The sequence below is a fragment of the Primulina tabacum genome, chromosome 16 (genome assembly GCF_025594145.1).
Source record: "Primulina tabacum isolate GXHZ01 chromosome 16, ASM2559414v2, whole genome shotgun sequence".
NCBI lineage: Eukaryota > Viridiplantae > Streptophyta > Magnoliopsida > Lamiales > Gesneriaceae > Primulina > Primulina tabacum.
Window position 1 is genome coordinate 17,649,307 of NC_134565.1, and position 72,089 is coordinate 17,721,395.

At 38.7% G+C, this 72,089-nt stretch overlaps 1 protein-coding gene across 1 annotated transcript; it reads left to right on the plus strand.

Annotated features, from left to right (window-relative positions):
• Window positions 1-22,609: 22,609 nt before the first annotated feature.
• On the plus strand, window positions 22,610-27,736 carry LOC142528380 (uncharacterized). Its single transcript, XM_075633424.1, has 8 exons — window positions 22,610-23,428; window positions 23,771-23,932; window positions 24,623-24,799; window positions 24,911-24,968; window positions 25,254-25,609; window positions 25,721-26,027; window positions 27,063-27,106; window positions 27,653-27,736. The coding sequence occupies exons 1-8, from the start codon at window positions 22,610-22,612 to the stop codon at window positions 27,734-27,736; spliced, it is 2,007 nt and encodes a 668-aa protein (XP_075489539.1).
• Window positions 27,737-72,089: the final 44,353 nt, after the last annotated feature.

The following is a 72,089-nucleotide window of genomic DNA, read 5'->3' on the forward strand; positions in this document are numbered from 1 at the left end:
GTGAACCACTGACCAGAGACTCTTACCAACATCCCAAGGAATGATTTGAACCATGGCTAAGGGCCCTAGGCCAGCCACAATCCGCATCACACCAAATCTTAACCAATAGGTCCAACCGAGAGCATCTTGAATGCGTGTGTAGTGTTTATGCTATGATCGATGTCTTGCGTCGTTCCAGTGGCCATTTGATTGACCATGGCACGATCTAGACATCTAGGAGCATGATATGAACCGTGGCTAAAGGGCCATAGGCCAACCAAGATCCATACCAAGCAACAAAAGAACGAACCAAAAGCTGAACAAATGAAGAAGCCGAAGGGGTATAGGGGCTGTTGTGATGTTTTTATTAAAAACCGATGAACCATGGACCAAGCCACCAAAAGGGCAACTTAGTCACGTCTTAGACTTGCTAGGGAAGTGATCCAACCATGGCTATAGGCCCTTGGGGCAGCCAAGATCAGATCCTTCCTCCATGACAAGAAACTGAATTTTCGAACAACATTTTCTGCACCTATGGGGACTTGCTGTCATTCTGAATTTCCAGCAAGCATGGGGCTGGTTTGAATGGACCAACATGGTCCTAATGCATCCTACTACATGTATACAAGCCGCCTTGGGAGCCTGGAGTCGATCCAATACCTGAAACTCACAAACCAAAAGAAATCGTGAAGCTTGCCAAGGAAATCGAAAATTCTGCATGTGTGGTTTCAAAATGTTTTGACTTGGATCTCGATTTTTACTTGAATAAACATGATCATGTACTGAAAAATAAATGATAATATGACTTGATTGAGGTTTGAAAGAAATCTAGACATGCCTGGTTTCGTTTCGAAAGAAAACGAACGAAACGACGACGACGCGGCACGGAGGAGGTGGAGCGCTTCTCTTTTCTACCTTACCTTGCTCTCGATTTTTCTCTCTTCTTTTTGGCTAGGTACCTCACGATTTTTCTACTGAAAATGAGTGTGAATTCACTCTGAATTTTCGAAAAGGAGAGGGGGGAAAAATGGTTATGAGGGGTGAGGAGAAGTGGGTGCAAGATTTAAGGAAGATCCAAGACCAAGTCTTCCCAAATTTGAATTTTGAATTATGGTTTGATATCAAATGAGTTGGTGGATGCTTCTAGGAGGTAGTGGCCGAATTCTCTCTTGATTCTAGACTAGGATATGTACATTTATTTAATTAAATTGTGCTCCCAAAAATCCTAAAATTATCCTACTAATTACATGCAAAGAATTGGTCAAAGTTGATGAGTTGGAAAATGAATCTTCTAGCACTAAGGGTGGCCGAAAAATGCATAATAAAATAAAGGGGAATGTTGATTATCTAGTCAACTAATAATCCTTGAAAGCCTTACTAATCCTTTAAATAATTTAGTGAGCTAACCCCTTAATTTAATAACTTAAATGAGTTCATTTCTTAATCACCTCAAATAATTAAATTAAATCCTCAAACCTCCCTTTCTAACTTAAATGAACTTGGTTGCTGGCTAAATTAACTTCTGGAAATATTTCTCGAAATCTTAAATTCTATCTCAAAACTCCAACTCCGGTCCGGCCTCACTGAAAATACTGAAATGCTAAAAATCAATCTACTGAACTGAAATAATAAATAATTAACTTCAAATAAATGCATCATGCAATGAAGTCAATTAAATTTAAGAAAACCTAGAATTATGCATGGCTTATACGTCTACTGATTTACGGGTTCTACACAATGAGAGTATCAAATAACAATAAAATAAATAATACTAAAGAATTTAACTGAAAAATAAAAAATTGTGAATCAACAGTCCCCGGCAACGGCGCCAAAAACTTGATCGAGCAAAACTTGCACAGTGAATAATCTCAAAATTTATTTTATATATGAAAGCTCGATTTAAATATCGCAAGTGCACGATAGTCAAGTTATAATAAACGTAAGTAAACACGAGTATCGTTCCACAAGGACTGCGTTACACTATTTTTATTTTCAATTAAAATTTCTTTAGCAACGATAAATTGAGTTGATGATTAAACTAATGTAAAGTAAACAATTAAAATAATTAAAATGCAAAGAAAACGTGTTCAAGAACGCAATGATTAATTTGGATTAAATCAAATGAGAAATGAATTTGTTGGGAATTATCAGTTCACCTACCGCTCGTGTTTAACTAATTACACTCGACTTTTACTCGTGCGTTCGACGGAATTCCCTAGACTAATTAATATACTCTGTCGAGCTATATTAATACTAATAAAAAACATGCAGTACTCAAGTGTCCTCAAATATTTGACAGTTCAATATTGCATTACATTCTATGGAATCCACTAGCTTTCATTCGGGTGAACTATCACTATCGACACGTACCCAATTCCGTATATCTACTAAAATTGTAAATCCGTGGTTTATACTATTTGATCGTATTGTTAACTATTCTATCGAACTCATCAACAACATGAAATAATCAAAGGAAGTTAGCTAGGCTTCGATTGAAACACGAAAGAACAATAGCATAAACAAATCACTAATAAAAACGTCGAGAAATAATGTTCAACACCGAGTACGGGGTAGGATCCCCTCAAATCCCAACAAATCTAGAGTTTAGCTACTGAAATTCATGATAAAAACCAACAATCAATGTAAGAAATAAAATACTGAATAATGAAAATACTAAGGATGACGATGGATGACGGCCACGACGCGTGGAAATCTCGAGGTCTTCGAAATCTCCTTTGCTCCTAGCATCCTCTCCAAGAAAAATGATGAAAAGTCTGATAAAGATCAAAAAACGGCCGCTGCTCTCGTGTGTTAGGTTATAGTGTAGGATAGAGTCCCTAGAAATTTGGAAACAAATCTTTCTCAATCTCGCTTCTCGCTAGGGCGGTATATTTTGACCGTCCTAGCGAGAGGTCCTCGAATAAGCTTCCTCGAGCATGTCCCTGGTTTCGCTGGGGCGGTCACTTTTGACCGCCCTAGCGAGACACTTGCGCAAAATAATCCTCGGCCAGACCACAATGCTCGCTGGGGCGGTCACTTTTGCCCGCCCTAGCGAGACCTCTTCGATATTATGCCAAAGTTTCTCCCACTTTTTGGTTCAATTCCTACAAAATAACCACAGAATACACAAGATTAGTCAAATGCTCAATAATGTTAAAAAATTGCAAAATTCAAATAAAACAAACTAATATGATGCATGAACGCGACTCAAAACCAACACTAAAAACACGTAAAAACGAGTCCTATCAAGTACCTACAACAATCAAGTCTAGTGAGCCTAAAGACTCAGCATGCATATATCGCATCTAACGAGTAAAAATCGGAATTAAAATATGCATGGGATAAAATATCATGTCCTGAGGCATACTGAAAATAATCTGTACTGAGCAATTATAATACGTGCATAACTGAACTGATAATCAGAGTAAAAATGTTTGCTCCTTGGAGCCTGTACTGAAATAACTGGTAAAATTTTGTGTTGAGATTATGTTTTACGCCTGTGGCCACTGCACTAAGCTTTACTGATCGGTAACTGGCTACCGAGGAGGCTGAAACTGAACTGAACTGGCCGGTCACTGGCGATCGGGTGGTACCATACTGAACTGATCGGTCACTGGCGACCGTATAAAATAACACTCCCACATAGTGAATGAACCTCAAGCCATATCGCATAAATCTCAAAAATAATCATTTTCTTATTAATGCACGTAAAATAATTAACTGGCGTAATGAAAATTCCTATAATTTTACCAACTGGATTGGATTGGATCGTCCCCAGGCTCGCTGAAACCTAACTGTGCTATGAAAAATATGCAATAGCTTAAACATGACCAACTACGCAATATACATTCAAAAGATGCGACTATGATGCCTAATGACTTCGCATTTAATCATGACTCCGAGCCAACCTGAACCGACACCAAACTGACGTATAGTCATGATTAAAATACGCTGAAAAATCATAAAATAATGCTCCTAAAATGATAGGGTCGAAATCTAGGTGGAATGGAGGCCAAAACACGAAACGCTCTTTCGAGAGTCAATTTGGCACATTGCACCGTAAATTCTCGTACGACCTCAAAAATGATCCGAATCACGAGCGGTCAAAAACATGACCTTCCCAACTCAATGAGGCACTCTCCAGTCCAAGTCCATGGGCTAAAAGCCAACCAAGAACTCAAACGAGCCTTCTAAACGACGCAGCAACTTGCTGTAAATTTCCAGCAGCTGCACACCCGTGTAACTTGTGTTGTTTTCAAGACTACCGGCCATTGGGGCATGAACCACCGACCAGAGACTCTTACCCACATCCCAAGGAATGATTTGAACCATGGCTAAGGGCCCTAGGCCAGCCACAATCCGCATCACACCATAACTCAACCGAAGGGTCCAACCGAGAGCCAACGTGCATGCGTGTGTAGTGTTTTGCTTAGATCGATGTCTTGCGTCGTTCCAGTGGCCATTTGATTGACCATGGCATGATCTAGACATCTAGGAGCATGATATGAACCGTGGCTAAGGGCCATAGGCCAACCAAGATCCATACCAAGCAACCAAAAGAAACGAACCAAAAGCTGTCCAACCGAAGTAGCCGAAGGGGTATAGGGGCTGTTGTGATGTTTTTATTAAAAACCGATGAGCCATGGACCAAGCCACCAAAAGGGCAACTTAGTCACGTCTTAGACAAGCTAGGGAAGTGATCCAACCATGGCTAAGAGCCCTTAGGGCAGCCAAGATCAGATCCAACCCCTTGACACAAAAACTGAAATTTCGAACACCAATCTGCGCCTATGGGAAACTTGCTGTCATTTCGGTTTTCCAGCAAGCATGGGGGCTGAATGAATGGGCCAACATGGTACTAATGCATCCTATTACGTGTCTAGGAGTCGCCTTGGGAGCCTGGAGTCGAACCAATCACCTGAAACTCAGAAACCAAGAAAAAACGTGAAGCTTGCCAAGGAATATAAAAAATTCTGCATGTGTTGTTTCAAAATGTCTTCACATGTATCTCGGTTTTTGCTTGAATAAACATGATCATGTACTGAAAAATAAATGATAATATGACTTGATTGAGGTTTGAAAGAAATCTAGGACATGCCTGGTTTCGTTTCGAAAGAAAACGAACGAAACGACGACGACGCGGCACGGAGGAGATGGAGCGCTTCTCTTGTTTTCTTTACTCTCGATTTTTCTTGCCTTTCTCCCTAGATATGGCTCACGATTTTTCTACTGAAAAGGGGTCTGATTTCACTCTTAATTTTCGAAAAGGAGAGGGGGGGAAAAATGGTTAGGAGGGTGAGGGAAGTGGGTGCAAGATATAAGGAAAGAATCAAGACCAAGTCTTCTCATTTTGAATTTTGAATTATGGTTTGATATCAAATCTATGTTGGGTGTTTCTAGAATGGTGATGGCCGATTATTGCTTATTTTCTAGTCTAGGATATGTCCATTTATTTAATTAAATTGTGCTCCCAAAAATCCTAGAATTATCCTACTAATTACATGCAAAGAATTGGTCAAAGTTGATGAGTTGGAAAATGAGTCTTCTAGCAACTAAGGGTGGCCGAAAATGCATGATAAAATAAAGGGGAAATTTTGTTTATTTACTAAATTAATAACTCTTAAAAGCCTCACTAATCCCTTAAATAATTTAGTGAGCTAAACCCTTAATTAAATAACTTAAATGAGTTCATTTCTTAATCACCTCAAATAATTAAATTAAATCCTCAAACCTCCCTTACTAACTTAAATGAACTTACTTGCTAGCTAAATTAACTTCTGGAAATATTTTCTGGATCTTAAATTCTATCTCAAAACTACAACTCCGGTCCGGCCTCACTGAAATAACTGAAATGCTAAAAATCAAACTACTGAACTGAAATAATGAATAATTAACTTCAAATAAATGCATTTAAAATAATTATGCAATGAAGTCAATTAAATTTAAAAATATAGAATTATGCATGGCTTATACGTCTACTGATTTACGGGTTCTACAATCCTTCACCCCTTAAAATAAATTTCGTACTCGAAATTAGAACTCACCGAATAACTCGGGGTATCGATCTCTCATCTCCGGCTCACTCCCAAGTAGCTTCCTCCTCAGAATGATTGAGCCATTTGACTTTGACTAGCTTAACAAGCTTGTTCCGAAGTTTCTTCTCCTGTCTGTCTAGGATCTGCACGGGTCTCTCCTCATAAGATAAGTTCGGAGTAAGCTGCAACGGCTCGAAATTCAGCACATGCGAAGGGTTCGCCATGTAATTTCTCAGCATGGAGACGTGAAAGACATTGTGTACTCCAGCCAGATTCGGCGGAAGAGCCACACGATACGCTAGCGTCCCAACTCTGTCGAGGATCTCAAACGGTCCAATGAATCTCGGACTGAGCTTCTCATTCTTCCCAAATCTCATGACACCCTTCATAGGTGCCACTTTCACGAAAACATGATCGCCCACTGCAAACTCTAAGTCTCTCCTCCGCTGATCGGCATAACTCTTCTGTCGGCTCTGGGCAGTCCTCATCCTATCACGGATCTTGACTACTACATCTGCTGCCTGCTGAACAATCTCTGGACCCAACTCTGCTCTCTCTCCTACTTCATCCCAATGAACAGGAGATCTACACTTGCGGCCATACAGTGCTTCATACGGAGCCATACCTATAGACGACTGGAAACTGTTGTTATAGGTGAACTCTACCAATGGTAAGTTCGACTCCCAACTCCCAGAGAAATCAATGACGCAAGCACGGAGAAGATCCTCTAAGATCTGAATAACTCGCTCCGACTGTCCATCTGTCTGCGGATGGAAAGCTGTGCTAAACAGCAACTTCGTACCTAAAGTCGAATGCAAGCTCTTCCAAAATGAGGAAGTGAATCTGGGATCTCTGTCGGATACGATAGAAACTGGAATACCATGGAGTCGGACTATCTCTCGGATATACAGCTCTGCATACTGAATCATGGTGAAAGTCGTCTTAATAGGCAAGAAGTGCGCTGATTTGGTAAGACGATCTACAATCACCCAAATAGCATTCGATCCCCTGGCTGACTTCGGCAATCCGGTCACAAAATCCATGTTAATGTTCTCCCACTTCCACTCAGGAATAGGAAGAGGCTTGAGCAAACCTGCTGGTCTCTGATGCTCGGCCTTCACTAACTGACATGTCAGACACTCGGACACAAACCGTCTGATGTCCTTCTTCATCCCTGGCCACCAATACAATAGCTGCAGATCTTTGTACATCTTCGTACTCCCAGGGTGAATAGAGTACGGGGACATGTGGGCCTCTGTTAGAATATCTGCTCGGATAGAACTACTGCTAGGAACCCACATCCTGTCTCGGTATCTCACAATACCGTCGGTGACTGTATACAAGACACTGTCCTTGGCTTCATCTCTCTTCTTCCACTGTGCCAATTGCTCATCTGCTGACTGACCACTGCGAATACGGTCAAGAAGGGAAGACTGAATGGTCAAGGTAGATAGACGAGGAACTCTACCTCGAGGATAAGTCTCGAGATCAAACCTCTGCATCTCAGTCTGAAGAGGTCTCTGAATCGTCAAATGAGCCATCACTGCGACTTTTCTGCTCAAAGCATCTGCAACTACATTAGCTTTACCCAGGGTGGTAGCTAATGTCACAATCGTAGTCTTTCACAAGCTCTAACCAACGCCTCTGACGCATGTTCAGCTCCTTCTGCGTAAAGAAATACTTGAGGCTCTTTTGGTCGGTAAAGATCTGACACTTCTCTCCATACAGATAGTGCGTCCAAATCTTCAAGGCAAAAACTACAGCCGCTAACTCCTAGATCATGGGTAGGGTAATTCTTCTCATGGATTTTCAGCTGTCGAGAAGAATACGCTATCACTCTCCCATGCTGCATCAGAACTGCACCTAAACCAAGCTTCGAAGCATCGGTATAAAGGACAAACTCGCCGGATCCTGACGGTACAACCAAAACGGGTGCTGAGATAAGAGCTTGCTTCAAAGTATCGAAGCTCTTCTGACACTCCTCGCTCCACACAAACTTCACATTTTTCTTGGTCAGTGCTGTGAGTGGAACGGCAATGGATGAGAATCCCTGAATGAACTTCCTGTAATATCCTGCCAACCCAAGAAAACTGCGGATCTCGGATGCATTCTGAGGCACAACCCAATCTCTGACTGCTGCAACTTTTGCTGGGTCTACCTCAATACCACTGCTGGAGACAATATGGCCCAAGAACGCCACCTTCTCTAACCAGAATTCGCATTTACTGAACTTTGCGAATAATTTGTGCTTCTGCAATGTCTGCAACACTGTGGTCAGATGTCTGCTGTGCTCCTCCCGACTCTTGGAGTAGACGAGAATGTCATCTATGAACACTATCACAAACTGGTCGAGGTATGGCTGAAATACGCGATTCAATGAGATCCATGAAGATCGCTGGCGCATTCGTCAGTCCGAACGGCATCACAAGGAACTCGTAGTGGCCATAACGAGTCCTAAAAGCAGTCTTCGAGACATCAGCATCTCTCACCCTCAACTGGTGATAACCGGAACGCAGATCTATCTTAGAGAAAATCGAAGCTCCCTGCAACTGGTCAAACAGATCCTCAATCCTCGGAAGTGGGTATTTATTCTTCACTGTAACCCTGTTCAACTCCCGGTAGTCAATGCAAAGCCTCATCGAGCCATCCTTCTTTTTCACAAATAAGACCGGCGCGCCCCATGGAGAAAAGCTCGGGCGAATGAACTCCTTGTCGAGAAGTTCCTGAATCTGCTTTTTAAGCTCTGCCATCTCTGTCGGTGCTAATCGGTACGGCGCTTTGGATATCGGAGCCGTACCTGGCATAAGCTCAATGGAAAACTCCACCTCTCTCTCGGGTGGCATACCAGAGACGTCTTCGGGAAAAACGTCAAAGAAATCTCTGACAATCGGAACATCTGAAGCTGCCTGGATGGGTTCCTCAGGGACAGATAAAAAGGTCGCTAGAAATGCCCGACACCCTCTATGCATGAGCTTCCTAGCCTGAACATATGGAATAATGCGCGGTAAAGGAAAGTACCTGTCCGGCTCAAATAAGAACTGCTCCATTCCAGGCGGTCGGACAAGAACGGATCTCCGCTGGAAGTCTATCAACACTCTGTTCCTCAATAGCCAGTCCATCCCTAGGATGATGTCAAATTCCGGCATCGGTAGCACAATCAGATCCGCATAAACAAGATTACCGTGCAGTTCAAGGTCTATATCTCGGATAACATTGGTGGCTGCCATCGCCTCGCCTGACGGCAACACTACTGAAAAGGCTGTATCTAGCCCAATGGTCTGGATCTTGAGAAAGTTTGCAAAGACCTCCGAAATAAACGAGTGAGTGGCCCCTGAATCTATCAAGGCCTTGGTAGCGGAACCAGATATAAAAATTCTCCCTGAAAGATCGGAACTCTAAGTTGAATCCCACTAACAAGATCTAAACTTATAGACATGCAAAGGTCAAGGTTCTTCTAGCTTAATTTCTCCCAAAATAAATCTGAGTAGAGCATGCAATCCTATAACAGTTCTAAGTTCAAATCTAAATCCCGATTCCCAAAACGCGGAAATTCAAATAATAACTTAAAGTTTAAAGGTACCTGTCAACAACATAGTCTCCGGGTTCGTTTCTGCGGCATAGAGCAAAAACCCTGCCCTGAGTAGGCAGATTCCTCTGAGGGCACTCCAGCAACATGTGGTCTGGACTGCCGCACTTAAAACACTTTCCTGAGCTAGCCATGCATGCTCCAGGATGGCGACGTGAGCACCTGGGACAGACGAGGTGCTCCTGAGTCCTCGGGGCTGGGCGTCCCCGCTGCTGCTGCTGGCCTCGGTTCCTGGGCGGTCCATGAAAAGGCCTCTTATTCTGCTGCTGATGCTGATGAGGAGGAGGGTGGTGCGGTGCCTGGACTGGGCGCTTGCCCTGGCGATCCCTCTCGATATCCCGCAGATCCTGCTCTGCGGCTAAGGCCTTGGAGACGGCAATCTCATAAGTAGTAGGGTCAGATACCCTAACATCCCGGCGCAAGATCGGCCGTAAACCCACCAGGAAGTGCATCAGCTTGGCTCTGGCATCATTCGCGATCAGGGGCACAAAGTGACAGCCCCTCTCGAACTTATTGATGAACTCCGTAACCGTCATATCCCCCTGCCTCAGACTCATGAACTCGGTGGTCAGCCTGGTGCGAACCTCCTCAGCAAATTACTTGGAGTAGAAAACTTCCGTAAAGCGGGTCCATGAAAGTGTAGCCAAAGTCAAGGCTACCGAAGCTCCTTCCCACCATAAGCGGGTGTCTCCAGTGAACAGGTAGGTGGCACATCGACACGGTCTGCGTCCCTCAGCTCCATAAACTCAAACATGACCTCGAGGGATTTGATCCATCCCTCGAAATCATGGGGTCAGACGTCCCAGAGTATTCCTTCGGGCGCATCTTCATGAATCGCTCATAAACAGCCTCGGGCCCTGTCGGCCTGGCTGCGGCTGCGGCTGCGGCTACGGCTGCGGCATTGGCCCCCACAAACTGTGCGAAGAACTGTGCCATCCTAGCTAACATCTGGGCACTCATGTCCGGTGGGGGCGGTGGAGGAGGTGGTAGGTCTCCCTCCGGTCTACGCTCCTCCCTGTCTTCTCGGCGAGGCTCCTCCTCTCTGTTGCGCTCTAAAATGCGTCTAGGGGGCATAATGTTCCAACATAACCCATACGTAACTAACATGCATAATTCCATAATTTATTTTAAATTAACACTGAAGTACTGAAAATCTGGAAGCATGCTGACAAAATAATTCATGCTTTAACTAAAATGCTGAACTGAAAAACTTACAGACCGATGACGTGGCTTCATGAGCTTCTCGCGGTCAGTAGTAGTGAAACCCTATACAGAACCACTGCTCTGATACCAACTGTAAAGGGTCAAGAACTCCTTGATTGAAAATTTGCGGAAAATTAAAAATTTTTCTTTTTAAAAGAACTTAAATGGCCTCATTCATAAAATCGACTGATGAATCAAGTTCAATGTTTAAAATAATAGCAGCGGAAGAAAATAAAGTTTTGCCAACAATAACAATTTAAAAATTATCCAACGACTGATAAAAATTGTTTGCGGAATAAAATAACAACTGCTGCACTGAGGTCCTCGGGTGCCACTACTGCCGACCCAAGCTGGCTCACTGGTCCCCGCCCTCGGCCCTGGCCTCATCAGTACCTACAACAATCAAGTCTAGTGAGCCTAAAGACTCAGCATGCATATATCGCATCTAACGAGTAAAAATCGGAATTAGAATATGCATGGGATAAAATATCATGTCCTGAGGCATACTGAAAATAATCTGTACTGAGCAATTATAATACGTGCATAACTGAACTGATAATCAGAGTAAAAATGTTTGCTCCTTGGAGCCTGTACTGAAATAACTGGTAAAATTTTCTGTTGAGATTATGTTTTACGCCTGTGGCCACTGCACTAAGCTGAACTGATCGGTAACTGGCTACCGGGGAGGCTGAAACTGAACTGGCTACCGGGGAGGCTGAAATTGAACTGAGCTGGCCGGTCACTGGCGACCGGGTGGTACCATACTGAACTGATCGGTCACTGGCGACCGTATAAAATAACACTCCCACATAGTGAATGAACCTCAAGCCATATCGCATAAATCTCAAAAATAATCATTTTATATTTAATGCACGTAAAATAATTAACTCGGCGTAATGAAAATTCCTGTAATTTTACCAACTGGATTGGATTGGATCGTCCCCAGGCTCGCTGCAACCTAACTGTGCTATGAAAAATATGCAATAGCTTAAACATGACCAACTACGCAATATACATTCAAAAGATGCGACTATGATGCCTAATGACTTCGCATTTAATCATGACTCCGAGCCAACCTGAACCGACACCGAACCGACGTATAGTCATGATTAAAATACGCTGAAAAATCATAAAATAATGCTCCTAAAATGATAAGGTCGAAATCTAGGTGGAATGGAGGCCAAAACACGAAACGCTCTTTCGAGAGTCAATTTGGCACATTGCACCGTAAATTCTCGTACGACCTCAAAAATGATCCGAATCACGAGCGGTTGAAAACATGACCTTCCCAACTCAATGAGGCACTGTCCAGTCCAAGGCCATGGGCTAAAAGCCAACCAAGAACTCAAACAAGCCTTCTAAACGACACAGCAACTTGCTGTAAATTTCCAGCAACTGCACACCCGTGTAAATTGTGTTGTTTTCGAGACTACCGGCCATTGGGGCATGAACCACCGACCAGAGACTCTTACCAACATCCCAAGGAATGATTTGAACCATGGCTAAGGGCCCTAGGGCAGCCACAATCCGCATCACACCATAACTCAACCGAAGGGTCCAACCGAGAGCCAACGTGCATGCGTGTGTAGTTTTTTTCTTAGATCGATGTCTTGCGTCGTTCCGGTGGCCATTTTATTGACCATGGCACAATCTAGACACCTAGGAGCATGATATGAACCGTGGCTAAGGGCCATAGGCCAACCAAGATCCATACCAAGCAACCAAAAGAAACGAACCAAAAGCTGTCCAACCGAAGTAGCCGAAGGGGTATAGGGGCTGTTGTGATGTTTTTATTAAAAACCGATGAGCCATGGACCAATCCACCAAAAGGGCAATTTAGTCACGTCTTAGACATGCTAGGGAAGTGATCCAACCATGGCTAAGAGCCCTTAGGGCAGCCAAGATCAGATCCAAACCCTTGACACAAAAACTGAAATTTCGAACACCAATCTGCGCCTATGGGAAACTTGCTGTCATTTCGGTTTTCCAGCAAGCATGGGGGCTGAATGAATGGGCCAACATGGTCCTAATGCATCCTATTACGTGTCTAGGAGTCGCCTTGGGAGCCTGGAGTCGAACCAATAACCTGAAACTCACAAACCAAGAAAAAACGTGAAGCTTGCCAAGGAATATCAAAAATTCTGCATGTGTTGTTTCAAAATGTCTTGACATGTATCTCGGTTTTTGCTTGAATAAACATGATCATGTACTGAAAAATAAATGATAATATGACTTGATTGAGGTTTGAAAGAAATCTAGACATGCCTGGTTTCGTTTCGAAAGAAAACGAACGAAACGACGACGACGCGGCACGGAGGAGATGGAGCTCTTCTCTTGTTTTCTTTACTTTCTCCCTAGGTATGGCTCACGATTTTTCTACTGAAAAGGGGTCTGATTTCACTCTGAATTTTCGAAAAGGAGAGGGGGGGGGGGGGGGGGGGGGGGGGGGAATGGTTAGGAGGGTGAGGGAAGTGGGTGCAAGATTTAAGGAAAGAATCAAGACCAAGTCTTCTCATTTTGAATTTTGAATTATGGTTTGATATCAAATCTATGTTGGGTGTTTCTAGAATGGTGATGGCCGATTATTGCTTATTTTCTAGTCTAGGATATTTCCATTTATTTAATTAAATTGTGCTCCCAAAAATCCTAGAATTATCCTACTGATTACATGCAAAGAATTGGTCAAAGTTGATGAGTTGGAAAATGAGTCTTCTAGCAACTAAGGGTGGCCGAAAATGCATGACAAAATAAAGGGGAAATGTTGTTTATTTACTAAATTAATAACTCTTAAAAGCCTCACTAATCCCTTAAATAATTTAGTGAGCTAACCCCTTAATTAAATAACTTAAATGAGTTCATTTCTTAATCACCTCAAATAATTAAATTAAATCCTCAAACCTCCCTTACTAACTTAAATGGACTTACTTGCTAGCTAAATTAACTTCTGGAAAAATTTTTTGGATCTTAAATTCTATCTCAAAACTACAACTCCGGTCCGGCCTCACTGAAATAAGTGAAATGCTAAAAATCAAACTACTGAACTGAAATAATGAATAATTAACTTCAAATAAATGCATTTAAAATAATTATGCAATGAATTCAATTAAATTTAAAAATCAAGAATTATGCATGGCTTATACGTCTACTGATTTACGGGTTCAACAGCATTACATTGCATCTTTATGAATTTAAATGAACTATTTATCATTTAAATCTCATATGTTGTTGATTGTATCATACTGAGTTTATACTCACCGGCACATCGGCTACCTCTTTTTTTCATGTGCTTGACGGTAGGTGAGGCGAGGCTTGGGATGCCAGAGTTCAGCTCCAGGCGAGGAGATACGAGTTAGAGTGAGATTCTCGGGTCTTAGGAGTTATTTTATGATGTTGGGATTACTTTGGCTTACAAGTTTATTTTGGCATGTTGAAAATTTTATTTCAAACATTTGAGAAATTTAAATTATTTTGACGATGTTTATGTGGATTTGTGAACCACAAATTATGTATTTTACTCAATCGTTTGGTCTGTTACATTTATAATTATTAGTATTAGATGTCGGATCCGGGGCCCCACATTTATCATTTATAATCACTCCAATAACATGTATTATGGTGTGAAAGACGAAAAAGTAAAGGAATCGGGCGTGCCTTGATATAAAAGCACTCAAAAATTCGAATCGACGAAGCGAGAGACGAGCACCGGAGAGATTGGACAAGCTTTTACGGAATTTTCTTGCAAAAAGAGAACCAAAGCTGCTGCTAATTCTGAGAGGTGGGCCACCGAGAGAGGGGAGGTGGGGGTAGGGTTTTGGGAGTGAAAATTTTGCATAATAATTAATTAGGATAATGTGCGTATGTTTAAAATATTAAAGTGTAGAGATATAGGCTCAAAAGCCCAATAACAAGCCAATTAGGCCCAATGACATGTACGTAAAATGTTAGAATTAAAGATTTCGAAGTTTGACAAATTTGCAGAACTGATTAGCTGAACTGAAGCCAACTGAATTGAGGTCATATAACTGAACCTACTCGAACTGAAGTAATTGAAACTGAAGTCATCCGAACTGAAGATTAATAAATTAAATGATCGGATGAAATCGAACTAAACAAAGATAACTGAATCAGTAAAGTCAACTGATCTATCAGTTAGAACTGAACATGACGCATTAAGTCAGTTCAACTGATAAGTCATAAATCAAACAACTGATATCAATTTGACAAGTCATCATCCAGCTCAGCCAACAACCGACAAATCGTACACAGCAGGCAGTAACTAACAGTATGAGCGCTGCTGCACATCAGACTGCAACATCATACTATTGTCAGAAGAATGTTGACACACTCGGATAGAACAATTCAAACGGATATGAATCATTTAATGCATTCATTGTTACCGTTGGAATGGAAGCTTATAAATAGCTGAGGAATTCAATATGAAGAATATTGATTTTCGACGTTAACATCGATTTTGAGAACACTTGAGAAATTCATCTATACACGATCAGTTGCAATATTTATACAGAGAAGCTCCCACTTCAAAGATATATTCATAGCTTTCAGGCTATCATTTGAGCTAAGATTACTAACACATTACATCAAAATATTCGATCTTCTAAAGATTAGTTGCGCTACAAAAACTCAATCAGTTGTATACTGCTAATCTGTAAAAAACTAAGAGTTTCAGTTTGACAGTGTTTAAGTCCAAACTAAAGGGGGTTATTACAGCTTCTGTAATTAATCAAAGTCTTTTAGTCAAAACATATCCTTGTGATAGAAGGGGTGACGAAGGAGCATTTGAAGCCTCCGAACATCCATAAAATCTTTGTGTTCATTATTTCAGTTATTCTTTGAGTATTAAATATATCAGTTAGTTTATTTTCACATTTAAACTAGTTAACTGACTGATATCGACAACAAGATCTCTGAAATCGGTTTGTCATTAAACTGATTCATTATTTAGAAAAAGAGCCAAAAATCATAAAGTTTTTATTCAACCCTCCTTCTAAATACTTTGACCCTTCAACCGATCCTAACAAGTGGTATCAGAGCAGTGTCAATCTTGTTTCTGAATACTTTTTATCTATACGCCTGATCACCATGTCTTCTTGTAACCTATGTTTTCAAGAGAAGAATTTGATGACTGGAAAATCGGAATGCATGCTCATCTAGATGCACAAAATGATGATATGTGGTACGTCATAGTTGACGGACCAATGAGGATTATGAAAGCAAATACAACCATTGCTATAAATGATGGAGCAGCTCACTGCATTGAGAAATGACGTGAGGAATGGACAGCTGAAGACAAGAGAAAAGCAAACCTGGATAATGTAGAAAAGGATATTCTATACAAAACACTGGATAAAATCATCTTCAGCAAGATCAAGATGTTCAGAATAGCCAAAGAAATTTGGAAAAACTGATTCAATTATTCGAAGGCAACAAGAAAATGAAGGGGAACAAACTCTGAGTCGCTGTACAAAAATTTGATAATATCAAGATGAAGAATGGAGAATCAATGAATGCATATGATGAACGAGTCAACAGCATCATCAACGAACGGAATGCACTTGAGATAGTATATTCAAATAAAGAAATTTCATTGAAATTTGTTCGTGGTCTTCCCAAAGAATGTGATGTCAAGACAATAGGAATGAGATAATCTAAAGATCTGAAATGCAAGGTCTAGGAAATTCGAACTACGTAACTTGACTGCATGCGATCTAAGGTTTTTATTTAAAATATGTGTTTAATGATTTTTTATGCATTTAATGCATGAATATTGCATGAATAAGTGGTTATTTCATGGTTACTTTAAAGTTTCATGCATTAGGGTTTTAAGTTGCATTGCACGCTCAAACGAGGAATGAAGACCGGAGATATTCGGGAAAAATGTTTTTATGAAATAATTTTTTTAATTATTTAATATATGGTGTAATTAAGCAAGATTTTTGAAATGGGCCTTGGCTGTGTATTTTTATTCGCCGGGTCATATTTTTATCTGGTACGCAAATTTTAACGATTCGAAGGACTTTTTGAGGGTTCGAGCAATGTTTTCAAAAACGTACCTAAACAAAATATTTTTTTGGTGTGTTATTGGGCTAGATGGGTTTATTTTAGTGCTTAGTGAGCCCAAAATCCTTTTAATCCATTTAATTTTTAATTAGGGCCTATTATTGCACAAATTTTCTAATTAAACATGACATAATCAAACCCTAAACCTAATACACATCCTTGGCCGCCCCACTCTCTCACTCAGCAGCCTCCACCTTCGAAAATATCTTTCAAGAAAAAATTCTTCCCCGCCTCTCCGGTACGCGTTCTTCGCAAGTGCCGTCAAGTTTTTGAGCACATAAACGTTAAGGCATGCCTTGTATCATTCTTTCTCTCATCATTCGCACTATGTATGCTGATGTATATGTATTTGCATGAGGAAACCTTTGATCTAGCATGTACCAACGTTTAGCATGGTTTGACATGAAAGAATTGCATACTTTTGATCATGACTCACGTTTTTCTTGAATGTTGTGTAAGGGGCTGCTGGTCTACGTTGCTAGGGTACTGAACACGTCATGGGACAAGGGACCTAAGGGCTGGAGTCATGGCTTGGGTTGATCGAGTGCTTTAATGTGTCCAGCCGTGCATGGATCGATTCCAGCCACGGAGCCGACCCTCTTGGGTATGTGATAGGGCTAGGAAAGGGCCGTGAGTGGCGGGTTGTGGCCCATAAGCAGTTCGAAGGGCATGGTGCTGAGTTGGTCTCGGGTGGTTCGAAGATAGGGTAGTTTGGGGTTGTTGCGGACGTCCGCAAGTTTGGGGGCTAAGGACGTGGTTAGGTCGGTCCAAGAAGAAGTACTTGAGCTGGTCATGGTCCTAGGGTGGTTTAGTTCATGGTGGTCCAACCTAGAGCCGAGCTAGGGTCAAAACTTTCGGACCATGGTGCATTAGGGTTTGGTCGTCCATAGTGCAAAAAATTCAGTAAGGACCAGGTGGCTTTTGAGGATTCTTAGTGGTCTTAAATAGGTTTTTAGGGTCATGGTTATGTCTTATTAAGTCATGGTTTAAGTTGGCAAAAGTTTAGTTAAGTTTCGGGTTGATTCGGGTTAAAACCGGTACCCCGGTCCAAGTTTTAAAACGAATCGTGTAAGTTCTGAAACGGGCTCAAGTTTACGTATACAAACTGAATATAAATATGTTTTGAGGTGTTTGGTGGCTTCGGGTCTCAATTTATAGGTCTAGGGGTAAAATGGTCAATGAGGGTTTTTATGAGCAAAATGGTCATTTTGCACTCGAATCGAGTTTTTAGCCCTGGCAGCGCCCTAAACACGATTTTTCATGTTTTAATTGTTTATGTTATCACGCATATGACTTTCTATGAAATTTTGAAAAATACATTGCATCTTTCATTTAAAGAAATTTTTTACGTATATGCATGATTTTATTAAGTGATGAATATGATGATATGTTTTGAAGGATGAGTGTAACGTACCGTAGTTTTAAAATAATTGAAATTTGTGGAAAAATAAAAATTTTCTTAAATAAATAAAAATCTTCCAAATTGCGATAAAAATAAATTGCTCATCTAAAAATAATTAAAATAAAAACAATTACCAAAAAAGTTTGCAAAAAGTATTCGTTTAAACAACGTAAAATAGTCTCATAAAATCAGAGTATTTGAAACATGTATAAAGTTCTTAAAAACGTAGGCGGTCCTCGGGTTTAGCCTCCGTGCTGTCCAAGCCGACTCATTGGTCCCCACCCCTCATCTCCTCGTACTCGTCCTCACCTGCATCGATCAAGTCTAGTGAGTCTAAAGACTCCAAATGTATAAACTGAGAATAGCAAGTAATACATAATAAAACCACGTGCATTTTAAAATAGGACGTACATACTTGAACATGAACGTACTTACATAAACGTAGATGTGCCATCATATCGTAAAACTTTACATAAACATACTTGCATCGTACATACTTGGACATACGTAAACATAATCATTTTGCGTAGAGATATGTTTCAAAGAAAGTGACCCATACATAAATGTGCCTGATCAGGAAATGACGTAGTTGAACTTAAAAGACAGATGCTGCCGCTGCGAAGCGAGGGAGCAAGTTGTCTGATTTTTCGGTGCAGTCATTCCCCTGTAGAGAATGAAATGAAGCGCCAACTTGACTCGAAACCAAGACTCCTTACAACTTTACTGGGGTGGAGAGGTCCTCGGCCACGTTCACCGACTTCCAAACCCGTTCATAATTGGTCACAAGACATTTAGCATAACTCAAAAACATAAAAATATTTTCTTTGCACGTCGAACATACTTAAAAAAGTCGGGGGCTTAGCTGGAACACTCTGAAAATACTGCCCTAACAAAAGCAGCAAAGATTCAGGAGATCCAAACGAAGCCTGCAACCAAAACTTGAGAAAATGTGAAGAACATGCACAAATTTTCACAGCTTGAGCGGGTTTACGATATAAATCATATCTCTCTAATTTTTATCAGATAATTACGAATTTACTGTCTAATCGAAGATAACTTAGAGTACTACAAATCATATGTTGAAAACATTTCCAGAAAACCAAACTAAAAGTCTCAGAATTCGAAATACAAGAGGGTGACGGATTTTGTGACGCAAAAATTTCAAAGCATGAGTGATGTCACGAAAAAAATAATATCTCCCTCATTTCGTATAAAAAAATACGAACGTACTGTAATATCCCAATCTTTTAGCATTTTATTGTTTATAATATTATTTTTGGTTGGGTGTTTAGGAAATATGTTTATTGGAATGATTATTATATGGTCATTGTTTATGGTTATTGTTTTGGTATCATGTTCATAGTTGGTGATGATTATGGAAGTGAATGGGTAGAATAGAAAGTTGATCTTAAGCCAAATAAGAAATGGAAGTGCAGAAACGGTATGAAAAATGTGGCAGTAGTTGTGGTTTTTAACATAATATTTGTATATTGATCCAATTGATTTGATGCCACTTCCATTAGAAAGATAAGATATAATGCTATAACTTTCATGTATTGAGTTTTGTTCAAATCATTAGGGAAAACGAGCCAAAAGTGGCCCGATGTGTGTCGCGTGTTTCGTTGTTCCTACACTGACACATGTTGGGAGAATGGACATAACTTTTTACTCAGAATTTCAAATGACATGAGGCCAATTGGAGAAGCAAGAAAATACATAGGGCTACAACGTTCATGTTTACCACTTTGGCTAATTCAGAAGAAAAAGTGCAGTTTTGTCCCTTGGAAAGAGGGTACACGGACCCCTACACGGGGTCCGGGTCTTGCTATGAAAAATGAGTGATTTCCAGTGTGTACACGGACCTATACACGGATGGGGGCACGGGGTCCGTGTCTAGGGCATAGAAAACACGTTTTTGAAGGAATTGGAGGCTTATAAACTTTACTCTAGACTCTTCTACACATTTCCTACCTTTCTCCTTTCTCTTCCATCGATTCAAACCCTTTTGCCTCAAGGTTTTCTTCTATCCAATTCTCTTCTCCAAGTGCAAGGATTATAGTCATTTCTTAGTTGCTCCTACCTTAGAATTCAAACTACAAAGTAAGGGTTATATTATTTTGGAGTTTAGAAGGGTTGGTTTTATTGAAGGGTTAAGTTGTGTTTATTGATTCATTGGAATATTGGTGATGATTGTTGGTTATATTGTGTAATTTGGTTGTAGGATTTCCTTCAAGATCATCATTAGCCTCCATTGTGCTTGTGGTTGTAAGTAGAAGCTTCCTTTTTAATGCTCACATGATATATATGTATATAAGCCATGTTTATTGATGTTTAGCTCATTCCATTGTTAATTTATTGATGTATGTATTGTTATTTGTTTATTGAGCCAAAAATACCATTGAATTCATTGTTAAGGAGCTAGTACTTTATTGCTGCCTACCAATTATTTGTTAAATTGCCTCAATGAAATTTCCCATGACCAAAGCCAAGGAAATGATAGTTAATTCATGCATGTCATTGGCCAATCACATGATTATGAGTATCTCTCACAGTTTTGATATATATTTATATCAAAGAGATACTCTCCACAGGTCACAGGTCACAGAATTATCATTTCCTTTCTTTTAATTCATGCCATGAAATACCATCTATATTGCTTTGTTATCTATTTTTCATTGAAGATGGTATTATTCATAGTTAATTGCCATTGCTATAGCCATATTTCAAGCCAAGACCATGTATATGTACTTGTTATGTACAGCTTTCTACTTACTGAGTTTTATCTCATTCCAGTTAATGTCATGTGATGCAGGTGATATAAAGGATTGATGCGGATTGTCCGAGGAGGGAGAAGTCATATAGCAATGGAAGGGAAACTTTTGAACTTTTGTTATGAAACTTTTATATTGGAATTTATGGGGTATTGGAAATTTATGTTGGATTTTGATTTAATTTTGGCATGGTGAAACATTAAAATTTTTAATATCTTGTATTTTGTTAATGAACCAAGGATATGCTGTTGATGATTTTGAAAATGTTTATGATGTAAATGGTTTATTGTTCTTTCCCGTGTAATTTCAAATGCTTCCGCATAAAATTTTCCTTTCTAATTTAAATGTCATGAGAGGGAGTTGTTTCAATTGGTATCAGAGCGAAAGTTTTTCGGACCATATATGAATTCTTCTATCTACGACAATCCGGTATGTTTTCGATCATGCATCTATTGATTTTAACATTGAGAGTTGATTCTATTTCATTGCCATTGATGTATCATTTCTTCCTATCTATGTTAAAACGAGCATTTTTGTAGGATATGCCTCCCAAGAGAAAGAATATCGAAGGGGATGATAGGACCCATCCTACTGATAAGACTGCCAAGGTTGTAGATGAATTCAGTAAGTTATTGAAAGAGCAAGTGATGGTTCAAGCGAGCAGATACAACAACTATTGAGAATGCATACCTCGAGCCAGGGTCGTGGTAGTGGAAGAGGCCAAAGTACAACTGAAAGTTTTGATGAGGGTACTTATGATCGTTTCAGACGTATGAAACCTTCTGATTTTATTGGAGGTCCTGATCCCTTAGTGGCTCTTGAATGGATCAAATCGTTGGAAGCCATATTCGATTATTTGAAGTTCACTGACCAAGAGAAGGTAAGTTGTGCTGTGTTTATGTTGGTCAAAGATGCTCGTATCTGGTGGGAAGCCACCAAGGTGACAGTTAATGTTCAAGAATTAAAGTGGAACGAGTTTAAAGATTTATTCTACGCCAAATATTTCTCGAGGGAAGTAAAAGCCAAGAAGGTGATGGAATTTCTGGAATTGAGGCAGGATGCTTTGTCTGTTACTGAATATACGTTGAAGTTTGAGGAATGATGTGTTTTGTTCCTTTTATTGCTGAGAACGACAAGGATAAAAGAGAACATTTTCTTCGGGGTTTGAAGCCAGAGATTCGAAGAAATGTTCATATGTCCAAGGTAGTCACATATCAAGATATCGTGGAGAGAGCCTTGCTAACTGAGCATGATGAGCAAGAGATAGAGAAAGAGAGGCAATTAAGAAGACAAGCTTTCCAAGCTAGAGGACAAGGTGCAAGTGCAAATGTTCGTGGTGGCCACAAAGGTAAGGGTAAGATAGAGCAACGCTCTAAACCTCCTATGCCTTCTTCTGATACTGAACGACAGGTATGTCCTAAGTGTGGAAAGCCACACAAGGGTGAGTGTTTGGTGGGTAGTGGACGATGTTTTAGATGCAAGGAGATGGGGGACACGACACTGAAATATCCTCTTCTCCTCAGGCAAAGGAAAATTCCAAGGCTGAATTTTTGCTATGACGAAGGAAAGTGTCAATCCTGATTCTTCTGTGATATCATATAATATTTTAATCTACGGCAAAGAAGCAATTACATTGATTGACACTGGTGCAACCCATTCTTTTATGTCTGAAGTGTTTATGCATTCTATATCTGTTGAACCTACTGTTATGCCATTACACTTCAATATTGTGTTGCCCTCTGGTGATGAAATTTGTTCCATTAATATTATCAACGCATGTCCTGTACAAGTGGGTAATAGATTACTCTTTGCTGATCTTATTGTTATTCCAATGGTTGTATTTGATGTTATTTTGGGGATGGATTGGTTATCTGCGTATTGTGCGGTAATTTATTGCGTGGGCATGACAGTGAAGTTTTTAGCCGATGACCATGATAGTGATGTGTTTGTTGGTCTAGGATTTTCGATGGGTATTCCTATTATATCTTGCCTTCAAGCTAATAAGTTGTTGCACAAAGGTTTTATGGGTTTTCTAGCTTCAGTGGTTGATGTGCGAAAGGAAAGTAATTTGCAATTACAGGATATTGATGTGATTCAAGATTATCCTGACGTATTTGCTGATGATATGCTTGGATTACCACCTGATCGGGAGGTGAAGTTTGTTATTGATTTAATTCCAGGTACAGCTCCAATTTCCAAGGCTCCATACAGAATGGCTCCTACTGAAATGAAAGAATTGAAGACTCAATTGCAGGAGCTATTAGATAAAGGTTTTATCCGACCTAGTTCCTCATTGTGGGGAGCTCCAGTTTTGTTCGTTATGAAGAAAGATGGATCATTGCGATTATGTGTTAACTACCGAGAACTCAACAAGGTAACAGTGAAGAACAAATATTCTTTGCCACGTATTGATGATCTCTTTGATCAATTGTAAGGAGCAGCAATATTTTCGAAGATTGACCTTCGGTCAAGTTACCATCAATTAAAGGTGAAAAAGGAGGACATACCAAAGACTGCGTTTAGAACAAGGTATGACCATTATGAATTTTTGGTGATGTCGTTTGGACTAACGAATGCTCCTTCAGTTTTTATGGATTTGATGAATCGTGTCTTTAAGCCGTATTTGGATACTTTTGTCATTGTTTTTATTGATGACATCTTGATCTACTCAAAGAAACGAGAACTTCATCGTGAGCATTTGAGGATTGTGTTGCAGCTGTTGATGGATAAGCAATTGTATGCCAAGTTAAAGAAATGTGCGTTCTGGTTGGAGCAGGTGGCATTTTTGGGCCACATCGTTTCGAAAGAAGGAATATCTGTTGATCCATCCAAAGTTGAGTCCATAAAGCAATGGTTCATTCCAAAGACAGTTTCAGAGGTAAGAAGTTTTCTTGGTTTGGCAGGATATTACAGACGTTTCATAGCGGACTTTTCGAAGATAGCTTTGCCATTAACGAGTTTGACAAGTAAGGCAACAAAGTTCGAATGGACCATTGAGTGTCAACGAGCATTTCAAACATTGAAAGATAAGTTAACGTCTGCCCCTGTATTAATACTTCCTTGTGGTACTCAAGATTTTGTTGTATATACAGATGCTTCAAAGCAAGGCTTAGGTGCAGTACTGATGCAGCGTGGGAAAGTGATAGCATATGCTTCTCGTCAATTGAAGGACTATGAGAAGAATTATCCCACTCATGACTTGGAGTTGGCGGCGGTGGTTTTTTCTTTAAAGATTTGGCGGCACTATCTATATGGTGAGAAATGTGAAATATTTACAGATCACAAAATTTTGAGTTATTTGTTTTCGCAGAAGGAATTGAATATGCGGCAGCGGAGATGGTTGGAACTGGTAAAGGATTATGATTGCACCATTAGCTATCATCCTGGTAAAGCTAATGTGGTTGCGGATGCTTTGAGTCGCAAATCAAGTTCATTATTGGGTTCCATGATTTCTAAACCTTTGTTGTTTGATTTGCAAAGAAATGAGATCAATTTGGTATCTTCAGGTACAGTTGCTCGATTATCTGCACTGTTTCTCCACTCAACCTTATTTGATTGAATTTTGAAGGAACAACAGCTGGACACTCAATTATTAGAGTTGAAGAGAAAAAGTGATCTGACAGGAGTTTCAAAGTTTGGGTTGAATCGTGATGGTTTATTAACCTTTCGAGGTAAGATATGTGTTCCTATGGGTGATGGCATTCGAAAAGATGTACTTCTTGAAGCTCATACAACGCCATATTCCGTACATCCTGGTAGTACCAAGATGTATCAAGATCTTCGATGTCTTTATTGGTGGCCAGGTATGAAGAAAGATATCATGTTATTTGTTTCTTAATGTCTAACCTGTCAACAGGTTAAGATTGATCACCAGAGACTAGCGGGATTGTTGCAATCCTTTCCTATACCGAAATGTAATTGGGAGCACATAACCATGGATTTTGTTACTGGCTTGCCAAGAACTCAGAAAAGCTTCAATTCTATTTGGGTGATCGTGGATCGATTAACCAACTCATCTCATTTTCTTCCTGTCAAGACGACGTATTCTATGAATCAATATGCTGAGGCTTATATTCAAGAAATTATGAGACTTCATGGAATACTGGTATCGATAGTTTCAGATCGTGATCCAAGGTTTACATCAGAATTTTGGAAGAGTTTGCATAGAGCCTTGAGAACTAAATTGGCTTTTAGTACAGCCTACCATTCTCAAAGCGACGGTCAATCAGAAAGGGTTATCCAAATTCTTGAAGATATGCTAAGGGCTTGTACGATTGACTTCCCAGGAAGTTGGGATTCCAAGTTGCCTTTGGTGGAGTTCACGTATAATAACAGCTACCAGTCTTCTATAGGCATGGCACCTTATGAAGCTTTATATGGAAGAAAGTGCCGATCTCCTTTGTTTTGGGAAGAGGTAGGTGAAAGGAAGATGTTGGACCAGGAGTTGGTTCAACAAACAGCAGATGTTGTGGCATTGATCCAAGAAAGAATGAGGACCGCTCATTCTGGACAGAAGAGTTATGCCGATGTTCGACGACGACCTTTAGAATTCGAGGTTGGTGATCATGTATTTATTAAGATAGCTCCTCTCAAGGGGGTTATGCGATTTGGCTAGAAAGGTAAGTTAAGTCCTCAATATATTGAGCCATTTGAGATTCTTGATAAGATTGGAGACCGAGCCTATCGTCTTGCATTGCCACCGGACTTGGATCGAGTTCACAACGTATTTCATGTTTCTATGATACGTAAGTACCTTTCTAATCCATCTCATGTCGTTTGGTATGATTCATTGGATCTTTTGCCTAACCTAAGCTACGAGAAAATGCCGATTCAAATTCTTGATCGCAAAGTTAAAGTGTTGAGAAACAAAGAAATTGGCCTTGTCAAAGTTCTTTGGAGGAATCAAGTAATTGAAGAGGCCACGTGGGAACCGGAAGAAGAGATGAAGCATCGTTATCCAAGTTTATTCGACGGTAAGCAAATTTCGGGGACGAAATTTTTATAAGGAGGGGAGATTGTAATATCCCAACCTTTTAGCATTTTATTGTGTATAATATTATTTTTGGTTGGGTGTTTAGGATATATGTTTATTGGAATGACTATTGTATGGTCATTGTTTATGGTTATTGTTTTGGTATCATATTCATAGTTGGTGATGATTATGGAAGTGAATGGGTAGAATAGAAAGTTGATCTTAAGCCAAATAAGAAATGGAAATGCAGAAACGGTATGAAAAATGTGGCAGTAGTTGTGGTATTTAGCATAATATTTTGTATATTGATCCAATTGATTTGAGGCCACTTCCATTAGAAAGATAAGATATAATGCTATAACTTTCATGTTTTGAGTTTTGTTCAAATCATTAGGGAAAACGAGCCAAAAGTGGCCCGAAGTGTGTCGCGTGTTTCGTTGTTCCTGCACTGACACATGTTGGGAGAATGAGCATAAATTTTTACTCAGAATTTCAAATGACATGAGGCCAATTGGAGAAGCAAGAAAATACATAGGGCTACAACGTTCATGTTTACCACTTTGGCTAATTTGGAAGAAAAAGTGCAGTTTTGTCCCTTGGACAGAGGGTACACGGACCCCTACATGGGGTCCGGGTCTTGCTATGAAAAATGAGTGATTTCCAGTGTGTACACGGACCTATACACGGATGGGGGCAGGGGGTCCGTGTCTAGGGCATAGAAAACACGTTTTTGAAGGAATTGGAGGCTTATAAACTTTACTCTAGACTCTTCTACACATTTCCTACCTTTCTCCTTTCTCTTCCATCGATTCAAACCTTTTTCCCCCAAGATTTTCTTCTATCCAATTCTCTACTCCAAGCGCAACGATTATAGTGATTTCTTAGTTGCTCCTACCATAGAATTAAAACTACAAAGTAACGGTTATATTATTTTGGAGTTTAGAAGGGTTGGTTTTATTGAAGGGTTAAGTTGTGTTTATTGATTCATTGGAATATTGGTGATGATTGTTGGTTATATTGTGTAATTTGGTTGTAGGATTTCCTTCAAGATCATCATTAGCCTCCATTGTGCTTGTGGTTGTAAGTAGAAGCTTCTTTTTTAATGCTCACATGATATATATGTATATAAGCCATGTTTATTGATGTTTAGCACATTCCATTGTTAATTTATTGATGAATGTATTGTTATTTGTTTATTGAGCCAAAAATACCATTGAATTCATTGTTAAGGAGCTAGTACTTTATTGTTGCCTACCAAGTATTTGTTAAATTGCCTCAATGAAATTTCCCATGACCAAAGCCAAGGAAATGATAGTTAATTCATGCATGTCATTGGCCAATCACATGATTATGAGTATCTCTCACAGTTTTGATATATATTTATATCAAAGAGATACTCTCCACAGGTCACATGTCACAGAATTATCATTTCCTTTCTTTTAATTCATGCCATGAAATACCATCTATATTGCTTTGTTATCTATTGTTCATTGAAGATGGTATTATTCATAGTTCATTGCCATTGCTATAACCATATTTCAAGCAAAGCCCATGTATATGTACTTGTTATGTACAGCTTTCTGCTTATTGAGTTTTATCTCATTCAGTTAATGTCATGTGATGCAGGTGATAAAAAGGATTGATGCGGATTGTCCGAGGAGGGAGAAGTCATATAGCAATGGAAGGGAAACTTTTGAACTTTTGTTATGAAACTTTTATATTGGAATTTATGGGGTATTGGAAATTTATGTTGGATTTTGATTTAATTTTGGCATGGTGAAACATTAAAAATTTTAATATCTTGTATTTTGTTAATGAACCAAGGATATGTTGTTGATGATTTTGAAAATGTTTAGGATGTAAATGGTTTATTGTTCTTTCCCGTGTAATTTCAAATGCTTCCGTGTAAATTTTTCCTTTCTAATTTAAAAGTCATGAGAGGGAGTTGTTTCACGTACTGTCAAATTCAAGATAACACGACGTACTACAATTCATATGTTGCAAGAATTTCCAGAAAATCGTTCAAAAAGTCGCAGCACTCGAATTGACAGCAAAAAACTATTCTGCATTCTAAAAAAAAACTTTCCTTGAGCAGTCACACGAAAAAGACCATATCTCACTCGTTTCTTGTCCAAAAATTACAAATTTACTGTCAAATCGAAGGTATGAAAAATGAATAAGTTTTATATGTTGAAGGTTTTACCATAAAATGGATAAAAAATTCACAATATTCAAAAAGACAGCAGAATCGATTTTTGAGACCCAAAATTTTGATTCAAAATCATTTCAAACATTTTTGCTCAAAATTTTGCATAACCTACACATGTTTTTCATACAATATACATCAAAATAGTTACTATGACAAGATCGATGCGAAAATGAAAGAATATACATGCCTTTGATCTTTAAACTCACGATACGGTGAATAACGAAGCGACGTGGTGCGGGAAGCGATCCGGGCGACTTGAGTCATGATTTTTATACTAAATCAACATGTGGTTGCTGAAATTTTAAAGGAGAAAGGTGGAGATGGGGCTGCTGAAGAACGAGCCTACGAACCCTCCAAATTCTCTCCAAAAAAAAAAAAATGAAAGGGTGCAAGAGATGTGTGTGTGTGCAAAGGCCAAGTGTGTGTGTGTGTATACGTGCATGTGTTTGTGAGTGTAATGTGTGTGTGTGTGTTAATGGGTTGGTGGGTTAGTGGGGTATTAAGGGTTTAATTAGTAATTAACTTGCAAATTAAGAATATTAACCCGCTATTAACTTTACTAAAAGTCTCATAATTTAGAATAAAATACTCAAGTGATAACTTTGAAACTTTAAAATTTTAAAAATCACCTAATAATTAAATTAAGCTTTAAAAAACTTAAAACTTCTTAAATCGTTTAAAATACTAATTTTATTGACTTGAAATAAAATACAAAATTTTTCGTAAATTGTCTAATTCGTCGTCAGTCTCTTTTTCCGATCCGGTATCGAAATTTGCCTGAAACATGAAACTCGAGAAAATATTTTAACGTGCATCAATAAATATAAATAATTTAAAATAAAGCAAATCGTAAGTCATGCACCGTTAAAAATTATTTTAAACTTAAATAAAAAATTTAACAATTTAAATAATTGCATGGGTTTTACGTGCACTGATTTTGGGCACTACAATTCCTCCCCCACTTAAATAAATTTCATCCTCGAAATTAAATCTTACCAAACAACTCTGGGTAGCGGCTTCTCATGTCTGCTTTGGCCTCCCAAGTGGCCTCCTCCACTGATTGATTCAGTCACAAACTTTGACAAACTCGGTCACCTTGTTCCGAAGACTCCGCTCTTGTCTGTCTAGAATTTGGACAGGTATTTCCTCATACGACAGATCTGGAGCCAACTGCAACGGCTCAAAACTCAAGACATGCGAATGATTTTCTATATACTTCCTCCGCATGGAGATTCAGAGGTAGGGCTACATGATAAGCAAATGTTCCAACTCTGCCAAAAATTTCAAATGGTCCAATAAATATCGGACTCAGCTTGCCTCTTTTTCCAAACCTCATAACACCTTTCAAAGGTGCTATTCTCACGAATACGTGATCTCCCACAGCAAACTCAAGATAAATTCTTCTCTTGTCAGCATAACTCTTTTGGCAACTCTGGGTGGTCTTCATCCTATCTCGGATCTTGACCACCACATCTGCGGTCTGCTAAACAATCTCTGGGCCAAGTTTTGATCCCTCACCTACTTCATCCCAATGAATCGACGATCTGAACTTCCTTCCATACAATGCTTTGTAGGGAGTCATACCTATCGATGATTGGAAACTGTTGTTGTAGGTAAATTCCACTAGAGATAGCTTCAATTACTAATTCCCATGGAAATCGATCACACAGGCTCGAAACAAATCTTCCAATTCTGAAACACTCGCTCAGACTGGCTAACTATCTGCGGGTGGAATGCTGTACTGAATAGCAACTTCATTCCCATGGCAGCATGTAAGCTCTTCCAAAAGGAAGATGTGAACCTCGGGTCTCTGTCAGACACAATAGAAACCGAGATCCCGTGCAATCGGACTATCTCCCTGATATAGAGCTCTGCATACTGTGTCATGGAGAAAGTCGTCTTTATTGGTAGGAAGTGTGCTGACTTAAAAAGTCGATCCATTATCACCCAAATGACATTGGATCCTCTGACTGACCTCGGCAAACCAACCACGAAATCCATTGTGATATTCTCCCATTTCCAGACAGGAATAAGGAGTGGCTTAAGCATACCTGCTGGTCTCTGATGATCTGCTTTCACTTGCTGACAAGTGAGACATTCAGATACAAATCGACGGATGTCTCGCTTCCTACCTGGCCACCAATACAGAATCTGCAAATCCTTATACAGCTTGGTACCCCCTGGATGAACAGAATACGAAGATGCATGTGCTTCTGTCAAAATATCCTCTCTGATGGAATCAAAACTGGACACCCACATCCTCCCTTCGTATTTCACAATACCATCAGACATTGTATAGAGTAAACTACCCTTGGCCTCATCCTTCGGTCTCCATTTCTGTAACTATTCAGTCTTCATTTCTGTAACTATTCATCTGAAGGTTGACCTCTACGGATTCGGTCTATCAAAGAAGATTAAACTATCAGGTTAGACAACTTGGGTGCTCTGCCCTTAGGATAAACTTTTAGGCCAAACCTCTGAATCTCTGACTGAAGAGATTTATGCGCCGACAACTGTGCTACCACTGCTACTTTCCTGCTCAATGCATCTGCCACAACATTAGCTTTGCCAGGATGATAGCTAATTTTACAATCGTAGTCTTTTACCAATTCCAACCACCGTCTTTGTCTCATGTTCAGCTCTTTCTATGTGAAAAAATACTTGAGACTCTTGTGATACGTAAATATTTGGCATTTCTCGTCGTACAAGTAATGTCTCCAAATCTTCAATGCAAAGACAACGGCAGCCAACTTGGGATCATGAGTCGGATAATTCTTCTCATGCACTTTCAACTGTCTGGAGGCATAAGCTATGACCCAACCATGCTGCATCAACACTGCGCCTAAACCGAGCTTAGATGCATCGATGTATAGCACAAAATTCCCTTGACCGGATGGTGTGGCTAAAACTGGCGCTGTGATAAAAGCTTGCTTCAAAGTTTCGAAGCTCTTCTGGCAATAATCACACCATACAAATTTAGCATTTTTCTTAGTCAGTGAAGTGAGTGGCACTGCATGCGAGGAAAATCCCTGAATAAATTTCCTGTAGCAGCCTGCCAAGCCTAGGCAACTGCGGATCTCTTACGCGTTCTTCGGCTCAACCCATTCATTACTGCTGCCACTATAGCAAGATCAACCTCAATACCACTACTAGACATTATATGACCCAAAAATGCTACTTTCTCCAACTAGAATTCACACTTACTGAATTTTTCAAACAACTTGTGACTCTGCAAGATCTGCAAAACTGTACCCAAATGCTGACAGTGCTCCTCATGGCTTTTCGAGTAAATAAGAATGCCTTCAATAAATATTATGACGAATTGATTTAGGTAGGGCTGAAATACTCGATTCATGAGGTCCATAAAAATTGCTCGAGCATTAGTCAGTCCAAACGGCATCACCAAGAACTCGTATTGCCCATATCAGGTTCTGAAGGCTGTCTTATGAATATCTGCATCCTTCACCTTCTGTTGATGATACGCAGATCGTAGATCTATCTTAGAGAACACTGTAGCTCCCTGCAACTGATCGAATAGGTCCTCGATCCTTGGTAATGGGTATTTGTTCTTGATCGTTATCTTGTTCAGTTCTCGATAATCGGTACACAACCTCATACTCCCATCCTTCTTCTTTACAAAGAGCACTGGTGTGCCCCATGGTGAGAAACTAGGGCGGATGAATTCTTTGTCTGAGAGCTCCTGAATTTGATGCTTTAGCTCTAACATCTCAGTTGGAGCTAAACGGTACGGTGCCTTAGAGATTGGCACAGTTCCTGGCACAAGGTCAATACAAACTCCACCTCTCTCTCTGGTGGAAGGCCTGTGACGTCATCATGAAAAATGTCGGGAAAATTTTTGACTACTGGTACATCAGATATTGACGGAGTGGGTGCGTCATGTGCGTAAATAATACTGGCCAAGAAAGCCTGACACCCCTTGTGAATAAGTCTCCGTGCCTGCATGCAAGAGATCATGCGAGGAAAACTTCTCCATCTGTTCGGCTCAAAGAGAAACTGATCCATGCCCAATGGTCTTACCAACACTGATCTTTTTTGAAAGTCAATAAGAACTCTATTCTTCCTTAGCCAGTCAATTCCCAAGATAATGTCAAACTCTGGCAACGACAACACAATCAGATCGACATACACTAGGTGACCTTGCAGTTCGAGATCGATGTCTCTAACCACGCTAGTAGCCGATAACTCTTCCCCTGATGGGACTGTCACTGAATAGTTCACGTCGAGTCCAATGGACTTGACGTCCAAATGGTTACCAAACGTTTCCGAGATAAAAGAGTGAGTGGCCTCGAAATCTATCAAGGCCTTCGTGGCTCCTCTCTTTATGGAAATATTTTTTGAGAGACGTTAGCACAACACACCAAATTTATATCCTAAAATACTAATATTACCCTCAAGCATAATAGAAAATCTCTACACAAGTCACTAAAAATACTAACTGGCACACTAATAATCCCAACTCAAATTCGGAACATGCATAGCAAAAATACGGTACTGAATTATATAGGTTACCCGTCAAAAGAGTCGTATCTGGGTTCGCCTCCTCAGCCTTCATGGCGAACACTCTCCCCCTGGGTAGGCTGCCTCCACTGCGGGCAATCCTTCAGCATATGGTCACTGTCTCTGCACTTGAAGCATTTGCCAGAACCCCATAAACACTGGCCCATGTGTTGACAGTTGAACTTTGGACACACTGGGTACTCTGGCCTCCGAGGAGCATTCTGTTGTGGAATAGGACCCTTACCTCTCGGGGGTCCATGAAACGGCCTATTCCCTTGCTGTCCCTGGAAAGGCCTCTTAAACTGAGGTTGCTGCTGTTGCTGAGGTGTTTGATAAGGCCTCTTTCCCTGCCTATCGTTTTCAATGTCCTTCTTGTCATGCTCCGCCACCAGGGCTCTCAACACGTCAATGGCATAGGTGGTAGGACCACCAACTCTCACATCACGGTGCAAGAATGGCCGTAACCAATCAATGAAGTGCCTCAGCTTCTCTCGGGCGTCATTTGCAATTAGGGACACAAAGTGACACCCCCTGTCAAATTTCCTGAAAAACTCTACGATGCTGCTGTCTCCCTGTCGCAAAGTCATAAACTCCCTAGTTAGGCGGGATCGTACTTCTTCAGTGAAGTACTTGGAGTAGAAGACCTCCTTGAAACTATCTCAAGTCAGTGTTTGCAAATTAAACAACACAGATGCGCTCTCCCACCACAGTCCGGCGTCTCCTGTTAGCAAGAAAGTGACACATCTAATTCTGTCTGCATCTTGCAGCCCCATGAAAGAGAAAATCACCTCGATGGACTTAATCCATCCCTCAACTACCATCGGGTAAGTAGTCCTCGAGAACTCTTTTAAGTCCATCCTCCTGAACCACTCATAAACAGCCTCTGGTCTGGGCCTCGCACCTGTATCTACGGTAGCGTTGTTCCCCGCAAACTGTGCGAAAAATTGAGTCATCCCTGCAAACATCTGAACTTGCATATCTGGCGGTGGATGAGGAGAAGTGCCCCTCTCCTCCTCCCGAGCCTCTATGTTCTCTTCACCTACTCCACGTACAATCATACGTCTAGGAGGCATACAGTTCCAAAATTTACCCAACACGTAAACCTACATGCATGAACATAATATCTATATCATAAGATGGATGCAATTTGAAGTTTAACATGCAAATGCTGAAATCATGACTTGATGCTTAATACCTGACAAAATTTCAAACTTTGAAACTTAAAGACTTTAGGTGTGACTTCCTGAGCCTTTCGCAACTGGCAGTAGGCATAACCATTTACAAGAACACCGCTATGATACCAATTGTAACGTACCGTACTTTAAAAATAATTGAAATTTGCGGAAAAATAAAAATTTTCTTAAATAAATAAAAATCTTCCAAATTGCGATAAAAATAAATTGCTCATCCAAAAATAATTGAAATAAAAACAATTACCAACAAAGTTTGCAAAAAATATTCGTTTAAACAACGTAAAATAGTCTCATAAAATCATAGTATTTGAAACATGCATAAAGTTCTTAAAAACGTAGGCGGTCCTCGGGTTTAGCCTCCGCACAGTCCGAGCCGGCTCGTTGGTCCCCACCCCTCGTCTCCTCGTACTCGTCCTCACCTGCAACATTCAAGTCTAGTGAGTCTAAAGACTCAACATGTATAAAGTGAGAATAACAAATAATACATAATAGAACCACATGCATTTTAAAGTAGGACGTACATACTTGAACATGAACGTACTTACATAAACGTAGACGTGCCATCATATCGTAAAACTTAACATAAACATACTTGCATCGTACATACTTGGACATACATAAACATAATCATTTTGCGTAGAGATATGTTTCAAAACAAGTGACCCATACATAAATGCGCCTGATCAGACTAAACCACAGTACTGGTGTAACGTCCCGAAAATTTAAAGGTCCACGCGAACCACATGCATATGATTTATTAAATTCCCTTGTATTTTAATTAATTGTTTTAATTGCATTAAATTAATTATGTTGTGCATATTTGCATGTTTAAAAAATATTTTTCTACATGGTTGCATTAAATTTTATTTTTAAAAGGTTATTCGAGTTGCGATCGAGGAACGGAGACCGATGGCTGAAAAATAGAAAATGTTTTTATTAAATAATTGTTTTTAATTATTTAAAATATGGGTGTTGGTTTTCTTATTTTTAAAATAAGGGGTTTTTAGGTGATTTTATACGCCGGGACATAAATTTTATCGGTGTTGGTTTTTCAACAAAAATACGAACGTTTTGACAACCCGGCTAATAAATTCACAAATTTATTTAATCAAAGCTATGATAATATTTTATTTAGATCCTAAATAAGCACTAATGGGCCTAAACTTGGCTTAATAGGCCTAAACATGAGTTAATAACCTTATTTACTATATAATATACAAATCTCCACCCAAAACCCTACACTTTTGCACCAAAGGAAATCGGCCACACCTTTTCAAAAATCTGAAAATTCTCTCCTCACCACCCTACACACACACGGCACACAAACATATCATCCAAAGAGGATTTTCGTAGGTTTGAAGAGAATACAAGCCAAAGTTGTGTTCCGTTCTTCGTCGTCAACGGTTTTTCGTGCGTATATAACGCAAAAGCACGCCATACATCTCCTTTTCTCATCCATCATATCATATTATTGATTGAATTATTGTGTGCATGAAGAACATGAAATATTTTTCAGAATTTTCGGTATATGGCATGTATAAATGAGAAAACATGATTTTTGAATACAATAACTTGTATATTATTTGGTTAAGGGGCTGCCATGACATAAGGAAGGATCAAGAGTGGTTTACACCTGTTTTAGAGTCACGCAAACACACCCTAAAAACCACAAAAATCGGCAGAAACAAGAACAAGCAACCGCGAGTTGCTGTCAAGGGGGAGGGCTCGGGTTTCATGCACAAGGGGGAGGGCTGGCCTTGGTTTGGGTTCAGGGCTTGGTTAGGGGCTGATAAGTGTCAAGGGCAGAGTCCTAGCCAGGCTAGGACTCGAGCTAGGGGCGGGGGAAGGAGTCCTAGCCATGCTAGGACTCTACCCGTGAGATACAAGCACAGCGCGCAGGGTTGCGGCGCTCGTGCAGGGAAGGAGGCTCGGTCTGTGGTTCAAGGGCCGGGTCCAGGCATTGCACTAGAGTCCTAGGAAGGTGGGTGAGTGACTGGGCTCACGGGTAGGAGCCTGGACGCACAAGAAGAGTCCTAGCTATAAGGGGAGTCCTCGGCCAGAAAAGGAGTGAATTGGGGTGCTTCGTTTTTGGCTTTGGGTGAGGTTTGCGTGGGTTTCCTAGGTCCAGTAGGGTACTCCAGCATGTTGGGCAGGTTTTGGTTTGTTATGGTCCGAGGGTAACTCGATAAAATTAAGAGATGGCTCGGGGTCGAATTTTAGGTGTCAAATAGGGTTTTAAAATAAAGAAAAATTTGGAAAACGGCTCACGGGGGTCGAGTCATGATCCATAGGGTCTAAAATAATATAAAAAGACTAAATTTAGAATTTAGGAATTTTATATTAAAGTTTGGTATTTTTCGGGGTTAAAACACCGTTAAAACAACTAATTAAAGATAAATGAAAAAGTCTAAGTTTTAAGCCAAATAAAATTATGGAAAAATTCGTGTAAGCTTAAATAATTATTTGGGACATGTTAGAGTCATGAAATCAAGAAAAAAGTTGAAAACGTAAAAGGTCGAGTCCAGGGCTAAAACGGTCTTTTTACACCGGGAAATTGGTAAAGGTCATGGCAGTGCCCTAAATATTGTTTTTATTTTAATATGATTATTTTTAAATATTTATGAAATGTTCATGATTAAATTATGATTTTTAAATGTCTATTTGATATTTATGATTGAGGGAAGACATTTAAAATACAGGTTGCATGCTTGGTTTCAAAAATGAAAAATGTTATGTTATTCACGATTTTTATAAAGTGATGTGAATGAAAAATGTTGAAGGAAGTGAAGTGATTGTGACTAATTCGTTTATAATGGCGACGTCGTGAGGGTTATGGTCCCAGTGGGAGCTCGACGATCGTGTTTCTATTATTACGAATATGAGGTTATGAGGTTTGAGGTAAGAATGGGAATATCGTGAGGGGAAAAGGCCCCAGGGGGAGCCCCGACGAGCGTATTTCTATTCGATCATGATAGGCCAGGGGCCAGTTGACCGATGAGAGTGTTGCTGGTGTCCCCCGCCGCCCAGTACTGAGGTTTCACATAGATGGATCCATCGTCATGTCATGTCATGTTGAGGAAAGTCACAATTAACGATATGAATTCAACAAAGGAAAAAAAAAGGAAATGTTCATGATCATGTTAAAGGTTTTATGTCATGTCATGTTGAGGAAAAAGGAAAAAGTTAAGGTTTATGATTGCATGTCATGAAAAAGTATTTTATGAAAATGTTTATGTTTAAAGTTTTATGCATCATGAAAATGTTTACGAAAATATTTTTGTTTATGCATCTTCATGAAAAAGATATTTTAAGTACAAGTATTTTTCACCGTTATATGTTGACTGTATTACGTATTACTCGTTATAAAGATTATGGTGTGTTGAGTCTTTAGACTCACTAGGTGTGATGGATGCAGGTGGTATTGAGGGAGGACTTGATGAGTGATTTGACGGGACTGAAGGCGCACACAACCCGAGGACCAGCGCTACATTTTCCGCATTATGCTTTATGATTTTATTTAAAGATTTTAAGACTATTTACTTAAGCTTTTGAGAGATTTTGAGAGGTTTAGTATGGGCTTTACTTTTCAAATTATGGTTTTTTAGGTTTGGTAAAACAGTAGACGATTTTACTTTACGACTATTTCACTCGAATTTTTAAATACTAGTTGATTGAGGTTTTATGTTAAAAAGGGCAAAATATTTTATAAAAATATTTTCATGTATTAAGTGAGTTGGCCGAAATATTTAAAAAAAAATTTCTAGTACTTTTAAAGCAATAAAAAGGACAGGACGTTTCAACTGGCTGGTAGGGATGTCCACTACCATATACATAAGATCCCCGGTAATACTTTACCGGGTGGATTGGTCTCTGGTCATACTTTACCGCTTTCCAATCCTGATCAAACCCGGTCATACTTTACTGGGGTTAAGAGGTCATCGGCCACGTTCACCGACTTCCAAATCCATTCATAATTGGTCACAAGACATTTAGCATAACTCAAAAACATAAAAAAAATTTCTTTGCACGTAGAACGTACCTAAAAATGTCGAGGGCTTCGCTGGAACGCTCTAGAAATGCTTCCCTAACAAAAGCAGCAAAGATTCAGGAGATCCAAACGAAGCCTGCAACTAAAACTTGAGAAAACGTGAAAAACATGCACAAATTTTCATAGCTTGAGCGGGTTTACGATATAAATCATATCTCTCTAATTTTTATCTGATAATTACGAATTTACTGTCGAATCGAAGATAACTTAGAGTACTACAAATCATATGTTGAAAACATTTTCAGAAAACCAATCTATAAGTCTCAGAATTCGAAATACCAGAGGGTGACGGATTTTGTGACACAAAAATTTCACAGCTTGAGCGATGTCAGGAAAAAAATCTTATCTCCCTCATTTCATATAAGAAAATACGAATTTATTGTCAAATTGAAGATAACACGACATGCTACAATTCATATGTTGAAATAATTTCCAGAAAATCGACCAAAAAGTCGCAGCACTCGAATTTACAGCAAAAAACTATTTTGCATTCTAAAAAAAAACCTTTCCTTGAGTAGTCACTCGAAAAAGGCCATATCTCACTCGTTTCTTGCCCAAAAATTGCGAATTTACTGTCAAATCGAAGGTATGAAATATAAATAAGTTTTATATGTTGAAGGTTTTTACATAAAATCGACCGAAAATTCAAAGTATTCGAAAAGACAGCAGACTCGGTTTTTGAGACCCAAAATTTTGATTCAAAATCATTTCAAATATTTTTGCTCAAACGTTTGCATAACCTACACATGTTTTTCATACAATATACTTCAAAATAATTACTATTACAAGATCGATGCAAAAATGAAAGAATATGCATGCATTTGGTCTTTAAAACTCACGATACGACAAATAACGAAGCGACGCGGTGCGGGAAGCGATCTGGGCGACTTGAGTCACGATTTTTATACTAAAATCAACGTGTGGTTGCTAAAATTTTAAAGGAGAAAGGTGGAGATGGGGCTGCTGAAGAACGAGCCTACGAACGAGCCTACGAACCATTCAAATTCTCTCCAAAAAAAATGAAAGGGTGGAAGAGATGTATGTGTGTGCAAAGGCCAAGTGTGTGTGTGTATATGTGCATGCTTTGTTTGTGAGTGTAACGTGTGTGCGTGTTAATGGGTTGGTGGGTTAGTGGGGTAATAAGGGTTTAATTAATAATTAACTTGCTAATTAAAAATATTAACCCACTATTAACTTTACAAAAAAACTCATAATTTAGAATAAAATACTTAAGTGATAACTTTAAAACTTTAAAATCTTAAAAATCACCTAATAATTAAATTAGGCTTTAAAATACTTAAAACTACTTAAATCCTTTAAAATACTAATTTTATTGACTTGAAATAAAATACCACATTTTTCGTAAATTGTCTAAATCGTCGTCAATCTTTCTTCCGATCCCGTATCGAAATTCTCCTGAAACATGAAACTCGAGAAAATATTTTAACGTGCATCAATAAACATAAATAATTTAAAATAATGCAAATCGTAAGTCATGCACCGTTAAAAATCTTTTTAAACTTAAATAAATAATTTAACAATTTAAATAATTGCATGAGTTTTACGTGCACTGATTTTGAGCTCTACAATTCCTCCCCCACTTAAATAAATTTCTTCCTCGAAATTAAATCTTATCAAAAAACTCTGGGTAGCGGCTTCTTATGTCTGCTTTGGCCTCTCAAGTGTCCTCCTCCAATGATTGATTCAGCCATAGACTTTGACCAACTTGGTTACCTTGTTCAGAAGCCTCCGTTTTTGTCTGTCTAGAATTTGAACATGTATTTCCTCATACGACAAATCTGGAACCAACTGCAACGGCTCAATACTCAAGACATGCCAAGGATTTCCTATATACTTACTCAGCATCGAGACGTGGAATACGTTGTGTACTCTAGCCAGATTCGGAGGTAGGGCTACACGATAAGCAAGTGTCCCAACTCTGTCAAGAATTTCAAATGGTCACATAAATATCGGACTCAGCTTGCCTCTCTTTCCAAACCTCATAACACCTTTCATAGGTGATATCCTCACAAATACGTGATCTCCCACGGCAAACTCAAGATTCCATCTTCTCTTATCAGCATAACTCTTTTGGCGACTCTAGGCGGTCTTCATCCTGTTCCGGATCTTGACCACCACGTCTGCGGTCTGCTGAACAATCTCTGGGCCAAGTTCTGATCCCTCACCGACTTCATCCCAATGAATCGACGATCTGCACTTCCTTCCATACAATGCTTCGTAGGTAGCCATACCTATCGATGATTGGAAACTGTTGTTATAGGTAAATTCCACTAGAGGTAGCTTCAATTACTAATTCCCATGGAAATCGATCACACAGGCTCAAAATAAATCTTCCAATATCTGAATCACTCGTTCAGACTGGCCATCTGTCTGCTGATGGAATGTTGTACTAAATAGAAACTTCATTCCCATGGCTGCACGTAAGCTCTTCCAAAAGGACGATGTGAACCTCGGTCCCTGTCGGACACAATAGAAACTGGGATCCCGTGCAATCGAACTATCTCGCTGATATAGAGCTCTGCATATTGTGTCATGGAGAAAGTCGCATTTAATTGCAGGAAGTGTGCCGACTTAGTAAGTCGATCCACTATCACCCAAATGATATTGGATCCTCTGACTGACCTCGGCAAACCAACCACGAAATCCATGGCTTAAGCATACCTGCTGGTCTCTGATGATCTGCTTTCACTTGCTGACAAGTGAGACATTCAGATACAAATCGACGGATGTCTCGCTTCTTACCTGGCCATCAATACAGAATCTGCAAATCCTTATACATCTTGGTACCCCCTGGATGAACAGAATACGAAGATGCATGTGCTTCTGTCAAAATATCCTCTTTGATCGAATCAACACTGGGCACCCACATCCTCCCTCTGTATTTCACAATACCATGAGACACTGAATAGAGTAAAATACCCTTGGCCACATCCTTCAGTCTCCATTTCTGTAACTATTCAGTCTCCATTTCTGTAACTATTCATCTGAAGGTTGACCTGTACGGATTCGGTCTATCAAAGAAGATTGCATTGTCAGGTTAGACAACTTGGGTGCTCTGCCCTTAGGATAAACTTCTAGGCCAAACCTCTGAATCTCCGACTGAAGAGATTTTTGAGCCCACAACTGTGCCACGACTGCTACTTTCATGCTCAATGCATCTGCCACAACATTAGCTTTCCCTGGATGGTAGCTAATTTTACAATCATAGTCTTTTATAAATTCCAACCACCGTCTTTGTCTCATGTTCTGCTCTTTCTGTGTGAAAAAAATACTTGAGACTCTTGCGCTCCGTAAATATTTGGCATTTCTCGTCGTACAAGTAATGTCTCCAAATCTTCAACTCCAAGACAACGGCAGCTAACTCGGGATCGTGACTCGGATAATTCTTCTCATGCACTTTCAACTGTCTGGAGGCATAAGCTATAACCCAACCATGCTGCATCAACACTGCGCCTAAACCAAGCTTAGAACCATCGATGTATAGCACAAAATTGCCTTGCCCTGATGGTGTGGCTAAAACTAGCGTTGTGATAAGAGATTGCTTCAAAGTATCGAAGCTCTTCTGGCAATCATCACTCCATACAAATTTAGCATTTTTCTTAGTCAATGAAGTGAGTGGCACTACAATCGAGGAAAATCCCTGAATAAATTTCCTATATCAGCCTGCCAAGCCTAGGAAACTGTGGATCTCTTACGCATTCTTAGGCGCAACCCATTCATTACTGCTGCCACCGTAGCAGGATCCACCTCAATACAACTAATAGATATTATATGATCGAAAAATGCTACTTTCTCCAACCAGAATTCACACTTACTGAATTTTTAAACAACTTGTGACTCTGCAAGACCTGCAAAATTGTACTCAAATGCTGACTGTGCTCCTCATGGCTTTTCGAGTAAATGAGAATGCCGTCAATAAATACTATGACGAATTGATCTAGGTAGGGCAGAAATACTCGATTCATGAGGTCCATAAAAATTGCTGGAGCATTCGTTTGTCCAAACGGCATCAACAATAACTCGTATTTCCCATATCTGGTTCTGAAGACTGTCTTATGAAGATCTGCATCCTTTACCTTCAGTTGATGATACCCAGATCGTAGATCTATCTTAGAGAACACTGTAGCTCCCTGCAACTGATCGAATAGGTCCTCGATCCTTGGTAATGGGTATTTGTTCTTGATCGTTATCTTGTTCAGTTCTCGGTAATCGGTACACAACCTCATACTCCCATCCTTCTTCTTTACAAAGAGCACCGGTGCGCCCCATGGTGAGAAACTAGGGCGGATGAATTCTTTGTCTAAGAGCTCCTGAATTTGCTGCGTGAGCTCTAACATCTCAGTTGGAGTTAAACGGTACGGTGCCTTAGAGATTGGCACAGTGCCTGGCACAAGGTCAATACATACTCCACCTCTCTCTCTGGTGGAAGGCCTGTGACGTCATCATGAAAAACGTAAGAAAATTTTTGACTACTAGTACATCAGATATTGACAGAGTGGGTGCGTCAGCAGCGTAAATAATACTGGCGAAGAAAGCCTGACACCCCTTGTGAATAAGTCTCCGTGCCTGCATGCAATAGATCATGCGAGGAAAACTTCTCCATCTGTTCGGCTTGAAGAGAAACTGCTCCATGCCCAATGGTTTTACAGCCACTAATCTTTTTTGAAAGCCAATAAGAACTCTGTTCTTCATTAGCCGGCCCATTGCCAAGATAATGTCAAACTCTGGCAACGGCAACACAATCAGATCGGCATACACTAGGTGACCTTGCGGTTCGAGATCGATCTCTCTGGCCACGCTAGTAGCTGATAACTCTTCCCCTGATTGGACTGTCACTGAATAGTTCACGTCGAGTCCAATGGACTTGACGTCCAAATGGTTACCGAACATCTTCGAGATAAAAGAGTGAGTGGCCCCGAGAAATCTATCAAGGCCTTCGTGGCTACTTTCTTCAAGGAAATATTTCCTTAGAGACGTTAGCACAACAAACAAAACTTATATCCTAAAATACTAATATTACCCTCAAGCATAATCGAAAATCTCTACACAAGTCACTAAAAATACTAACTAGCACACTAATAATCCCAACTCAAATTCAAAACATGCATAGCAAGAATAATACGGTGCTGAATTATATAGTTTACCCGTCAGTAGAGTCGTATCTGGGTTCGCCTCCGCAGCCTGCATGGCGAACACTCTCCCCTGGGTAGGCTGCCTCCACTGCGGGCAGTCCTTCAGCATATGATCACTATCTCTGCACTTGAAGCATTTTCCAGAACCCCATAAACACTGGCCCATGTATTGACGGTTGCACTTCGGACACACTGGGTACTTTGGCCTCTGAGGAGCATTCTGTTGTGGAATAGGACCCTTACCTCTCGGGGGTCCCCGAAACGGCCTATTCCCTAGATGTCCCTGGAAAGGCCTCTTAAACTGAGGTTGCTGCTGTTGCTGAGGTGCTTGATAGGGCCTCTTGCCCTGCCTGTCGTTCTCAATGTCCCTCTGGTCCTGCTCCGTCACCAGGGCTCTCGACACGGCAATGGCATAGGTGGTAGGACCAGCAACTCTCACACCACGGTGCAAGATCGGCCGTAACCCATCAATGAAGTGCCTCAGCTTCTCTCGGGCGTCATTTTCAATTAAGGGCACAAAGTGAGACCCCCTCCCAAACTTCCTGACAAACTCTTTGACGCTGCTGTATCCTTGTCGGAAAGTCATAAACTCCCTAGTCAGGTAGGAGCGTACTTCTTTAGTGAAGTACTTGGTGTAGAAGACCTCCTTGAAACCATCTCAAGTCAGTATTTGCAAATTCACCGACACAGATGCGCTCTCCCACCACAGTCTGGCGTCTCCTGTCAGCAGAAAAGTGGCACATCTAACTCTGTCTGCATCCTGCAGCTCCATGAAAGCGAAAATCACCTCGATGTACTTAATCCATCTCTCAGCTACCATCGGGTCAGTAGTCCCCGAGAACTCTTTTGGGTCCATCCTCCTGAACCGCTCATAAACAGAATTTGGTCTGGGCCTCGCACCTGTATCTACGGCAGCATTGTTCCCCGCAAACTGTGCGAAGAATTGTGTCATCCCTGCAAACATCTGAGCTTGCATATCTGGCGGTGGACGAGGAGGAGTGCCCCTCTCCTCCTCTCGAGCCTCTATGTTCTCTTCACCTACTCCACGTGCAATCATACGTCTAGGAGGCATACTGTTCCAAAATTTACCCAACACGTAAACCAACATGCAAGAACATAATATCTATATCATAAGATGCACATAATTTGAACTTTAACATGCACATGCTGAAATCATGACTTGATGCTTAATACCAGATAAAATTTCAAACTTTAAAACATACAGACTTGAGGTGTGACTTCCTGAGCTTTTCGCAACTGACAGTAGGCCTAACCCTTTACAAGAACACCGCTCTGATACCAATTGTAACGTACCGTACTTTTAAAATAATTAAAATTTGTGGAAAAAAAAAATTTCTTAAATAAACAAAAATCTTCTAAATTTCGATAAAAATAAACTGCTCATTTAAAAATAATTGAAATAAAAACAATTACTAACAAAGTTGGCAAAATATATTAGTTTTAACAACGTAAAATAGTCTCATAAAATCAGAGTATTTGAAACATGCATAAAGTTCTTAAAAACGTAGGCGGTCCTCGGGTTTAGCCTCCGCGCAGTTCGAGCCGGCTCATTGGTCCCCATCCCTCGTCTCCTCGTACTCGTCCTCACCTACATCAATCAAGTCTAGTGAATCTAAAGACTCAACATGTATAAAGTGAGAATAACAAGTAATACATAATAAAACCACATGCATTTTAAAGTAGAACGTACATACTTGAACATGAACGTACTTACATAAACGTAGACGTGCCATCATATCATAAAACTTTACATAAATATACTTGCATCGTACATACTTGGAAATACATAATCATAATCATTTTACGTAGAGATATGTTTCAAAGCAAGTGACCCATACATAAATGCGCCTGATCAGACTAAACCACAGTACTGTGCTGGCAGGGATGTCCACTACCACATACATAAGATCCCCGGTCATACTTTACCGGGTGGATTGGTCCCTGGTCATACTTTATCGTTTTTCAATCCTGATCAAACTCGATCATACTTTACTGGGGTTGAGAGGTCCTCGGCTACGTTCACCAACTTCCGAACCCGTTCATAATTGGTTACAAGACATTTAGCATAAATCAAAAACATAAAAGTATTTTCTTTGCACGTCGAACATACTTAAAAATGTCGAGGGCTTCGTTGGAATGCACTGGACGTCATGCCCTTACAAAAGCAGCAAATATTCAGGAGATCCCAACGAAGCCTGCAACCAAAACTTGAGAAAACGTGAATAACATGCACAAATTTTCACAGCTTGAGCGGATTTACGATAAAAATCATATCTCTCTTATTTCTTATCAAAAAATTATGAATTTACTGTCAAATCGAATATAACACAGAGTACTACAAATCATATGTTGAAAACATTTCCCGAAAACCAACCTATAAGTCTTTGAATTAGAAATAACAGAGGGTGACGGATTTCGTGACACAAAAATTTCACAGCTTGAGCGATGTCACAAAAAAAATCATATCTCCCTCATTTATTATCAGAAAAATACGAATTTACTGTTAAATCGAAGATAACACGACATAATTTTAAAGAATTTCCAGAAAATTGACCAAAAAGTCACAGCACTCGAATTTACAGCAAAAAACTATTCTGCATTCTAAAAAAAACTTTCCTTGAGCATTCACACGAAAAAGGCCATATCTCACTAGTTTCTTGTCCAAAAATTACGAATTTATTGTCAAATCGAAGGTATGAAATATGAATATGTTTTATATGTTGAAGGTTTTTCTATAAAATCGATCGAAAATTCACAGTATTTGAAAAGACAGCAGACTCGATTTTTGAGATCCAAAATTTTGATCCAAAATCATTTCAAACATTTTTGCTCAAACGTTTGCATAACCTACACATGTTTTTCATACAATACACATCAAAATAAATACTATGACAAGATCGATACGACGAATAACAAAGCTACGCAGTGCGGGGAGCGATCTGGGCGACTTGTGGCACGATTTTTCTATTAAAATCAACGTGTGGTTGCTGAAATTTTGAGGGAGAAAGATGGAGATGTGGCTGCTGAAGAAAATGCCTAAGAACCCTCAAAATTGTCTCCAAAAAGAAATGAAAGGGAGCAAGAGAAGTGTGTGTGTGCAAAGGCCAAGTGTGTGTGTATACGTGCATGTGTGTGTGAGTGTAACGTGTGTGCGTTAATGGGTTGGTCGGTTACTGGGGAATTAAGAGTTTAATTAATAATTAACTTGCTAATTAAGAATATTAACCCAATATTAACTTTACTAAAAGTCCCATAATTTAGAATAAAATACTCAAGTGATAACTTTGAAACTTTAAAATCTTAAAAATCACCTAATAATTAAATTAGGCTTTAAAATACTTAAAACTTCATAAATCGTTTAAAATACTAATTTTATTGGCTTGAAATAAAATACCATATTTTTTGTAAATTGTCTAAATCGCCGCCAGTCTCTTTTTCCGATCACGTATCGAATATTCGCCTGAAATATGAAACTCAAGAAAACATTTTAACGTGCATCAATAAAAATAAATAATTTAAAATAATGCAAATCGTAAGTCATTTACCGTTAAAAATCATTTTAATCTTAAATAAATAATTTAACAAGTTAAATAATTTCATGGGTTTTACGTGTACTAATTTTGTGCTCTACAATGAGAGTTGGTTGTGTAGTGACTAATACGATGACACAATGACATGATAGGCCAAGGCTCAGTGGACGGGTAATGTTGTCGTTGATGTTCCACCGAACCGCTTAACGATGGTATCAATGAATGTGGATTGAGTGAGACCAAGCAATCTTATTGATCTATCTCTATAGATCTGTATTCCCAGTACAAAAGATGCTTCACCCAAGTCCTGCATCGAGAACTTACTCGCTAACCATATTTTAGTTGATTGCAACATCCCTACATCATTCCTAATGAGTAGAATGTCATCAACATAATGCATCGGGAATGTCACAGCACTCCCACTGATCTTCTTATGCACACAGGGTTCCTCAGGATTCATAGTAAAATAAAATCTTTGATTGTACTATCGAATTTGAGGTTCCAACTCCTAGATTCTTGCTTTAGACCATAAATAGATATCTAAAGTTTTCATACCATATGCTCACTTCCGATAGATGTAAATCCTTCAGGTTGAGACATGTAAATCTCTTCCTTAATATCCCCATTAAAAAAGGCTGTCTTTACATCCATCTGCCATATATCATAGTCAAACCATGCAGCCTCAAAGTATTTTTAACATCCACTGTCTTTGAGTAAGGTTTCCTCAATGACACAATGACATGTAAGGTTTCCTCAAAGTCAACTCCTTGTCTTTGAGTATATCCTTTTGCAACCAATCGCGCCTTGAAGGTCAACAATTTCCCATCCGCCCTCTTGTAAATCCATTTACACCCTACACGAACAGTTCCCTCAGGTGGATCCACAAGATTCCACACTTGGTTCGAATGCATGAAATTCATCTCAGATTCCATTGCTTCAAGCCACTTGGATGAATCTGCATCAGATAACGCTTTCTTGAAGGTTATTGGATCACATCCATGGTTAGGCTCATCATGGACCTCTTCAAGAAGCAGACCATACCTCATAGGTGGTCTCCAGACTCTCTCGGATCTTCTAGGAGTTTGTATCTCCTCTCTTGGCTCTTTGGGTGTCGGTTCTTTAATTGTGGGTGTCTCTCAAACCTCTTCGAGTTCTATCATCTCACCTTTTCTATCTAATAGAAATTCCTTTTCAAAAAAGGTTGGATTCCTAGAAACAAACACGTTTGTCTCTTGAGGATGATTGAAATAATATCCAACTGAATTCCTTGGATATCCCAAAAAGTAACATAAAATGGATCGACTATCCAATTTATCTCCCACTGCCTGCTTCATATAAGCAGGGCATCCCCATATTCTAAGATAGAATATTTGGGAGGCTTACTCATCCATATCTCATATGGTGTCTTATCAACTGCCTTTGAATGGACATTGTTCAACAACAGTGCTGCTGTCTCAAGTGCATATCCCCAAAAGGATGGCGGCAACTCTGTGAACCTCATCATAGACCGAACTAAGTCCATCAAAGTCCGGTTACGATGCTCCGAAGCACCATTCAACTACGGTGTAGTAGGCGGAGTCCACTGCGAGAGAATTCCATTCTCCCTAAGATAGTCTTGGAACTCGTCACTCAAGTACTCACCACCTCGATCCGATCGAAGTGAAATGATGCTTCGTTCCAATTGATTCTCTACTTCACTTCTGAATTCTTTGAACCTTTCAAAGGCTTCATATTTGTATTTCATCAAATACACATACCCATACCTCGAAAAGTCATTGGTAAAGGTGATGAAGTAGGCATGTCCTTGCTTAGTGGTGATGCTAACCAGACCGCACACATTGGTACGGATCAAATCCAATAACCCTTTGGCTCGCTCCTCATTGCCCTTAAAGGGAATTTTGTTCATCTTTCCTTTCAGACAGGATTCACAAGTCATGAGAGAATTAATATCAGACATATCAAACATGCCAACTCCCACTAACTTGTTCATCCTTCTTAAGGAAATATGTCCTAATGGAGCATGCCATAATTGTGCCGAATTTAGAGTATCTTGTTTTCGCTTATTTGTTGTTGTTATTGCTTGGACATTGTTTAGTGTAATATCTTCCAATTTTAAGTTGTAGAGTTCGTTTTCAAGTTCTCCTGTACCAATCAAACATTCATTCTTGTAAATGTTGCAAACACATTTGCTAAATAAACAAGAATATCCATCTTTATCAAGCATAGAAATGGGAACAATGTTTTTCACCAACTCAGATACAAACAAAACATCTCTCAAAATTAACTTAATATCATTGTTCAACAATAAGTAAACATCTCCTACGGTGTTGGCAGCAACTCTTGCTCCATTGCCATCCTCAAGAAGGTCTCACCTTCCCTAAGTCTTCTAATTCTTCCCATCACCTGTAAATCATTACAGAGATGTGAGCCACAACGGGTATCTAATACCCAAGAAGTAGAGTTAATTGAAATGTTTATTTCAATGTAGAACATACCATTTCCAGAACCTTTATGGGCAAGATATTTTCTGCAGTTACGCCTCCAATGTCCAGGCTTCTTAAACTGATTATATACATCAACAGTCTTGTCAGCCTTAACTGGTATGGCTGCCACACCGGGACTCGGAGATTGCCTCTTCAAGGGCACGTTCTTCTTGGGACGTTGGAAAGAACGCTTTTTTCCCTTCCCATGTCGACCAATTTTCATACCAGATGAAGAACCCACCACATAAATAACCGACTTCTCTTTCTTGATGGTGGACTCAAACGTAACAAGCATATTCACCAACTCCTCAAGGGTAGGTTCTATTTTGTTCATGTTGAAATTCACCACAAGATGATCAAATGAGCTAGGTAAAGACAAGGGCAACACGTCGGTGGTCAACTCCGATGGAAAAAGAAGATCCATGCCAATGAGCTTGTCCACAAGCACAATCATCTTTAGGCCATGCTCATGGACCGAAGCCCCATCTCGCATGCATAAAGTGATTAGCTCCTTGACAGTAGCATGCCTAAGAGGCCGTGTTTTCTCACCAAAGAGCTCTTTGAGATGCATATGAATGTCAGCAGCATTTTTTGCATCCTCAAAACGCCTCTGCAGCTCATTATTCATAGAAGCATGCATATAACACTTAGCTCTCAAATCATGGTCACACCAATCCTTGTAAGTCTGCAATTCCTCAGGAGTGCAGCTAGTCGGAGCCTCAACCGAGGGTGACTCAGTCAGTGTATATGCTATCCTTTCTGAATTCAAGAAGAATTTTTAGGTTTCTTAGCCAATTGTGGTAATTAGGTCCAGTTAAAATGTGTTTGTCGAGTATAGCAGATAGCGGGTTGCGTATCGAAGACATAGTCAACTTTGTACTGAAAAGTAAGAACACATAAATGTTAATGACTATTTTAAAATATTTATTAGATATAAAGTATGGGCATTTACTTCATAAATTTTTCACTTTCAATGTTTTGACATCTTTCACTACCCTCTAGTGGAAACGAGAAACTCCTTTCCTCAGTAGGTACGTAAGGTCCAATTAGAAAATTATGACCCCGAATAATATCAGTCAATCATAATTTCTAAAAGCTAGTTTCCAATTGCATCTTCATGCAACCCTTTACGTAAACTTTTATCTCACGTTTGATTAGGACTAAATAATATGACGTCGTTCATCTTTACGTGTCAAGCCTTACCCATCGATGTTGAACCTTAATGGACGGTTACCATGAGTTCCCTCAATAATATTAGCCGAAATCATGAGAGTTGCACGTAGTTCACATCACCATGTCAATGGATGTCACAGCTTTCCGGTGTTCAGGGCTCCCCCAATAATATGAGCCGAGCCCCGAGCACGGGTAGCGTTCATCATGCACTCATTGTCGATGGAAGATATGGAAATTATAAACACCTTTATAATTCCTCTTTTCGGGCTTCATATTAATTTTTACTCTTATTCAAAATGAGGGTTTTTAATTTTGAAAAGGTCTCATCATTAATTTTTTTGGGGATCGATAAGGAGTTTAGGGGAGGGGGAGGGTGAATAAACTATTTCCTTTGTTGGATGATTTTGGAAAGGGTGTTAGAATTATGTTAGAGATTGTAGCTGATATTGTTCGAGTGTAAGTCCAGTAAATCACAATAATAAGTACGGAAACGATCCAATGAAGTACAATGAGAAATTCTAAAACAGTCGGAAGTTGAAGAGTGGTTGTTTCTGGAAGTTCGAAGATAAAATCTTTTACGTCTCCTCTTCTTCTGTTTCCAGAAGGTATCACTAAAAGACTTTGGATATTAAAGACCAACACTTGTACACACCCACTTCAGCAGAGCTTACCCTTATCTTACTGAAACTCTTAGTTACACAACTCAGTAAAACAAATACAATAAAGTTCTGGAAAAGACTCTTTTCCAGTTTACAAACTCTTCTCAATGATATAGTAAAGTTTTTAGCTTGAAGAGGTTTTTGAAACAGCAACAGCACAAAGTGATCTCAGAAGATCGGATATGGATAATAAAGCATGTGCTGCTTTTCTGTATGTTGAGCTAGAAGATAAGTAGTTTGATGAAAGCTCAAAACTCACGTTGGAATAATCGTTGTTTTGATAATGATAATAACGTTTTTTTCTATAAAGGATTGACTTCTATATATATATAAACTCTGAGTCCAACGTCTATAATCAAAAACAGATTCTAATGCTCATGAGTAGAGTCAGCTTTAATACCTAAAAAAGGTCCTGTGGAAAGCTTCAGAGTAATTAGTCTTGTTTCATACTAAAATTGGTAAGGAGCGTTAAATGTCTTTGTACAGCATTAATGGTGCAATTAATGCTAGTACCAGGTAAAGTAACGGTAACATTTAAGATTGTAACGATCAAATAAAAGACATTAAGTTACTTCTCCTTAAGCTAAGTTCAGCTTTTAAAGCTAAGTGCTGCTTCTGATTTTCTAAGCCGTTTAGATACTTGAAGAGTACTGATTTTGTTAATGTGATACGAGAGCTTCTGCTTTCATATTGTCTTCTGATTATAGCTATCGCGACCTACTAGTTTTGACTCTCATCACCGCAATTAAATTAAGTCTAACAATTTCCCCCTTTGTGGTGATTCCAAAACTTAGAAGTTAGAAAAAACAAAATGTAAAAATAAGCAGATAGCAATTGATAGAAAAATAATCAATGAGAAAATAAGCAGTAAAACAAAGTGAAAAAGAGTTTAATGAATTTAATCATCAGTGCCGATGTCTCTGAACATCGTTTCCTCGTCTTGAGGATCTTGATTCCTGTAGGAAGATTCTGCATGATGACCTCCAGATCTGCCTTCTTCTAACCTGGCTTCTGCTTACCCCTTTTTGGCATCATTGGCTAGAACGCGAGTGAGTAATTCATCCACTCGGCCAGTAAGAGTAAGAATGCAATTATTTATCTCCAAAAATGGTGTTTGATTCGAAACTCGTTCATTTAGATGACGAATAGATAGAGATTGAGACTCAATCTTGGCATCAATAGTTACAAGTTTCGAGTCCAAGGCTTCTACTTTGGTGGGGACTGATTGAATAGCCGAATCATGATCAGAGACAGTTTTAATGATGTCAGATTGACCAACCAAGATGCTGGCGTGACTTGAGACAACATTTTGTCTGAAAAGGCTGGTTTCGACATGCAGTTTGGTCAGTGATTCTACCGTGCGAGTGACTTCTTTTGAGATGCGGTCACGGAAGAATTTATTGGCACTAACCTCACCAGTATGTTCAAAAGACAACTCTTTAACAATCTCTGACAGATTATCAAGATTTCTCCTCAGATTATCTATCTCGAATTCAAGATCAAACGTTGCTTCTGCTGGGGACGATGTCTTTTTGAGCATACGCTGTCTGATCTCTGCGAGACGATCGTTGTGATCAGGAGAATCAGCAGGAGGGATAATTAAAGCAGTAGAAGGGGCATCTTCTGGTTGAGCAGTAGAAAGAGAAGTAGCCTGTTCTACAGAGGTTCTTCCAATATCAATAGTTAGTTCTTGAGCTGCACTCTCATCTAGTTGGGCAGCTTCAGTGGTTTCCAGTTGCTCAGCGGCTGGAATGGACTCAAATGGGATATTCAAAATATCTTCCATTTCTGCTTGATGTTCAGCAGAGAATACCTCCAGATTTGGCAGTGATTGAGATGGAGCAATATCTGGTTCTATCATTGGTTGGTCTACTGGTTGAGCTTTTGGTTGAACCACATCATCAGCCTGAACTGTTTCTGTTGCAGTAGAGGCAGAAAGAAAAATATATTAAATGACTTCATCAACTGAAGCCAATTAACAGACAGAAATCAAAGAGGAGGATTGAGTAGGCATCGTCAGGGATGCAGGAGTACTGGAGACCTTAGCTTCTGATGGAGCTGTGGTCCTTTCCTCAGCTTGCTTATTCTGAAGAAAGTTTGGAATGAAGCCTACTTAGTACTGTACAAGCTCTCCAAAGGCGTGTTCTTGAGCAAGAAGTTGCTCATTTATCAATCGTAGTCGGTTAGTCAAAAGAAGAATCACATTCTGATCCTGAGCAACAGTGGGAATCATAGAGTCAAAATTAGATTGAAGAGTCTTTAAAAGAGATTCCAGCTTCTGGCATTTCAGCTGCTCGAGAATGTAGCTTATTTTGTTCATTGCCGCAATCACATTTTCTGTCTTGGCAGATTCAAAGACCTTCTTTTCATTTTTCACCATTTTCGCATAAACACCTGGTGTTTTCAAATAAGTGATTGGGTGGAGAATTCTGATTTTCAGCCAATAATCAAAGAAAGTCATGTCTTTACTGGCAGATTTTTCAATCTCCTCCAAGTGAAGATCAATAGCAGTGAGAACAGATGACTTGGCGCCAAGAGATTGTGGTTCTGCAGCAAGTTTACCCTTGCCTTTATCTGAAGAGGCAGGCAGGAAGGGTTTAAAGGCAGAAGACCCTATAGTAGATTCTCTAATAAAGAGTCCAGACGTGGGTCTAAAAGTCGGAACAGAAGTAGAGGTGGTTGCAGTAGAGATGGCTGCTGGTTTGGAGACGGGGAGAGATTCTAGTTTGGAAGAGGTGGCTTCTGGAAACACTTGTCTTAAAGGGACAGTGTTTAAATCAGAAACAACTGCTGTTTTCTTGAGGCGGAGAGTTGTGCGGGCTTTCTTCTTGCTTGTGGTGGCTGGGAGTGAGGCTTTGATTGGAGCAGCAGATTCCTCAGATACTATTTTATCTGAATCAGAAGAAACAACCACTCTTTCCCTCTTAATTTTCTTTTGAGGTCCTTGAGCCTTAGTCTGAGTGTCGCCAATCTCCTTCTTCAAGGCAACAAATTCAGCCACAGTTGCCTTAGGCCTTAGAGCAAGTACATTATCAGCATCGGCCGTAGTAACAGATGAACCATCATGTTCAGAAGTAAGAGGAAAACCGACATCCTTCAACATCATGCTGATCTGAACAGCAAAACTAGTACCCTTCCTCACAATCATGTCCTTCATGATTCTGAACAAAAAATGACTCCAGTCCACTTTAATATTAGAAGTGATAGCTACCATTACTTGAACCTTTTCTTTGGTCAGCTTATCAAACGTACCAGCTTTGACCAGATGTGCCTTTGCCACGATATTGGCAAGCACTAGATATTCCATCTTCAAAAGCTTCTTGAAGCAAGAGGGCGAGAGTTCCTCTCCAGAAGGTGAGAAGGAGGTAAGGGCAGTGGACATCTCCTCCTTAGAAATATTAGAAAAATCAGAGATACCTGAGAATGGGAGAAAGAAAGTCGATCCCAATAGTGCAGCATCGATGGAGATGGATGCACCTCCCTGGGAGTAAATGATTTTCCCATCATCGACAGTTGCTTTCGCATAGAAGTCCAGAAGTGCGGTCTTGTATATGATAGAAGGTGTTTCCAGGAATCTTCTAAGACCAGATTTTTCAATGGCCTTGAACATCTTGACAAAATTACATCCTTGATTTTCAGAACTGATGCGAAGTTAACTTGGTAAGAATTAAGTGTATAAGCTTAAGCCATTTCTGCAAATAAAATGAATTCAAAGTAGATTCTGTAGTAATGATGAATGCTAGAGAAAGCAGTAACTAGTATGCAATAGTCTGAGATCGTAAAAGATGAAATGAGAGGGAAGAGGTGGTTAATATTCAAAAATGTACATCCGTCAGTGAAAACATAAGGACACGTGTCAGTATGTTTGCGGTTGAGTTTTTCAAAAGTTAAAAGTTGAGTGTCGGATACGCCAAAATTAAAAAAATAAAAGAGGCGGGCTGTCCAAGCGTTTATTAAGGAAAAAAATCAAAAGAGGATTAGTCGTCTTATGATAATATCTACTGAAAGTCATAAAGTTCTGAAATATATCTAGCACTTTTATAAAGACCAGTAGGCACATTGTTTTATCGAAAAGACAAATCTTCTTCTGCTTATGTCGTGGTCCGAAAATACCAGACACAATAAAATTATTCCCCCTGAGTAAATGCAAATAATAAATAAATATTAAAAGCGAAGATACGAGATCTGAAGGAAAGACATATGACTCTTGATATTCGTGCATGAAATGAATAGTCAAGTGGCTCTTTAGCCTCCCCGAGGCTTACTATAAATACTTGCACACACACAAACTAAATCATTTACACATTTATCAAATCAAAACAAATGGATGGTGCAAGCATTCTCTCGGAGTCTTCTCCAGAGACGGATTCAGCAGATGAGTTTCAGAGGCAACTTCCAGCTTCTCGTAAGATGATGTTTGAAGACATCCTTTTTCAATAGATGAAGACTTGGAAAAAATTCCTTGACCTGTAATCTGAATAATCAGTTAGATTATTTTAAATTATGTTAGAATAAGCTGTGGAATAATCCCTTTTACAAACCACGATCATGCAAAAAGAGGAGATTATTCCATAGTTTTAGAAGGACTAAGCTGCGGAATCATCCCTTCCACAAACCATGACCACACAAAGAAGGGGATGATTCCAGTATCTCCTAGTTAGATTCCTGTTGAGGGATTTCAATACTGCTGATATCAACAATTGTAATAACTTAGATAATGTAATGCATCTGGTTTTATGAATGAAATATTTCATTTTGTCATATCTCTTGTTTATCTACTGCCTTTACTTATTGCATAAGAGAAAACAGAAGATAGAAAACAATAATTAAGATAAATCAATTAAACCTAGAACATTACGAAAATAAGAGAACTTATTCTCAGGCAAAGGTTTAGTAAAGATATCTGCTGCTTGTTGATCAGTAAAAACATATTCCAGACGAATGTCCTTCTGCAGATGATCTCTAATAAAATGGTGTCTGATGTCAATGTGCTTCGTTTTAGAATGAAGTACTGGATTGTGCATAATTGTTATAGCACTGATATTGTCACAGAAAATAGGTGATTCAGAAGCTTGAACTCCATAGTCTTAAGTTGTTGTTGTATCCACAGTATTTGAGGGCAGCAGCTTCCAGCAGCAATGTATTCTGCTTCTGCAGTAGACATAGCTATGGAATTCCGCTTTTTACTGAACCAGGAGATCAACCTATCACCAAGAAATTGACAAAAACCACTTGTGCTTTTTTTAGAATACGTTTAGCAGCAATAGAATGTTATTGCTTAGGGTTAGATTGAAATCTTGCACAAATACAAACAACAAACATAATATCATGTCTACTGGTAGTAAGATATAAATATGAAACAATTAGATAATGATACTGAGTTACCTCTACTGAAATTCCATTTTCATCCTTATCAAGTTTAGTAGAAGAGCTCATTGGAGTGGAAGCAGCAGATCATGTTTCTATGCCAAACTTTTTCAGTAGTTCCTTAGTATAATTAGCCTGATTTATGGAGATTCTAGTCTCAAGTTACTTAATCTGCAGTCCTAGGAAGAATGTCAATTCTCCCATCATGCTCATTTTAAATTGTTCCTGCATTAATTTAGAAAACTTTGCACATAATTTGGGGTTAGTTGACCAAAGATAATGTCATCAACATAAATCAATACTAACAAAATGTGTTTATTCTTAACTAAAGCGAACAAAGTATTGTTTAATGTGCCGATAGTAAAGTCATGATTGACAAGAAATTGTGAGAGCGTTTCATACCAAGCTTGAGGTGCCTGTTTTAAACCATACAGTGCTTTACGTAATTTAAATACATGATGCGGTAAGAAATGATCAATAAAACCTAGAGGTTGTTCAACGTAGACCTCTTCTTGCAGTAGACCATTTAGGAAGGCACTTTTCACATCCATCTGATAAACTTTGAGGTTTTTGAAAGCAGCAAAGGCTAAGAATATTCTGATAGCTTCAAGCCTTGCTACTGGTGCATAGGTCTCATCATAGAATATTCCTACTTCTTGTCTGAATCTTGAGCCACCAGTCTTTCTTTATTTCTGACAACAGTACCTTCTTCATTTAGCTTGTTTCTAAAAACCCACCGGGTTCCAATAACAGCTTGATGAGATGGTCTAGGTACAAGAAACCAAACTTCATTTCTTTTAAATTGATTCAGCTCCTCTTGCATAGCTTCAATCCAACTGGGATCCAGAAGAGCTTCTTCAATCTTCTTTGGTTCATCCTGAGAGATAAAAGCAGCATGCATATATTCATTAATCATTTGCCTTCTGGTTCTTAATGGAGCTGTTGGATTACCAATGACCAAAGATGGAGGATGAGATTTTCTCCAAACAAAATGGTTTAAAGAAATTTCTCTCTGGTTTGATGGATTCGGATCATGCTCAGCTAAAGCAGTAGCAGGTTCTGGAATGTCAACTTCTGGTTCTGGTATATCCTGTGTCTGAACAACTGGTTCTACCAGAGGAATGTCTGGTTCTGGATTTTGAGCATCTTTGACACTTGGTTCTGCATCATCTTCACTATCCAGTTCCAGATGAATCATGTCTAATCTGTTACTTAGATTTGACACGTTAGAAATTTCAGGAGCACTGCTATCTTCATCAAAAACAACATGAATAGATTCTTCGACATCAAGAGTTCTATTACTGAAAATTCTGAATGCTTTTCTTACTGCTGAATATACAAGAAATAATCTAGCATCTGATTTTGAATCAAATGCAGACAAATGATTTTTACCATTATTGTGCACAAAGCATTTACAACCAAACACATGAAAATATGATACATTAGGCTTACTCCCTTTCCATATCTCATATGAGGTCTGATTATGTCTCTTGTTGATCATGGTTCTATTTTGTGTGAAACACGCTGTATTGATTGCTTCTGCCCAGAAGCGCCGAGAGATGTCTGCATCTTCTAGCAGTTTTTTTAAGAGTTATGTTTCTCCTCTCAGCTACTCCATTTTGTTGAAGCGTTCTGGCAGCTGAATATTCATGATGAATGCCCTGTTCGTCTAAATATAACTCAAGAATCTTGTTAGTAAATTCAATGCCCCGATCAAAATCTGATTTTAATGATAGAAACTGATTTTTCATTTTGAATCCTTTTTAGAAGCTTGATCAAGAGGCTACTGGTTTGATCTTTTCTAGTAAGAAATATCACCCAAGTAAATCTAGAAAAGTCATCAACAACAAAAAATGTATACTTCATTCGTCCTAAGCTTATGATAGGGAATGGACCAAAATAAGTCCATGTGCAATAATTCTAAACACCTTGAAGTTGATTTACTACCTTTATTCTTGAAGCTAGATCTTACTAATTTGCCAAGTTGACATGCAGAACATACATGATTCTTAACGAAATTAATATCAGATAAACCATCAACTATGTTCTGCTTCTTGAGATAATTAATTCACTTGAAGTTCAGGTAATTCAATCTCTTGTGCCATAGCCAATGTTTATCACTAAGGGAGACAACTAAACATGTAGGAACACTAACATGATCTATGTTCCATGGTACTTTGTAAGTGTTGCCTTCTATTTTTCCCGTTAATACAGTAGACTCAACAACATCTTTAACTGTGCATGTGTGCTTCTGAAAAGCTACTGAATAACAATTATCACACTGTTGACTAATACTGATTAAATTATAACAAAGATTTTCAACCAAGAGCACGTCATTTATAGTGATGTTACCATGAATAATCTTACCCTTTCCCACGGTTTTACCTTTTGAGTTGTCACCAAAAGTTATCTTTGGTCCAGTACAATTCATTATTTCTGAGAGTAGACTCTTTTGTCCAGTCATATGTCTGTAACATCCACTGTCCAGATACCATGTGGAGCTGCTGAACTTGGATTTCCTCTCGTGTTCTTGCAAGCACAAGTTTTAGTAACTGGTACCCAATCTATTTGGGTCCGAGCCTTATCAGTCCTTTAGGAACCCACATTTGTACAATTCTAGGTGACCTTGTACTTCGGGTATCCACATAGGTGTGTGCAACAGAAGGTCTGTTATTTCTAACAGAATGCATCTTAGAATGTTGTTCTTCCCTTCTGTTTTTGTTGTCTGGCCTATATCTCTTCTGAACATGTCTGTAATTATAGTACTGGTTGTTTCTAACCTTCATCGATGGTTGTCTTCCTGAGTTGAATCCTCTACTGGATCCAGAACTCTAGTGGACTCTTCCCTTAGGTTCAACATAACCCAAACCATAATGCCTCCTTCTGTTCGTCTGACCTACAAACCTTTCAACTCGAACAGTTGGTACTACTGGTATATATACCACACTGGATTTAAAAAAATGAATATATTTCCCTTTGCTTGAATCCAGTTCTGGCTTAGTACTTGTTTCAGAAGTGCTTTCACTATTGTTGAATCCGAGACCACTCATGTTTTCAGATTGCTTCTGCAATTCTTGCATCTTCTCTAATTAAACAGAAGACTTGTTCCATGCATTTACCAGAACCGATAGCTTCTGATTTTCAGATCTCATTGTCTAGTAATCTGCATTTACTATGTCATTCTCAGTCTTCAACTTACTTATCTCAACTTTTAGATCACCACAGCTGTTTTCTTGCAAGAAAGTAAACTTACTGATTTAATTTTTTAAGTTTTGATTTTTAGTTTTAACTTCCTCGAATGATTGAGAAAGTCTTGAGTACTCTTCTACCATGTCATGCAGTATATTAACCAAATCAGTTCATGTAAATTCATTAGAGTCAAAGTTAAATACCTCTCCAGATGTCCAGGTTGATTCAGTGTCTGCCATGAGACATTTTATCTCTTCTGCATCGCTATCACTGGAATGACTTTTTGAGTCAAAAGACTCAGAACTAGAATCCGCCCATTTTGATTTGCTTTCTTCTGCAATCATCATTTTACGGTCTCCTCTGGATTTCTTGTCATTCCTCGTGTATTCCTTTTTCTTTTGATCATCCTTCTTTATCTTAGGGCAATCAACAATGAAATGTCCAACTTTTCCACAGTTGAAACAAGCCATGTCACCAGGTGGTGAATCCTTCTTAAAGTTTCGGTTAGGACCCTGGTAAGCTCGATGATTCTTCTTCATGAATCTGGAGAATTTCTTCACAAACAAAGATATTGCATTGCTGGTTATTTGTTCAGCAGTCTTTTGAGATGTGCTTTCAATGGCAGTAGCAGGTGATGTATTTGGAACAACTGCAGCTGTAACAGTAGCAGTAGCAGTAAGAGCCTTGGTAGGTGGATTTGATGAGGGCTCTTCTCCACTTCTCACTTCGAGTTCAAATTCATAGGCTTTTAAGTCTGCAAACAAGTCGTGTAGTTCTAACTTGTTCAGATCTTTAGATACTCTCATAGCCATAGTTTTTACATCCCATTCTCTGGGTAAAGCTCTCATAACTTTGAGTGCTATTTCTCTGTTGCCATATTCTTTCCCCAGAGCTGCTAGCTCATTGACTAAGCTGCTGAAATGTTCATCAAATTCATTCAGAGTTTCTCCAACTTTTATTTTGAGATTTTCAATTTTCTGCATTGCTACAGACAACTTATTCTCTTTTGTCTGTTCATTTCCTTCACAAATTTGGATGAGTTTTTCCCAAATCTCTTTTGCAGTATAACACATCTTGATCTTGCTGAAGGTGTTCTTATCAAACATTTTGTAGAGAATGTCCTTCGAAGCATTGTCTAGATTGGTTTTCTTTTTATCCTTGCCAGTCCATTTAATTCTGTGCTTCTCAACCATCTGAGGTGCTCCCTCAGTAACATCAATAGCAGTGTTAGGCTTTAAAATCTTCAGTGGACCATCTGTGATGACAAACCACATGTCATCGTCTTGAGCTGCAAGATGAGCTTGCATACGGATCTTCCAGACATCGAAATCTTCTTTTTAAAACATGGGTACTTTGCTGAAATGTGTCATATCTGTTGTAAATATTTAGAACAAGAAAAATATGCTCTGATACCACTTGTTGGGGATCGATAAGGAGTTTAGAAGGGGGTGAATAAACTCTTTCCTTTGTTGGATGATTTTGCAAAAGGTGATAGAATCCTGTTAGAGATTGTAGCTGATCTTGTTCGAGTTTAAGTCCAGTAGATCACAATAATAAGTGCAGAAACGATCTATATGTAGTACAATGAGAAATAATAAAACAGTAGGCAGTTAAACAGTGGTTGTTTCTGGAAGTTCGAAGATAAAATCTTCTACGTCTTTCCTTCTTCTGTTTTTACAAGGTATCACTAAAAGACTTTGGATATTACAGTACAACACTTGTACACACCCACTTCAGCAGGTCTTACCCTTAGCCTACTGAAACTCTTAGATACACAACTCAGTAAAACGAATACAACAAAATTCTGGAAAAGACTCTTTTCTAGTTTACAAACTTTTCTCAATGTTATAATAAAGTGTTTAACTTGAAGAGGTTTTGGAAACAGCAACAGCACAAAGTGATCTCAGAAGATCGGATATGGATAATAAAGCGTGTGCTATTTTTCTGTATATTGAGCTAGAAGATAAGTAGTTTGATGAAAGCTCAAAACTCACGTTGGAATAATCGTTGCGTTGATAATGATAATAACGTTTTTTTCTATAAAGGATTTACATCTATATATATAGAAAACTCTGAGTCCAATGTCTATAATCAAAAATAGATTCTGATGCTCCTGAGTAGAGTCAGCTTTAATACCTCAAAAAGGTCCTGCTGAAAGCTTCAGAGTAATCACTCTTGTTTCATGCTAAAATTGGTAAGGAGTGTTAAATGTTTTTGTACAGCATTAATGGTGCAATTAATGCTAGTACCAGGTAAAGTAACGGTAACATTTAAGATTGTAACGATCAAGTAAAAGACGTTAACTTACTTCTGCTTAAGCTAAGTTCTGCTTTTAAAGCTAAGTGATGCTTCTGATTTTCTAAGCCATTTAGGTACTTGAAGAGTATAGCTTTTGTTAATGTGATACGAGAGCTTCTGCTTTTATACTATCTTCTGATTATAGCTATCGCGACCTACTGGTTTTGAATCTCATCACCGCAATTAATTTAAGTCTAACAAATTTTGTTTAAAAGCTCGCCATGTTTGATCGTATGTTTGCCGGATTCATGCAACTTTGTTATTATCATAATAATAACGCACATACTCGTTATTTATAATATATTATGCATATATTATAAACAGTAAACTAAACAAGGACGATCAATTGCCCACAAAACTAATGGCCCATGTGTGCCAAACACGGGCCTAGGTCCAATCCTAGGGAATGCAAGAGATGAAAATGCATAATTACATAAGCCTCCAATATTTACTTGTCTTCGATCTTCATAATCTTCATGGGCACCATCTTCCCATCTTTATCTTCCACTATACTAATATTTACAAATAAATATCCATAGCAAATATGGATACTTCTCATGGGGTGGGAACGGGCTATAAACCTAGCCCATTTATAAATTGATAATTTTTACAATCATTCAACACAAAATATCCTATCATACACCTAGAAAATTGGGCTTGGGCTTGGGCTTTTGATCATTCTTCATGCATAATATCACATATCATACACCATCAATTAATTATCACAATAATTAATTGATCCAATATTATATATTTTGATCCAATCACTAGCCGCCACGATTATAAACTAAATCAACAAATTAAACAAACTCATTTGCCTACTTTCTAATTAATTTGTTTATAACCGAATTTTTTGTAAATCATAATTTACTATAAATAATTAAAGTCCAACTTCAATTATTTATTTTATTAAAAAATATATACAATTTTGTGGATTTATACTTAAGTGCCCAATAAGACATTTTTCACAAAAAATATTTTGGCCTATTTAAATTTCACAAATTATATTAGTACATCTAATGACCCAACCAACTCAAGGCCCATGACACTTTGATATTCTAAAACACTTTTGAAAACCCTAGTCATCATCGTCGTTGCCAGAGCTCCGTCGTCGGATTTCGGACAACTTATCAAAATTTTTTTTAATTAAAATGAACGGGCAGCCCTGCTCGAAATGGGCAGCAGCATGGGGCTGAAGATCCCCCCAAAATCGGCCAACGATTTTTTGAATCGATCATATCATGCGGTTAAAAGTTGACCTCAATATAATATCATGTATTTGATACAGGGGCACAAAGTGACAGCCCCGGTCAAACTTCTGGAAAAATTCAGCTACAGATGCATCCCCTTGGCGGAGAATCATAAATTCTCTCTTCAATCTCGAACGGACACCGGTAGTGAAATACTCATAACAGAATACCCTCTTGAAGCTTTCCCAAGTCAACATTGCCAGATTCACTCCTCGTTCCGCTCCCTCCCACCATAAGGAAGCATCGCCATTTAGCATATAGATGGTATAACGAACCCGATTAGTGTCCGCCATATCAATATACCTAAAAATCACCTCCAAAGACCTAATACATCCATCAGCCACGAATGGATCTGTAGTGTCAGAAAAGTCCTCGGGATCCATCCTCCTAAACCGCTCATAAACCGTCTCTGGTCAAACCCTCGCAGAATTCTCAACATGCTGCTCCAGTAATCGAGCCATATCGGCTAGCACACGAGCACTAACATCCTGATTAGGGGAGGTAGTGGAATCTCCCCCTCCTGCTTATCTCTTCCTCCCAACTTGTCCTCACTTTCTCTAAGAAGAACTCGTCTTAGAGGCATCTCTGTATAAGTCGTCCCACTCAACACATAACCAACATGCAGTTTTAAAATAAAATGCATCTTACATTTATCTTTGCCAGTCATATAAGCAAGTGCATCTAAACAATTAAATCAATAATAAGATACAAATTTTTTTTAAAGCAATAAACTCGCAAACATTGAGGCGTGACTTCTCGAGCTCCTCGGAAACAGCAGTAGGCATTACCATTTTAAAGAACCACCAGCTCTGATACAAACTTAAACGACCCTAAATCTAAATTCATTTAATTTTCACTAGTTTTTTTTATCCCATGCATAATTAATTCATCATAAATAAACTAGCATTAATAATCAAATAAGAAAAACTCCATGTCATCCATAATCATTTATGCGGAATAAGTAAAACAAGCGATAAAAGTCTAAAATTAAACTCAATAAATTCTAGTATCCTAATAGTCTATAAATAAAAGCGACAATCCAAAATCACCAAAAAGCCTAACATATGCGGAATTTTTAGGTCCTCGAGTATGCACTGCGCCTCCCGGATGACTCGATAGTCCGTACCTCACGACTTAACAATGTCACTACCTGCAACCATTAAAATATACTGAGTCTAATGACTCAGCATGCTCAAACCTCACATATAGCAAGTACGTAAATATACAATCACATGCATAAAAAAATTATTTTTACTAAAAAATATTTTTCCATGCAATTATGAAACTTTCAAAATATGCAACTTTTTAAACCATGCATAGACATGAATATTTTCCATTTAAAATCAACATTTTTATGTGAAGTCCTATCCTCGAAAGTGACAACTTTTATTCCATTGATCAATCTATAAACCATAGTACTAGGCCACCGGGTTCAACGTCCACTTTTTCGACGATCCCACCGACTATCATAAAAATAACTTAAACGTTCCCGTTTCAACGGATCCATTATCATTGAGATTCTCGTCCCCTGTTTTCGACGGTTCACTCCTTTTTCATTGCAAGTTCATCATTCCCATTTTCAATCGTATCCCTTGCTAATTTTTCTTCACAATCAATTCACATTCCTCAAAAACATTTTATTTTACTATATCATTTCATAAAACATTCATAACTTTTCATATTCTTAAAATTCCCAAAAAGATGCTTTAAATCATTCACATACTTCGAGATTGCTAAAAATAGCATTTACGTGCAAAATAAGTTCCAACTTCTAAAAATAGCATATATAATGCATATACTTTAAAAATTCTAAAAATAAAATTTAACATGATTTGTAATTGTTTTAGGAAGTTGCTAAACCGCCCTCTACTTTCCTCGAATCGACCGCACAAAATTCAACGCTATATGTATCTGGACGACCTTAAACTTTGACTCAAGGAGACTACTCGATTTCAAAACTTTAAAAACACCCAAAAATATCCGGTAGCTTGCTGGAAATTCAATCTTAGGACCTAAGTTTCAAAAACGACTAAATTAGCTTCTCGGATGGCTCGTTTACCACCGTTTTTGCGTTTTTAGTTAAACAAATGACCAAACTAGCCTTCTGACTCAAAACAACCCAAGACCAGACCTTTATTAACATCCTAAGACATAATATAAGTTTCTGGAAGTCCCCAAGCCTAAGCCAAACCGAATTTTGGATTTAAAATATAACCTCGGCTCACTTCGTTCCTAATTTGACACGTTTGGACAATTTACTACCTCGAACGGACCATGTCTCGAAACGACCTTGAACCAGACCCATTCCTTAGACACTAAATAAGACCATGTTCAGGCCCCTTTTGACACAAACAAGACGCTCTAGGCCCTGAATCTAACGCATCAGCAGCCCACAAAACGCGTCCTCACACTCACCTTGGCTTCCTCGCGCACCAGCTGCTGTCCCAGCCAATGGCTAGACTTTTGGCTCACACTAGCCCCTCACCAGGACCCTAAGGCACGTCCCTAGCCCCTGAAACAGCCCTTAAACTGAACCCCTTAGCCCACATAACCCCCACCCTCGAAAACAGCCCCCAAGCACGTTCAATGGAGTCACGGCTGCTGGGTTTTAGAAGCTCGTCCAGGCCCCATATGAACCACACCAAGGCTTAACTAGGACCTTAAAAAACCTTCCAGACCATGGATAAGGTACCATGCATCCCCCTTGACAGCTGAGGCCCAAGCCACGCCATTCTCCTCTCTCGGCCTGCACCTTTTGGACGTACAGAATTGGACAGCCCCTTGCGGCTCTTCATTTACCTTTTGTCCTTTCAATTATCTTCCTAAACATCTAGACCAGCTCTTGGAACCCTCGGTTTGCTTCCTTCCCTCAACAATTCACAAACGTTAACAAGTTCTTATTGGAAACAAGAGATTTACATGCATGAGATTACAAACAATCACTCTTGTAACTTTTCGCACAAAACCAACATACATGCAATAATATGGATTGAATGGTTCTTGAAAAAGTGTTTGAAAACATGCCTTGATTGTTTATGCTATGGAATACGAGCAACGGCGCGACGAGAGACGAACGGGGTGCAAATTTCTCCTTCCTTCCTTTCCCCTATGGTTCGGCCACCTCTAGGAGTCCTAGTGCGCAGTTTTTGTGTGTGAGTGTGTGTGGGAGACGTGATTTTATGGGGTGGGTGGTAGGGGTTATTTAATTAATAAATCATTAAGTTGTTAAGTGGGCTTAAGTTTGCATAATGAGCCCTATAATTAATTAATTAATCACCAAAAAATTAGGCCCATTAAGGCGTTAATTAAATACATAAATAATTGTACTAAAAAGTCCCAACAATATTTAAAAATATTTGGTTCCACTCGTTTTTAGTATCGCACGTCCGAAACTACTCATTTTCTTCATAAAATTTCGTTACCGATTAAGTTCGTCCCTTACTATAAATGGATTGCCGCTTTCCTAATTTATATTTCTAAATCAAGATTTTCTATTTATAACTTTGTAAAAGTAGAAACATTATCAAAAATCGTCCCCGGTTCTCTCGTCTTTGCCGTACATTGCGTATTCCACTACAAAAAGTTCACATTCATAACATTCGATTAAATAATCATTAAACCATGCAAATACTTAAATATGCTTCTAGACCACACATTTAAATAAATTCAAACAAATTTTCATGCATGCATGTGGTTAGTTTGTTCGGGTTTTTTTGGCGTTGCAATTTGATTCTAAATCAGATGAAGGAATCTTTCTGGGATATTCATCAGTTAGCAAGGCTTATAGAGTGTTTAATAAGCGCACTTTAAATGTAGAAGAATCAATGCATGTTGTATTTGACGAATCTGCTCTAACTGATAAGCCAACTGATCTAGTTGAGCTAACTGATCGCTTAACAGAAATTAGCTTGGAGGATGATAGTGAAGAAAAGTCCATATCAATCAAAACATCCTTCAAACACCAGAACCTGAAGTGGTGGATCAAACATTTGAACATGAAGCTGATCCTAACAATAAGTTTGTAGAAAAACATGATGATAGTCAAATACCAACTGAAACTACCGCAACTGAAACTGAAAGAAATATTCAGTTACAAATCGAAACAGTTACAGAAATAGATCCAACTAGTTCAAACTACAGATGGTGTAAATCACATCAACAAGGCTTGGTGATACGTAATCCATCTGATCCGATAAAAATAAAATCAAATGTTCAATTTATTTGTATACTCTGTATTTGTTTCTCAATTTGAACCAAACAAAATTGATGAAACTCTAGTTGATCCAAATTGGGTAAATGCTATGCAAGAGGAGCTGAATCAATTTACTCATAACAATGTTTGGAATTTAGTTCCAAGACCACTTTTAAAATCAATTATATGTATAAAATGGGTTTACAAAAACAAATTGAATGAAGATGGTTCAGTTGTGCGCAACAAAGCCAGGTTGGTTGCAAAAGGATATAGACAAGATGAAGAAATTGATTATGATGAAACTTATGCACCAGTTGCTCGACTGGAGGCAATAAGAATATTTCTAGCCTACGCCTCTTTCAAGAACTTCAAAGTCTACCAGATGGATGTCAAAAGTGCATTTCTAAACGGTTAGTTATAGGAAGAAATCTACGTCGAACAACCACCAGGTTTTGTAAATCATTCATTTCCTGATCATGTCTATCATCTTAACAAAGCTTTATATGGTCTTAAACAAGCTCCCGGAGCTTGGTATGATACATTATCAAAATTCTTAATTGATCATGATTTTACTGTTAGAAAAGTTGATAAAACATTGTTCAAATTTACTGTAACATACTGTATTTTGAACTACTTAAAATTTGTGAAATTTTTTTTTCTTAAATAAATAATAAATTTTCAATTTGCAATAAAAATAATCTGCTCGTCTAAAATATTTGAAATGAAAAAAATACAGCCAAAGTTTTCAAAAGCACTCGTTTAAAGATCGTAAAGTAATCCCGTGAAAATCATATTATTTGATACGTGCATTAAAAAAATTATTAAAACGTAAGCAATCCTCGGGTTTAGCCTCCGCGCAGTCTGAGCCAACTCACTGATCCCCACCTCTCATCTCCTCGTACTCGTCCTCACCTACAACCATCAAGCCTAGTGAGTCTAAGGACTCAACATGTATAAACTGAGAATAACAAGTAATACATAATAAGACCACATGCATTTTAAGGTAGACCATACATACATAAACTTGAACGTACATACATAAACATAGATGTGCCATCGTTTCGTAAAACTTTTTATAAACATACTTACATCATACATAATTGAGCATACATAAACATCATCATTTTGTGTAGAGATATGTTTCAAAGCAAGTGACCCATATATAAATGCGCTTGATCAGACTAAACAACAGTACTGGGCTGGCAGGGATGTCCCTTACCACATACATAAGATCCCCGGTCATACTTTACTGGGTGGATTGGTCCCTGGTCAAACTTTACCGCTTTCCAATCCTTATCAAAACCCAGTAATAATTTACCGGGTTGGATAGGTCCCCGGACACGTTCTCCGGCTTCCAAACCTTTATAGTTGGTCACAAGACATTTTGCATACCTAAAAAATAAAACATTTTATTTTTGCACGTCGAACACACTTAAAAACATCAAGGTCTTTGTTGGAACGCTCTGGACATGCTGCCCTAACCACAACAACAAAGATTGAGGAGATCCAACGAAGCCTGCAACCAAAAATTGAGAAAACGTGAAGAACATGCACAAATTTTCACATCTTGAGTGGTTTTACGATACAAATCATATCTCTCTAATTTTTTATTACAAAATTACGAATTTGCTATCGAATCGAAGATAACACAGAGTAATAAGAATCATATGTTGAAAAAATTTCCAGAAAACCAATATCTAAGTCGAAGAATTCAAAATAACAGAGGGTGACGGGTTTTGCGACACAAAAATTTCACAGCTTGTGCGATTTTACGATAAAAATCATATCTCCCTCGTTTCTTATCAGAAAATTACGAATTTGTTATCAAATCAAAGATAACACATATTAATACAGATCATATGTCCAATAAATTTCCAGAAAACCAATCTATATGTCGCAAAATTCAAAATAACAGAAGGTGACGGGTTTTGTGACACAGAAATTTCACAGCTTGAGCAGTCCCACAAAAATCATAACTCACACATTTCTTGTCCAAAAATTACGAATTTAATGTTAAATTGAAGGTATCAAAACATAATACGTTTTATGTGTTGAATGACAGCAAACTTAGTTTTCGAGATCTAAAAATCGTTTCAAAATCAAACCAACTGGTTTTTGATCAAACTTTGCATATCAGACATTAATGTTTGCAAACAATAAACATCAGAACAAATACTATGACAAGATCGATGCAAAAACGAAAGAATGTACATGTCTTTGATGATTAAAACTCACAATAGGGAGAATAACGAAGCGACGCGGTGCGGGAAGCGATCGGGGGGACTTGAGGCACGATTTTGATGCTAAAATCAACGTGTGGTTGCTGAAATAATTTGAAGGGGAGGGTGGCTGCAGGAAAAAAAACTAAGAACCCTAACAAATTCTCTCCAAAAAGAAATGAAATGGTGCAAGAGATGTGTGTGTGTATAACGTGTGTGTGCAAAAGTGTGTGTGCATCCGTTTTAGTTAATTAAGGGAATGAAATTTGCTTAATTAATAATTAACAAGCTAATTAAATGTTAATCCGCATTAATTTACCAAAAATTCCCTAGTTAAAATAAAATACATAGTTGATAACCTTTAAAAGTTTAAACCTTAAAATCACCTAATAAATTAAATTAGGATTTAAAAAAATATGCTAGAAACTTAATAAATCGTTTAAAATATCACTTTCTTGACTTGAAATAAAATACCACATTTTACAAATCGCCCAAATCGTCGTCGGCCTCATTTTCCCGATCCCGCATCGAATAATCGCCTGAAACATGAAACTCAAGAAAACATTTTTAACGTGCATCACATAAACATAAATAATTTACAAAATATGGCCAATTCATAAGTCATGCATAGTTAAAAATCATTCTAAACTTAAATAAATAATTTAACAATTTAAATAAATGCATGAGTTTTACATATACTGATTTTTGGGTTCTAGATTCTCATACAAATTTATGTTGATGATATTATTTTTGGTTCAACTAATCCAAAATTATGCGAGAAATTTGCTAATTTAATGCACGATAAATTCGAGATGAGTATGATGGGTGAGGTGACATTCTTTCTTGGTCTGCAAGTGAAGCAATTTGAAGCTGGTACATTTATCAGTCAAACTAAATATAAGAAGGAACTGCTTAAGAAGTTTGACATGAAAACACGTTCAGCTGCACATAATCTCATGTTCTCATCAATTTAATTAGAAAAAAATGAAGGGGGTATATTAGTCGAGATGACACTTTACAGAAGTTTAATAGGTTCATTACTTTACCTAACTGCTAGTTGTTCTAATATTGTGTTGCTGTTTGCATGTGTGCTAGATTTCACGGAGATTCCGAACAATCTCATTTTTCAGCTGCCAAACGTATATTGAAATATCTTAAAGGCACAAAAAATGTGGGCTTATGGTATGTTAAGGACTCATTTTTCAATCTAGTTGGCTATTCAGACGAAGATTATGCAGGATGTAAACTTGATAGAATAAGTACTAGTGGATCATGTCAATTTCTAGGAGACAGACTGATTTCTTGGTTCAGCAAGAAGCAAACATCCATAGCAACTTCCACAACTGAAGCAGAATATCTAGCTGCTGGAAGCTGATGTGCCCAACTACTCTAAATTCAGCAACAATTGAAAGACTATGGTGTCATCACAGAGGATTCACCAATATTTTGTGACAACACCAGCACAATTGCGATTAAATATAATCCAGTTATTCACTCCAAGACGAAGCATATCGATGTCAGACATCACTTCATCAGAGATCATGCTCTCAAAAATGAGATCAGACTAGAATACATTTCAAATGAACAACAAGAAGATGATATCTACACAAAACCATTATCTCAGGCTAAGTTTTCTTACTTTAGAAATATTTTAGGGCTTATTGATTTATCTTAATGCTTAATTTAGGGAGAACGTCGAATTATAATTAGTTAACTGATAAGACAATTATCAGTTAGTCCGGAACTGAACTGACTTCGTTTCCAATTGATCAATTTAGTTCTCGACCCAACTAATCTTATCATATATATTAACTGATTATCAATTCAGTTAAGATTCCACAATAGGTTTTGTGACTTTCAAGATTACTTTATTAACTATATTATTCATTGAATATTATTGGAAATTCGGTTACAAGTAGCTCAATCGACTTACTTTATATATTTACGTATGAAGTAAATGCTATTTATTCAAATTAATCTCGGACTACCATGTGTCTAAATTTGAATGGTCACAACATATATATTCGTGCCACCTACATTCAGTTCACTTCATTCTGTTCTAAACTCCTAAGCATTCAAACAGTCAGAGCATTTTTTTTAGAAAAATCTACGCTAATGACAAGCCAAACCCCAGTTTTCATTCTCAAAGCTATGGCCATCGATTTTGAAACGACCCTACTTCTAAATTCATTTAATTTACACTAGTTTTTTACACCATGCATAATTAATTCATCATAAATAAACTAGCATAAATAGTCAAATAAACAAAACTCCATGCCATCCATAATCATTTATGCGGAATAAGTAAAACAAGAGATAAAAGTCTAAAATTTAACTCAATAAATTCTAGCATCCTAAGAGTCTATAAATAAAAACGATAATCCCTAAATCATCAAAAAGTCCTTAACATATTCGAATTTATAGGTCCTCGGGTATGCAATGCGCTTCTCGGATGACTTGATAGTCTGCACCCCACGACTTAACATTGTCATTACCTACAACCATTCAAACCTAGTGAATCTAATGACTCAGCATACTCAAAGCTCATATAGCAAGTACGT

What these genes read in the sequence shown, in the direction of transcription:
- LOC142528380 (XM_075633424.1), top strand. Translation starts at nt 22,610, where the DNA reads ATGACGAAGGAAAGTGTCAATCCTGATTCTTCTGTGATATCATATAAT. An exon ending in ACTACCGAGAACTCAACAAG is followed by an intron (nt 23,429 to 23,770) that starts GTAACAGTGAAG and finishes ATTGTGTTGCAG; the next exon opens with CTGTTGATGGATAAGCAATT. An exon ending in CTCATACAACGCCATATTCC is followed by an intron (nt 24,800 to 24,910) that starts GTACATCCTGGT and finishes ACCTGTCAACAG; the next exon opens with GTTAAGATTGATCACCAGAG.